This window comes from Pongo abelii, chromosome 16 (genome assembly GCF_028885655.2).
Source record: "Pongo abelii isolate AG06213 chromosome 16, NHGRI_mPonAbe1-v2.0_pri, whole genome shotgun sequence".
Lineage (NCBI taxonomy): Eukaryota > Metazoa > Chordata > Mammalia > Primates > Hominidae > Pongo > Pongo abelii.
This window is the reverse complement of record NC_072001.2, coordinates 71088265-71160353: the sequence shown is the minus strand read 5'-3', so window position 1 is coordinate 71160353 and position 72089 is coordinate 71088265.

Below are 72089 nucleotides of genomic sequence, written 5' to 3'. Positions count from 1 at the left end.
TCTGGGAAGGCCTCAAAGAGCTTTTACTCATGGCAGAAGGCAAAGCAGGAGGAGGCATCTCACATGGCAGAGCAGGAATAAGAGAGAGAGTTGGGGAGGAACGTGGCACACACTTTTAAACAAACAGATCCTGTAAGAACTCACTCACTGTTGGCCGGGCACGGGGGCTCACACGTGTAATCCCAGCACTTTGGGAGGCCGAGGTGGGCGGATCACAAGGTCAGGAGATCGAGACCATCCTGGCTAACATGGTGAAACCCTGTCTCTACTAAAAATACAAAAAAATAAAAAATAATAAAATAAATAAATAAATAAAAATAAAAATACAAAAAATTAGCCGGGCATGGTGGTGGGCGTAGCTACTCAGGAGGCTGAGGCAGGAGAATGGTGTAAACCCGGGAAGCAGAGCTTGCAGTGAGCCGAGATTGCACCACTGCACTCCAGCCTGGGCAACAGAGCAAGACTCCATCTCAAAAAAAACAAAACAAAACAAAAAGAAAAAACAACAACAGAAACCTCACTCACTGCCATGAGGAGAGCACCAAATAGATGGCGCTAAACCATTCCTGGGAAATCCACCCCCATTATCTGATCACTTCCCACCAAGCCCCACCTCCAACACTGGGGATTAGAATTTAGCATGAAATTTAGAGGGGACACATATCCAAACTATATCAGGGCCTGACCATTTTAACCTGATCTGGAACAACTCTGCCAGGCACTACTTCCTACAGAGTTCCCCACCTCGTTGGCAGGCTTTATCAAGCCTGGATTGCAATTTTACTTCTTCCTTTGTTCATCCTCCTTTCTCTCCTTCCTTTCATGGCTGTTGATCCCTAATAAACTCTTTCTCATGGTCTGCTTCCAGAGAGGCCAAGCTTAGGAAATTGAACATACCCTTCTGCCCACCTAGATTTCCCATCTCCTACCATCTCTTTCTGCCCCAATCCATCCCACTCTTCAGACACCACCTCTTCTGAGAAGCCTTTCCTAGTTGCCGAATTCAGATGTGTTCTATCCATCTGGTAAAGACAGTATGCCTCTTGTATTGAATTCGCCTCATTCTCCCTAATATCGTAGCTGTTTGTGAGCCTCGCCATCTCCCACCCATATGCTCTTGGAGTACTAAGCCTATTTTTGTGTTTTTTTTTTTTTTTTTTTCCTCCAATGCTCTGCTCAATCCTTAGTGAATGATTGATAATATTCTCAAATCCTTGGGAGAATCAGACAGTATTCTCCTAGTGAATACAAACCACTAAAGCTCTTAAAAATGTGTTTTTCCCTTTGGTACTGATCAGTTTCATTAAAAATTTGTTTTTCTTGAAGAAGACAGGATAAAAAACAAATTTTAAATTACCAAATGTTTGCAAAATTGTTTAATCCTTGCCACTAGACTATAAGCTCCTTGACAACAGTGAATATATCTTATCAATGTATTTACATCCCTCTCAAGCATGATCATGATTGCGGGATAGGGGCTAAACCCGCCAGGTCTGCAGGCCACTATGCCTGGGGTCACATCTTGATTCCATCACTGCTACCTGCCCAACCTTGAGCAAGTCAATTCACTCATTTGCCTTTCAGTTTTTCACTTGTAAAATGAGAATAAATGCTGGGCGTGGTGGCTCATGCCTGTAATCCTAGCCATTTTGGAAAGCTGAGGTGAGAGCATTGCTTGAGGCCAGGAGTTTGAGACCAGCTTGGTCAATATAGCGAGACCTTGCCTCTACCAAAAAATTTTAAAAATTAGCCGGGCATACTGGTGCATGCCTGTAGCTCTAGCTACTCAAATGGCTGGGACAGGAGGATTGCTTGGGCCCTGGAGTTCAAGGCTGTAGCGAGCTATGATTACACCACTGCATTCCAGCCTTGGTTGACAGAGCAAGACTATGTCTCTTAAAAAAAAAAAAAAAAAGTGGAAATAATATCTGCCTCATGTGGTTTTTGAGGGCTTAAATGAGATAACTCATATAAAGTACAGTGTCTTGGTAAGGTAAATATTTGATTAAAATTAACTAATTTTATCTATTATTAAAGGGTGTTCTATGATGTTTATGAAATGACAAGAAAATACAAAGAAAGGAGGAGGAAGAAAATAAATTTGGAAAAAATATTTTTAGTTATTTACTGGAGGTAGAGCCCAGGAGTCAAAGGCTGAAGTACCAAGCAATGTGAATTTCATAACTGCTTCATGTTACTTACAAATGAGCCATAACTGAGGTATTAATGGAAAGCAAACTCAATATGGCGCTCAATAAATGGAACTCTTCCAGAGAACAAAATGGGAAAGGAGATAAAGGAAATAGATCTGTCTTAGACTAGGGCAACTGTTCTGAAAATTTTGGTCTCAGGATACTTTTAAACTCTTAAAATTTATTGAGGATCCTAGAAACTTTGTTTATGTGGGCTACATCTGTCAATATTTACAGTATCAGAAATTAAAACAGAACATTATTTATTCTTCTAAAAAACAACAAACTCATTACATGTTAACATAAAAAACATATTTTATGGAAAATAACTATATTTTCCACAAAAAAAATAGTGAGAAAAGTGGCATTGTTTTAGATTTTTGCAAATATCTTCAATGTCTGGCTAACAGAAAATAGCTGAATTCTATCTGCTTCTGCATTCAGTCTGTTGCAATATATTGTTTTGGTTGAGGTACATGAAGACAATCCAGCCTCACACAGATCTGTAGAGGGACAAGGAGGAGTATTTTAACAGCTTTTTCAAATAATTGTGGATATTCCTCTTTGATATCACACTAAAACTCATTAAGTGATACTTTCTTAAAGGTTAGTTGCAATGTGGAAATCACAGCATAATTTTACTGTATATGTGTAATTCCTAAACAATGTATTCTTTCTTTTTTGCTTACTTTTGAATTTTAAAAAATAGTATTATACTGTATATATATTCTTCTGCAACTTGCTTTCTGTGCTCAACATTATGAGGGTCATCCATTTTAATGACTGTAACTCAAGGTTTCTTAACCTGGATGATATGACATTTTGGGCTGGATAATTGTTTGTTATGAGGGGCTGTGCCGTGCATTGTAGGATGTTTAACAGCATCCCTGGCCTTTACCCATTAGGTGCTAGTAACATCCCTCCAGTTGTAACAACTGAAAATGTCTCCAGACACTGCCAAATGTCCCCTGGGTGGAGGATAAAATCACCCCTGTTTGAGAACCACTGCTATAACTGGAATCCATTTATCTTCACAGCTGTTAAGCATTCCGTTCTATGACTATACTCCATTTATTCATCCTGCTTCCTATTGTTGGGCATTCGGATTGTTTTTACATTTTGGCTATTACAAATCATGCTGCCATAATTAGTTTTGAGCATGAGTTTCTCTAGACTGGAATATATATCCAGGGGTAACATTTCAGAGTCATTTCGTATGAGATGGTCAGCTTTATATGATGATATTATTTAGTTCTTTAAAACAGATCCCTATTAGATATCATGAGCTCTCAATGCCTTCAATCATTTACATTTGCCTAAGTTCCCTCATCTCTCTTGTGCTCCAGAAGCCATGGCAGGGAGCAGAAGGATCCAGTGGACAAGAAGGACAGAGAAAAGGATGGGCCTGAGGAATGGCCCCAGGAAGGAAACGGAGGAAGTCTGGATTGTTTAGCTGCACCAGGGTCATCCAGGACCTGACTGCATCCTGACTTTTGGGCCCCATCCATGCTGCACCTTGCGCTCCACATACTCCAGATTATTCCTCGTGTCTCTGCTGGGGCTGTCCCCATGCCTTGCATATCCTTTCCTGCCTCCTCCGCCTATCAAAAACTTCCTGATTTTTAAGGCCCAGCTCACACGCTGCCTCCTCCCAGATCCTTGAGCCCCACAGGCTTTGGTTGGTCATTGTCTGCCAGTCATTGTCTCCCTTGCTTCTAGAATCTTCTTGAGAGCAGGAGCCAGAGGAAAAATCATCCTATCATTCACCAGAAAATTCACACAATCCATAGTCATGTCCCCAAATCCACAGTCATGTCCCCAGTTTGTACATGGAGCAGTACAGAGGAACATACGACGCATTCCATCCTGCCCTCGCAGGCTTATGGTATAGAGGACAAACCCAGGCCCTCAGAGTACAGGGATCCTGACTCCAGCACTTAGCAGCTGATACATTTAACCACTTGATCCTACTTTCTCATTTACAAAAAAAAAAAAAAAAAAAAAAAAAAAAATCTTAATACCTACCTCATAAAGTTGATGGGAGGATTAAATGAGCTCACGTCAGAGCCTGACACATAGTAGGCTCTCAACACATGTTCTTTCTCTTTCCCACTTGTAGCCAATGCAGTGACTTGCACATCAAGGTGCTCAATAATATTTGTTAAATGAACTAAGCCTTTACTCTTCTGGTGGGTCCTATCAGGGCTGCCCTAGCTCATCATTCTTGGCTTGGTTCTTTTTCTTAAGCATTGAACTTTGGCTAAATCTGAACTAATGATGTCCTTTTACCACAGCTGATCTCCCTGTGGGAAGCCACAAGCGCTCTGGAGAGTGCTTGACCCATCCAAAGAAAGTAGCTTCTGGTCAGCTCCACCCAAGCGTCAAAAGCCAGAATCTTCTGATTTTCAAGAGAATCCCCAAATTGGGGTTTTAATGAATAGCTTTTGATATTTAAATGCTTGCAACAGATTTCTTTCTTTTCTTTTCTTTTTTTTTTTTTTTTTTTTTTGAGATGGAGTCTCAGTCAGTCACCCAGGCTGGAGTGCAGTGGCGAGATCTTGGCTCACTGCAACCTCCACCTCCCAGATTCAAGCGACTCTTCTGCCTCAGCCTCCCGAGTAGCTGGGATTACAGGCGTGCACCACCATGCCTGGCTAATTTTTGTGTTTTTAGTAGAGATGAGGTTTCACCACATTAATCAGGCTGGTCTCTAACTCCTGACTTTAAGTTATCCCCCCAGCTCAGCGTCCCAAAGTGCTGGTATTACAGGCATGAGCCACTGTGCCCAGCAGATTAATTTTTTTTTTTTAACATCATATAGGACTAATTGGAAGTGTCTAACTCTGGCTTTGGCCAGTGGGCAGCCAGTTTGCAGCCTTCACTTAAAGCCAGCCACCATGGGCCCATTTTCATGTGGCCATGGAGGTAATCGCCCTTAGCCTTAAGAAGAAGGCTTTCACACAGGGCTTCTAGGAACCCTCTCCACTGAGGTTTCCCCAGGCTAAAGGCTAAGGGAAGGGGAAGAAAGCCAATACTTATAGATACACCCCACAGAATACACCCACTATCTCCCTTGATTCCTACAGCAGCCCTGTGAATTAGGTGTTATCATCACCCCATTTGACAGAGGAGGAGACAGAAGTGCAGAGATATTAGATCATTTGCCAAAATTCCACTTTGCTGCTAAGTTATAGCACTGGGATTTGAGCCCAGGACTGCCTGACGAGTCTATAAATTCTGACTAGACTATAAATTAATAAAGAAAAGGGAGAAATGGTACCTTATTCTCTGTATCCTTCCAAACACAGGACTGGGCGTGCACATAGTTAGTGCTCAGTAGGCACTGTTGATTGAAGTTCAATTGATTGACTGAGTAAAGACATGCTTATGGTCATATCTTCTCAACACTTAAACAAGAATTCGAAATTTGGCTTGTCTGTCTATACCAGATAGACAAACTCCCCCACCAAATAAGAAAAAAAAATCCACACCCATATAAATAAATTGAATTGTCGGAATTGAGTCATTGTTGTGGCATCAAACAGATGTAGAGCAAATATTTAAAAGAATAGAGTTGTGTGGGCTGGGCACAGTGGCCCATGCTTGTAATCCCAACACTTTGGGAGGCCGAGGAGGGAGGAGTTCAAGAACAGCCTGGACAACATAGTGAGACCACACCTCCATTAAAAACTTGAAAATTTTAGGCTAGGCAGAGTGGCTCATGCCTATAATCCCAGCACTTTGGCAGGCTGAGGTGGGAGGATCGCTTGAGCCCAGTTCAAGGCCAGCATGGGCACCCTAAGGAGACCTCTTATCTTGGAAAAACAAACAGAAAGAAAATAAAAGAATAGAATTGCGATTTCCTACCAGCTTTCTATAATCTGTTCCTATTTTCCCAACTCCTCATTCCTCCAAAAGAACATTTTTCACAGTTAAAAAAAAATCTCCAATTATTCTTTCATGAGCACGTCCTGAGTGGGATTCCATAGCTTATAAACTTTCAGTTAGTGTGAGTGGCTGATGATGATGACAATGATGCCTCAACTATGCACAGTGATTAATATCTCAATGTCAGTATTTCACAATATGGAGCTCAAGTTACAGTCTTAATCCAGGGGAAAAACATGAGAGGTATTTTTAGTGAAAATCCTTGTTGCAAGACTCCCCACCTATAGAAACATACAGAATAGCTGCAGGGGAGTAGATCATCATTTTCCTAAAATTTTGGCAAGAAACTGTGAGGAGTCCTGATAAGGCTGGCAACACGGAAGAATATTTTTTCCTCTTGGTGGCACCCAGCCAGCTCCTGGCAGCCCTGTGCCAGCTTCCCAGAGCTGCAAATGGCTTGGAGCAATTTTATCTTGACTTTATTATCCTAACTCACAACCTATAGAAGCAATAAAAGAGAAAACACGACAGATGAAATGTGAAGCAGTAGCAATGGGCCACGACCAATTTAAGATGAAGTTCAAAATGCACAACCGAGCTACAGACTTAGTCCAAATTTGAACTTAGTAGGTACTAAGGTAGATAAGCCCCCCAAAAGGTAGTGGTGTTAGAAAAATACAAGGAAAAGAACTAAAATATTCCTTGGACTCCACGTGGGGCCAGAGAGGCAGAGATTCTTTTTCCTCCCTCTTGGGAGACTTGAAATGGAAGTCATGGATGATAAAAATGATTTTCTACGAAATTCATAGGGCTATAATATCATCTGTAGCATTACAAGTGATTGTAATGCTACAGACACTGATCATAATTGATTCATGCATTAATTTATGAAATATGTTTTGACACCCACTCTGCCCTTAAATAGCTCACAGTCCAGGGAGGGGCTTAGTCATGAAAACAAATAGTTAGAAGACAAAATGATAAGTTAGGTCAGGCATGATGGCTCATGCCTATAATCCCAGCCCTTTGGGAGGCCAAGGCAAGAGGATCACTTGAGCCCAGGAGTTCAAGACCAGCCTGGGCAACATAGTGAGACCTTGCCTCTACAAAAAATAAAAATACATTAGCCAAGTATGGTGGCACACACCTGTGGTCCCAGCTACTGGGAAGGCTAAGGCAGAAGGATTACTGAAGTCCAGAAAATCAAACCTACAGTGATCTGTGATCATGCTACTTTACCCCAGCATGGGCAACGCAGCGAGACCCTGTCTCAAAAAACAAACAAGCAAAACCCAAAATAAGTTACACAACAAAAAGATGGGATGCAGAGAGGAAAGAGTCTGACTTGTCCCTTGAGCATAGCAAGCTGGGTGAAAACCTGAGATTCTGGGGCTGAGGCAGGGAATTCCTCTCATAGAGAGTTGGGCCACTAGAACCAGAAGTTTGAACCATGTCCAGGATCCATGCAGAAAATTAAAGTCAAAGGCAGAAGGAAAGTCCTAGGGCAGGAGGACAAGACAAATGGTGCAGAGGCAGCTTGCATTGCTGGAGCACAGAGCTCCAAATCCTGGAAACAAGGAGACTAGACTGATCACAAAAAGGTAGAGTCAGCATCAATTGCCTGAGTAATTCCCTCAGTCTCAGCAGCCTTGTCACTTCTTTGGGCCCCACCTCTTGATCAAGCAACCAATGGGTTAAGATGGCCCAGCAGAGGTCCCAGGACCACACTTCATGCCAGGCCTGCTTCTGTGTGGATTGCTTCTATATGCTGGTCAGGGGAGTGATGTGAGGGTAGATCAGCTAGATTGGAGGGCTAAGGATGCAATGAAGGCAGAGCCTTGTTCTTGCTCTTGGGGGGAAAGGGGGGATGTTTTCTCAGAGACACTGACAAACAGGCAGGTGCTCATCTGGTAGAAATAGGAAGTGAGGGAGTGGCATGTAAACGCAGGAAGCATGTGACAGGCTGGGCAATGGGCTGGAGGGGTCATGGCTACCCATGAGCATCAGCCAGTGGTGTTGAGCTATTTGGGGGAGCCTTGGGTACGGCCTTGGTTACAGGTATAGGACTTTATCCTATAGACAAAGAGAAGGAAGATGTTCTCTTCAATCAGGAAGTGGTTCTGGGCCGGGCACAGTGGCTCACGCCTGCAATCCCAGCACTTTGGGAGGCCGAGGTGGGCGGATCATGAGGTCAAGAGATCGAGACCATCCTGGCCAACACGGTGAAACCCTGTCTCTACTAAAAATACAAAAATTAGCTGGGTGTGGTGGCATGTGCCTGTAATCCCAGCTACTCAGGAGGCTTTGGCAGGAGAATTGCTTGAACCTGGGAGGCAGAGGTTGCAGCGAGCTGAGATTGTGCCACTGCCCTCTAGCCTGGCGACAGAGCAAGACTTTGTCTCAAAAAAAAATAAAATAAAATAAAAAAGAAAGAAAGAAAGAAGTGGTTCTGAATCCTCCAGGTGCCCAGGAGCTCTCATTGCCTTGCTAGGTAGGCCTGAACGCTGCTGGTCACCATGCTCTTCTCTGTGTCCCAGAGAACAAGCCACCAGGAGATGGAAGGGAGTTGTTTGCTGCCATTTCACTGCCTCTGCACCGAGTAGGGATGCAGGTAGATCCAGCTACAGGGCAGCTTTGAGAGAGTGCCCAGAGGGCTACAGACATCAGCAGCACCCCATGACCACACCAAAGGGGCCTCAGGAGGGAAAGCAGTTCCACTGTCCCTAATCCTAGGATACAGCCATTTCTCTAGGCTTTGACCTGTGACCTCCCAGACTCCCAAGAGGCCCACAGTCTGTACTGATCAAGAGGTAGTTTTCACATTTGTCCTTTGTGGCAAATAATACAACCTCATATTAAAAGAAAGCTAGCTTACTAGGGATACAGCTCATTTGTCCCTGGTCTGGCCCTTGGGGAAATAGCTTGATTGTATCCAAAGCATAAGCGTCATCTAAAAATCCAACAGACTTTCTTTCCTTCCCATCAATATATAAATTCACCTGAAACACTGCTTTAGAATGGTCAAAGCTTCAGGGCTTCCAGAGGACTACTCCACCCAGCCTCAAGACAGCCCTGTGAGGGGGGAAAAATGAGGCACAGCGAGGCCAAGGCCCACTGCTCATGAAGCTGAGCTTCAAACCCAGACTTGCCAGACACCCAGTCCACGCATTTCCCACAGGCCCGCAGGATTGCTCCTCCTAAGCGGGCAGAGAAGCAAAGGCTGCTCTTTCCAAGGCTCTGTGGGTCCAGCAGAACATTTGCTTGTCAGGTCAGGTGAGTTTATTCATCTTATAATTTAAACCAGACTGGGCCTTAAAGACAACACCTCATGAGCTTGAAAAGTGTGTGGGGAGGGGGGGTTCATAAAAATATTTTGCATTAATAGGGGTCTCTGTTTTCCCAAGCATTTCACAGTTCCCACTGAACTGGGTCTTCCAGCCCTCCTGTGAGAGAGTCAGAGCATTTCTTACCTCCAGCTCCTTCTGAGGATTAGGGCAGAGGGCAGCCAGCCTGCTTCACCTGAGCTGGCCCAAACCTAAGCTGCTTCCCCTTAAGGGCTTCCAGTCCCTCAGTGTGCATTACCAGCAAGAAGGTTTGAATGGCAGGGTCTCTTCAACACCACATGCTCCCCCTGACGGCTTGCGAGGACCACCTGAGTCCTCACTCCTGATCCTGTTGAGAGCAAGTGCCTTTTCTCACAGGAGGGAGAGGCCAGTCTCCTCCTCTGCCCGACCTCTTTATCTCCACAGCAATGTCATATAAGGTGAAACTAGGAGGATAAGATATCTAGAGGAATCTCTGTGTAGTAGTGGGAAACATTTTAAGCTTGCATGCTATATATTTTTTCATAGTTTGACGGAGCACATCAGTAAGTTAAACCCTCCCCAGGGCTGCCATGTTGCACAACTCAGTCCTACCTGGGACACTACCAGTCTCTAATCCTGTGCCCCAGCCTCAGGCTTCTCTGAGAAGGCTTCCTCCTTTGTGCTTCTGCCTTACAGATCTGACTTGCACATCTTTTTACTCTGGCTTGCAAATCTTCTCCCACTTTTCAGGAAATCTCACCTTCAAAGTCTAGGGCTTGATCTTACCCCAAAGCATCTCCTTCTCCTCAATACCATTCTTTAAGTCTGAGTTATTTAGTCTGGGATGATATATCCAGTGTCAGCAGGACTGATTACAGTCAGTAGAGGCACACTGTTCCATAAAACAGTTAGAACTACCATTCGGAGGATCAGGTATGCTTCTTTATTTTTCTGATTAACCAGTGCATAACTTTTATTTTATTTTACTTTGAGATGGAGTCTTGCTCTGTCACCCAGGCTGAAGTACAGTGGCACGATCTCAGCTCACTACAAGCTCCGCCTCCAGAGTTCAAGTGATTCTCCTGCCTCAGTCTCCCAAGTAGCTGGGATTACAAGTGTGTGCCACCACACCTGGCTAATTTTTGTATTTTTAGTAGAGACAGGGTTTCATCATGTTGGCCAGGCTAGTCTTGAACTCCTGACCTCAAGTGATCTGCTTGCCTTGGCCTCCCAAAGTGCTGGGATTACAGGTGTGAGCCACCATGCCCGGCCACCAGTGCGTGACTTTTATTAGGTTGGTGCAAAAGTAATTTCAGTTTTTGCCATTAAGTAATGGATAAATTAGATAGATTGGATACACACATATCTCTAATGTTTTCAGTCTAAAGTCCTAAAGCCAAACAAAGCCTGCAAACATCTTCTATTTGGCCAGTATTATGTTTTTTTTGTTTTTGTTTTGTTTTTTTGAGACTGAGTCTTGCTCTGTGGTCCAGGCTGGAGTGCAGTGGTGTGATCTCGGCTCACTGCAAGCTCCACCTCCTGGGTTCATGCCATTCTCCTGCCTCAGCCTCCCGAGTAGCTGGGACTACAGGTGCCCGCCACCACGCCCAGCTAATTTTTTTGTATTTTTAGTAGAGACAGGGTTTCACAGTGTTAGCTGGGATGGTCTCGATCTCCTGACCTCATGATCCACCCATCTCGGCCTCCCAAAGTGGTGGGATTACAGGTGTGAGCCACCGCGTCCGGCTGGCCAGTACTATGTTTTTAAAAATACCTGAGAATTGGAAATCCTTTAGGTAGGACAGGCACTCTCAGCCATAGTCCCCACTGCTCCCTGCTGCCCTACACCCAGGCTGATTCACTTATTTATATTATCTGTGTTGCCCTTAGAGGCATCTATGTTTGCAACCACTCTTCCAAATCCACAAAGAAGAAGGAAAACATCTAATTGTCCCCTAGTTTGCAAACACGCTTCTCTCTCAGTGGAGTTGGTATTGCACATTCTGTGCTTGATCCTTTCCTTAAGCCTCCTTCTGCCTTGAAAGCACCACAGTAGGCTTGCTTGGCCGTGCTGGGATTGTAACATTTCATTACTGAGCTGCTTGTTCCTAGAGATTACTCTTCTAATTGTACAAATACATAGTCAAATCTTTGAAGCTGACTCTGGAGTTGGGGGACAAGTAACAAGTACTATATCCTTAACTCCAAGCAGGGTAGGAGGGAAGTTCTGACCTAACCCCAGGACTGACCTTCAGATTACGCTTTCTTGGCCAGGTGTGGTGGCTCACGCTTGTAATCCCAACATTTTAGGAGGCTAAGGCGAGCAGATCACTTGAGGTCAGGAGTTCGAGACCAGCCTGGCCAACATGGTGAAACCCCATCTCTACTAAAAATACAAAAATTAGTCAGGCGTGATGGCATGTGCCTGTAATCCCAGTTACTTCGGAGGCTGAGGCAGGAGAATTGCTTGAACCGGGGCGACAGAGGTTGCACTAAGCCAAGATTGCATCACTGCACTCCAGCCTGGGTGACAGAGCAAGACTTTGTCTCAGAAGAAAAAAAAAGCTTATGATTTCTTTTCAATGTGAGCAAAAGGGGGTTGTCCTGAATCAATTCTCTTGGAGTTGTAAGGGTGAAGGGACAGCCAACAACATCCTTACAGTGGAGGATTCAGGTCAGGTTAAACAGGGGTCCCAACTTTTGCAATGTGAGCCACTCTCCACACCAAACACTTCATTTCCACAGCCTGGCAGACATGATCAAGCAGTCACAGCAATTTTTCCCACCATCCTGGGCTGCTCTCTCACAGGCGTTCTCAGTCTATCACTCTGGGCAGCCACCACAGCTTGATCAAAGGTGATAGTCATGGTGAAACCTATTTCCTGTTCTTGATGTAATGGGAAGTACACTGGGCAGCTAACAAAATATCTGGATTCTGAGTCCAACCCTGCCTGCCATTGACTCACTGGGCAAGGCTGTTTACATCTTTAGACCTGTTTCTTACATGAGGTAGTTGAGCAGGTAATTAATTGGTTCCAATCTTATGTCAAGGCTGAGTGGCACTGATGATTTGGGTGAGGAGGGCTGAAGGAGTTCAGAAAAGAAAGGATCACTGTGGGTCAGTAGCCCTGGGAGGGTCTCTAAATTAGTAGCATCCACGCCAAAGCTGATGGACATTTTTAGAGGGAGTTTCAAGTACGTGGAATCTGCAAAGGCATGGATGAGAGAATGCACTGAACAGGGAGAGGGCCTATAAATGAGCAATAGTCACTTGAATTCCTATGCTACTAAAATCTTAGATTTCACCACTATACAATTCATGCATGTAACCAAAAACCACTTGTACCCCAAGAGCTATCGAAATAAAACATAAAAAGGAAAAAAACTCCTAGGCTAGACGCATGCATTCTTTCTCTCAATAAACATTTCCTGTATTCTATGTGTTGGGCATTTTGCTAGGTGCCGAGATCCTCCTGTGAATAAGACAGGAGCTACTAGTACTGTAAGCTAGTTTTTTTTTTTTTTTGGTAAATAGAGATGGGATCAGGCTGGTCTCAAACTCCTGGCCTCCCGCCTTGGCCTCCCAAAATGCTGGGATTACAGGCATGAGCCACCATGCCCAGCCCAAGCTAGCTTTTTACCCGCAAGAAACGTAAATATGACTGGAAACAAGTGCCCTGTGGCCCTTCTGGAGGAGTGAAGAGATGCATTTTAACAGTGCAGTAAGTAGAGCCAAGTCATCTAACTTGCCCTCAGCATTTGCAGTGAAGTGATGTACTTCATGTAAAAGGCACTTTGCAGACTGTAAAATCCTCCACAGATGTCTATCAATCTCAGTTGTAACAATAATAACAATAGGTTGAGGTGCTGATGGTGGAATTCCAGGAGAGGGCCCTCAAGTTTGGCAAAAGACATTCAAAGCCCCTGGCAACCAACTCATCAGAGTAAAGCTAGTATTGACCCTTGCTCCCTGACCTATCACCTTCAACATTTTGACCCAGTTTAGGCTTCCCTTTTAAAAGCTCATAGAAATATTTCCTCACTATAATTACAGGCGAGGCTCAGGATCTCTCTGTTGTAAGAAGAGCTGGTAGAAAAGGGACAATTAGGCCAGGCTGCAGGGGCTCATGCTGGTAATCCCAGCATTTTGGGAGGCCAAGGTGGGCAGATCACCAGGTCAGGAGTTTGAGACCAGCTTGGCCAACATGGTGAAACCTCATCTCTACTAAAAATACAAAAATTAGCCAGGCATGGTGGGACACGCCTGTAGTCCCAGGTACTTGGGAGGCTGAGGCAAAAGAATCGCTTGAACCCGGGAGGCAGAGGTTGCAGTAAGCCAAGATCGCGCCACTGCACTCCAGCCTGGGTGACAGAATGAGACCCCTTCTCAAGAAAAAAAAAAAAAAAAAAAAGGAAAGGGACAATTAACCAAGGCACATAATTGAAGGATACGTAAATATATCTGGTGACAGACGAGGCCCCTTCCTATTGGATACTATTCTCAGTATCCAAGGGCAAAGATAGGAATATGCTTCATTTAGACCACATGTTGAGTACTTTATTATTAAAAGCTCTTGTCAAGTGAGGTGCCTGTGAATGTGGGTGGGGACCTCCGGGGCCTCCTGTATGGACTGAGTCAAACCTCCCTTCCCTACCCTGGGGGTGTCCCATGCTGCCAGCAATGGCCCCATGTAAAAAGCCTGCTAATCATGAGATTGGAGCGGACATTTGGAGTAGAGTCAGTGTGACTCCTGTCGCTAGAGCATAACAATGAAGAGTTCAAAAATAGTAGTATCCACTAATGGAAAACTAATAAACATATAACTTCCAGGTAATTACTATCATATAATTAGCTCTCTGCTTTTGTATGCTCCAGTGGAAATGGGGTCAGGGAGACACCATAACACAGCTTAATACTCACCATACCTTCCACAGTGAAATGAAGATTTTTTTTTCCCCAACAAAAATTGAGGGCCAGAAAGCACCAAGACTAGCTGAGCCTAGGCCTAATTTATATTGACTGGTGAGCAAGGTTCTTGGGTTATTTATTTATTTTGAGATGGAGTTTTGCTCTTGTCGCCCAGGCTGGAGTGTAGTGGCGCAATCTCAGCTCACTGCAACCTCTGCCTCCCAGGTTCAAGCGATTCTCCTGCTCAGCCTCCTGAGTAGCTGGGATTACAGGTGCCCGCCACCACGCCTGACTAGTTTTTGTATTTTTAATAGAGACAGGGTTTCACCATGTTGGCCAAGCTGGTCTTGTACTCCTGACCTGAGGTGATCCGCCTGCCTAGGCCTCCCAAAATGCTGGGATTACAGGCGTGAGCCACTGCACCCGGCCTCTTGAGTGATTTAAAATGAGCTCTGCACATGGAGTCTGAAGATCTGATTTTCACTCCATTCGGCTTTGTCTCATCATGTGACTGCACCCTTAGCCTTCAGTGTCCCTCTAATCTGGAAAATGATGGTGTTGGACTAAATCATATATTCTCAGCTCACCCAAGGGGGTGAAATGTGATTCTTGGGGAGGAAGAAAAAATCTTAGATATTACAATAGTTTACAGCCTGCCAAAGTGCAACCATACCAGGCAAAAAAATCTTATTCCTTAGTACTTATTTCTCTAATTGGATTTTCTTGGGTATTAAATGAACAGCATCGATGGTAAGTTCGTGGGAGATACGCAAAATGCATGCAAGATCAGTGCTGCAAAGCTATGGTGAATAGATGGTTGGGATGAGGTGACTTTCTTTTCATTGCTTGCTGCATGAGAAAATTCCATCATGACAGCTGGTTTGTGTGTGCCTATTGGCTGCCATTAGCTGCCTTGTGGGTGTTGCTTATGTTTGATCCTCAGTGCTTTTGTGTGTAACTTAAGCCTTGAGAAATAAATAAAAATAATTTATATTTTACTATTTCATTCTGCTAAGTGAGTCAACCCATCAGTAATTATGTCAACTGCTGAAAATTATTTAAAATTGTCAACATTACAAAGAATATCTAGCTAAGCACACACACACACGAGAGAGAGAGAGAGACAGTCCATAGATAGATATGCAATACAGTTTTAGTATTAAAATGTCATGGGGGTAATTAGGAAAAAAAAGTCTAAAAAGGCTCTTTGGGAAGGTCATAATAGGTTGAGAAACATTACACTAGGTGATTCTGAGTCCTGAGTCCTTCCAGCTGTGAGATTCTGCAGGCCCACAACTAAGGATTGTCCTATAGGTTGGTATCCACCTAGCTCAGCAATGTCACTTATTGTCTTGTGAAGTTGGGAAAGTTCCCTTAATCTTTCACAGCCTTAATTTGCTCATCTGGAAAGGAGGAATGCATATATGCGTGAATAAATACCAGCATCTTCCTTCCAGAGGAAGAGAAGTAGACCAGTTTGACCAGTGTTTAATTTCTCCTGGAAGCAGAGCCTTAGACAAGGATTTGAGCATTTTGGGGGGAGATGATCCCAGGAAGCAGGAGTGAGGGAATGAGGAGAGTGAGGCAGGGAAGGAGGAAAAGCCAGTAAAGGGCGTGATGCTGAGTTGGTTACTGTTGTGGGCAGGTCAGTCCTGCTGGGGAACCTCTGAGGAATCACACAGAATGCATCTCAGAATTGTTCCTTTGAAGGATGGGAGGCTGGAACATTTAAGCATGGATTTTCATCCATCATGGGTTGAGGGTTACCCCTGAGCATGTTGACTCCTCTGCACTTCCTGCTGGCTCTGCACTTAGGCTGAGTTTCTGCAGCTTTGGAGAAAGATTTGAAGCAGAAAAAGGAGATGCCTGAGGTGGGGCACTAATAATATGCATGGAAATATACAACAACATGGCTGCAGCAGTTGCACAGGGCACCCAAGCCTCTGCCACAACAAGAACAGTGTGTGTGTTGAAGAGCAGCCCTGGCCACAGCACCGTCCATACATCCATGCAACATCTATGCATCCACGCCTTCATCTGTGCAGCCATGCAGCCATGTCTCCATCCATGCACTGTATCCATCCATGCATCCGTTCATGCATGCATTCATCCACTCATCATGCTCCTTCCTATTCTAAAAAATGATTTGGGCAGGGGGATAGAGAGGAATGGAATAGCTAGTCTCACAGTCCCCTTACAACCTTGGGTTCTAAACTCTGCTAGGAACAAGCATTGAAGAGGCAGGTAGAGTATGTACTGTGAGCTTCCCACTGCAGCTGGAAAAGTAAAGACGTGTTCTAGTGAGGCTGCCTGGTGAGATTGTGCAGAAAGGCAAAGTCCCTGCTTCAGAATCTGGTACTCCTCATCAGAGCTTCAGACACTGAATTATTGACTCTGCGTGTGACTGGTCCCTGAAGATGAAGCAGAAGGTGACTGAGGAGATGTAAAGCCCTGATTCAGAATGCTCTAGTTCATCAGATACACCAGACGCCAATTTATTAATTTACAATGAGCTATAGCTGTCAAGAGAATCAGAACCCTTTGTGGGCTAATCAGCACAGAGCTTTATGAGACGTCAAATGCAAAACACAAGGCTTCTGGGGACTCTGGAATCAGAGCTGTGGGAGGAAACGAATGGTCTTCATGGCAGATATCACTGAGCTATGACAGTCTAATGCATTCACTCCCCTTTGGGGGCAGGCTTGAAGGGGATTTATAGTGAGCCTACCTTCTGCCCTGGATAGTGTTGGAGACACATGGCCAAATTCTTGCTCTCCGAGCCTTCTCACCCCAGCTGTCCACACTCCGACTGAGAGTTCTTACAACTCCCAGATTGGGTACAATGCAATTAATTTTCAATCAGAGTTCCTTAACTGAAATTATATTCCAGTTCTGCTTCCCAAGAATAACATCCAAAGCACTGTGAGTGGAATCCTGGGTCTGCTCAACCCTTTGGTTACCTGACAAGGGTTGCTTCAGAGTAGCTGATGGCATCCATCATGTGCGGGTTTTTCTAGTTGAGCTCTCAGAACATCCTGGCTGGCCACCCCCTGCTCCCTGGCAACACACACACACACCCTACTCAGATCTATTCTCTGCTCTTCTCTGCCCTGCTCCATGCCACAAGGTCTGACCTCTGTGGATGTACCTCCTGGCCTCCCTTGACAGCTCATTTCTTGTTGGGTATGGCCAGCGGGGACATTAACAGGAGACTGGGGACAGGAAGAGAGTGAGATCAAATCTTTTTCTCCCTCTCCGTCTCCCTGATGTCATGCCTGTCTTTGGCAGTATTTGCCACCCTCCATACCTACAGCTCCTCTTGGGTGGTTCCTTTCTTCCTGGTACAGCTCATACTGGGCTCCAGTAACACTATTTACTCTTCTTGTCCCTTCAGATTTAAGGGTAATAACAGCTTCCCTCCCCCCATCCCTCAGATGCTAGTCTCTGAGTGCCCTAACATCCACTGTTGGTGCCCTATTCTCTGCTCATGTGTCTGTAAGTATCTTTTTCTTTCAAATGTCTTCATTTGATCCATCTAGGGTGCATTCTGCTTCTTGCCATGACCTGACTGCACAGAGGGTATCCTTAATCTCCAAGTCTTTGTAGGCACCCGTAATAGCTCCCCTTATCTTCACAAGAAAGGCTTTATGTTTCTCATGTGACAACATGTGTTGGGGTAAGAACAAAAGCAATTGACATTGACAGCTTTAGAAACCTTGGGTGAGTATAGTATGAAGTGTTTCAAGAAATGTCTCAGCAGGGCAACAGCACATAAAAAAGGAGGCAATTATGACCATCAGTGACCTTCTCAATCACAAACCAGGAAGGGTGAGTCTGTCCTGCCTTTAATCCCATCATATTTTACTTTATGAGAGAATAGAAATATCAGGCTTAGAAATTAAATTGCTTATCAAATTTTAACCTTCAATCATAGACATTAAAATTATTAATTATTAAAATTTAAATCATGCATTAAGGTACTTTACACATTTTAAACAAATTAAATTTTACAAAAAGAACATTGGTTGAAATCAACAGAGGTGAATTTCTCTGGGCTTCCCCTTCCTTTTTTATTTGGCAAACAATTTTTATTGAGGCCCAGGCTGGCCTCAAACTCCTAGGCTCAAGCAGTCCTCCCACCTTGGCCTTCCAAAACGCTGGGATTACAAGGCCTAAGCTACCTCCCCCAGCTAACAATACTTTTAAATATAAAACAACAGTGCATACTGAGAAGTGCTCAAATGATGTTATGATCATGAATACAAGGGAGAGCAAAGAAAGAATGAAATTTGTTTGAGATGTTGAAGAATGAGAAGGCTTTTCCAAGAAGGGCAGTGATGAAGGGCACTCCAGTGATGGGGAATTGTAGGCAAAAAGGATTGTGTGTCTGCAGAATAGCAAGCAGTTGAGTATTTGGACATAGGGGCTTGGAGGGGTGGAGAGGGCATGACAATGGGAGAGGAGGTGCTGCAGAAGCCTTTTGTGGCCTCCTGGCACTGAAGTCCTAAGATGTGGGCCTGCATCCAAGTTTGCCTTTTCCCTATGTGCCCTTGGGCACATCAACCTTTGGAAGCTACCATGTCCTTATCTCTAAAACAGGGACAATAATGCCTATTTCTTACTGCTGTCACTAGGATTGAAAAAGATAATTAATGGAAAAGCACCACGTTAATATCTTGCCATCCCACTTGCTGGCTAGGGGATATTAGGCAAGATGCTAAATCATTCTGAGCCTCAGTTTCTTCATGGGACAATAATGATGATACCTACATAAAATTCTTTTAGCGTTTCATGGCAAGCTTTGCCCCTCAGTATAATTGTAATGCATTCTTCTTTCTGATGAGAAGCATTATGGAAGAAATCGCATTATTCTTTCTCCCTCCCTGACTGCCAGGACTTTCAGAAGCAGGCTTGATGCCCAGTCCCAGAAAGCATGGTGCCTCTTCTGTACGTATGTCTGCAACCTCCTCTTCCTGAACTGCGTTTTTTTGTTGTTGTTTTGTTTTTTGTTTTGTTTTGTTTTGTTTTTGAGATGGAGTCTTGCTTTGTCGCCCAGGCTGGAATTGGAGTGCAGTGGTGCGATCTCGGCTCACTGCAAACTCCGCCTCCCAGGTTCACGCCATTCTCCCACCTCAGCCTCCCAAGTAGCTGGGACCACAGGCACCAGCCACCACGCATGGCTAATTTTGTTTTTGTATTTTTAGTAGAGACGGGGTTTCACCATGTTAGCCAGTAGGGTCTCGATCTCCTGACCTCGTGATCTGCCCACCTCGGCCTCCCAAAGTGCTGGGATTACAGGCATGAGCCACTGTGCCCGGCCGCATTCTCTATTTTATTACTTTTACTTTAAGTTTATCCTTCGTTGCAAAGTTTTGATTCTTGATTCTTTTCTTCAAGCAACCTGCTTCTTTTCCATGCAAATATATAATCTTAGGAGATAGGAGTCCTAATTCTTGCAAAGTGTTCTTGTAAATTAAAGCAGTGTATTAGTCCATTCTTGTGTTGCTATAAAGGGATACCTGAAATTGGGTAATTTATAAAGAAAAGAGGTTTAATTGACTCATGGTTCCACAGGATGTACAGAAAGCATGGCTGGAGAGGCCTCAGGAAACTTACAACGATGAGGGAAGGTGAAGGAGAAGCAGGCACGTCTTACATGGCTGGAGCAGGAGGAAGAAAAAGATGGTAGAGGTGCTACACACTTTTAAACAACCAGATCTTGGCCGGGCATGGTGGCTCATGCCTCTAATGGCAGCACTTTGGGAGACCATGGTGGGTGGATCACTTGAGGCCAGGAGTTCGAGACCAACCTGGCCAACATGGCAAGACCCCTTCTCTTCTGAAAACACAAAAATTAGCTGGGTGTGGTGGCGCACACCTGTAATCCAGCTACTTGGGAGGCTGAGGCATGAGAATCACTTGAACCTGGGAGGTGGATGTTGCAGTGAGCCAAGATCACGCCACTACACTCCAGCCTGGGCGACAGAGTGAGATCCTGTGTCAAATAAACAAACAAACAAACATAAAACCAGATCTTATAACTCACTCACTATCACAAGAACAGCACCAAACGGGAAACCCACCCCCATGATCCAATCACACCTCCTACCAGGCTCCACCTCCAACATTGGGGATTATAATTTGGTGTGAGATTTAGGTGGGGACACAGACTCAAACCATATCAAGCACCTTTATTTAATCAAGCTCTTCTTGCTAGAAATGATTTCCAATCCTCACATTTAGACAGGAGAGAGAGAGAGGGAACTGGGGAAATAAAAATAAAGATAAATACCCATACAGGTATCAAGACTCAAAATTATATTAGTGCAGCATTAAATACCACTTGGGCCTTTTAACTTATTCATTATTTAATTTTTAATCATAAAACTATATGTATATCCTCCTTTAAAAAATTGAATATTGATAAAACTAAAGTTTTTTTGGAGCCCCTAACCTCAGTTTCCTCTCCACCTCCCCAAAGGAGACCATTATTATTAGTTAGGTGTGGAAACTTCTCTGTCCTTTCTTATGCATTTACATTTTTTTCCATAGAAAATGAACTCATCTTTATATTTTGACAGTTAATCTTCTGGGCTGTGCCTGAGGGTTGCCTTTCATTCATGATTACTTTTTAAGACAGGCCACATGTATATAAGTGTATATAAATAAAATAACTTATGAAATCTAAAAGCAGAAAGGTTTCACATGAAATATATCTTTATGGAAGCTCCATAGCCTTCTAGAAAACAGAGAGCACATGTCAGCCCTGGTATCTCCCAGCTACTTTCTCTTTTCTGAATACTGAGCCTTCAGGGGCTGTCAGGGCAGTTGACACACACTCTGTGCTAGAAGGGTGAATGTGTAAGAAGGGAAGGCCCTTGCATTGGAGGTCACCCCCAAGTCCCATTCTACAGATGGGTAGACCAAAGCCTAGAGGGGAGGCAATGAACTTCCAAGGTCACACAGCTCGGTAGAGGCCAAGCTGGGGTAGAAACCCGGCACCTTCCTGATTCCCAGTACTGTGCCCATTCTACACTCACATGCCCAGTTCCTGCTTTCATTTTGGGAACTTGCCCACGGACCAACCTCTGTGCAGTCACCGAGGGGTGCTCATATAACATTTAGTCTCATTTGGTACACACAAGGCACACATTGCAGATGATGTGGAAAAACTGTGAAATTGAAGGACACTGTATAGATGTGTTCATTCTCTCCTTAACAGAAGGTTTACAGTTTGCCTTTTCTATGCCAGGAGCTGAGGTATGTAACATGGGGATACAGAGCTGCATCAGATCAGGTCCTGCCCTCTAGGAGTTTACAACTAATTGAGGACACAAGACAAGTACAGCAACAGCCACAATGCCAAGTTTAAAGTGCCAAGTCCCATTGGAGAGGTGGAGCGTGCAGAAAGAGACAGCATTGCATCTAAGAGTGGGGGATCAGAGAAGGCTTCCTGGAGGAGGTGGCATCTGAGCAGCCCTTGAAGGATGATTAGGTTAGATGAGAGGTGATAAGATAAGGGAATTCCAGGCACAGCAAGGGGCTGAGGAAGAAAAGCAAGGAGGGTTTCAGAGAAAAGGTGGAGCTCAGGTTGGTAGGTAAGGTAAGAATGCTTGTAAAGGTGCTAGAGCCAGGCTTAGCCCCCTTGCATTGCAATCATGAGGCATGTGTCTTCTTGCCTTCACTAGAGTATATGCCCCAGAGGAAAGACAGCTGGCTTTATAGCTGTAAATCTTCTTGATGCCTGGAAACGTCATGTATATATTACATTATCATGGATTATTTATAATTCCATTATAATTATAATATATATTATATGAGAATGTACACATTAGATGTATATCTATGTACAATATATTATATATGCATATAGAATATAAGGGAGAGAGATGGGAGGAAGAAAAGAGGGGAGTAGGTAAACAAGCAGGCGAAGAAATTACCTCCTTCTGTCACCCACTCTTTATCCTTCCCTGGGGATATTGTGTTTTCTCATTCTAGGAGTCTAAATAAATTGTCAATTCAATCTTGTGCTGTAATATGGATATGTCACAAGTGATTTGACTGCATGTTCTAGTATGATAATCACCATGTATTACTTCTTAGAAGTTACAAACAGCTTTGCTGTTCCCACCCCTGAGAGGAATATGTGACTGTCACAAATCCCCTCAGGAACCAGGAGCAGACACTTATAAAATCCACTACTTTAAGAGAAAAAAAATCACCCCCCTAGGGATAAAGGAACTGCCAATTAAAACAACATGAAATATAATTTCCCTTTTCCTCCTCAAATTAGCAAAACTTTTAAATGAAATGAATGAGAATATGCACGAACATGATTGAGTTATTCCAATTCACATTAATCAAGTATGTATTAAGGATTTTTTTTTTTTTTTTTTTTTTTTTTGAGACAAAGTCTCACTCTGTCACCCAGGCTTGAATGCAGTGGTGTGATGACACCTCACTGCAGCCTCAACCTCCTGGGCTCAACCAGCCCTCCTACCTCAGCCTCCTGAGTAGCTGGGACCACAGGCATACACCACCAAACCTGGCTAGTTTTTGTATGTTTTGTGGAGATGAGGTGTCATCATGTTGCCCAGGCCTGTCTCGAATTCCTGGGCTCAAGCAGTCTTCCCTCCTTAGCCTCCCAATGTGTTAGGATTACAGGTGTGAGCCACCACACCTGGCCCAAGAATCTTAAAATGTTCATACCCCTAGACAGTAGTTAACATTTCTATGGATTCATTCAAAGGAAGAAAATCTGAAATGTAGACAAAGTATTAAATATGAGTGTTCATTTCAGGATTACTTGTCATAGAGACAAATGAGAAATAATAGAAATGGCAAAATGAAGGTCATAATTAAGCAATTTATAATGTACCCAGCCAGTGGAGTCTTAGGCAGGCCTTACAATGGATGTTTATGGAAGAGTTTTTAATGGCATAAAAATATGTACGTGTGCGTGTGTGTGTTCTGGTTTATTTATTCCTGAATATTTTAATGTGTTTTTTCTAAAAATAGAGACATTTTAAACCTGAAAATAATCAAAATCAGGAAATTAATGATGATATGACACCATATCACCATTATTTAATCCATAGACATAAACTCATCATTGTCCTAATAATATGCTTTGTAGCAAAAGGAAAAAATTTTTCTTCTAATCCAGGATACAATAGCTGCAGTGAACCACCCCAAAAGGAGGAGCAACACTAAGGTGTCCCATGTCCAGAGGTGATGGAAGAAAGTTGGAACAAAAGATACTCCAGGGAAATTGACAAGGGAATTAACTGGGGACCTGTAGCAGGAGCAGCCAGGCCTATCAACCTTGGATTTCTCCACCTACCCTGCATGTAAGAGTTTAAGGGGCAAGGACTTGGATTAATGAGAAGGGGTCATGTAGTGAGTGGCTGTCAAAATCTGGGAGGAATGAGAAACATCCAAGCCTAAAAGACCAGCTGCTGAGCTTCCCACCTAGCAGCAGGGCCTGCCTATCAACATTGTATAGAGCACAAGCTCAGCAGCTGTTTTGCTCTTCTCTATACACAGGCAGCTCAACCAAAGGCAGCTGTCAGCCTAACAAGACATTGCAACTTCAAAAATGCACACAGTCAAGGATCACCAAATGCACGAGAAGTGCAATACTATAAAAAAGAGATCACAGATCCAACAGACAGACAAATGCACACCTGAAGAAAGAGAGTTAATAGGGAAAACCAGAACTAGACTTAAAAATAAATGTGATTATAAATCCTCAGAGAGATATGAAAGTATTTTATTCATGATACAGGAATAGCTGGTTGTAAACAAGAAACGGAAATTTTGTAATAAAAGATATAATTATTGAAATAAAAAATATATGGGCTAGTAGCAGAATGAACACAGTTAAAGGGTGAATCAGGGAACTGGAAGATGAGGTATGGGACTTCTTTCAGAATGCAACACGAAGTAAGAGAGATGGATTTTAAAAAGAAACAAAAGGTAAAGATATAGGGAATAGATTCAATATTCATCTAATAAGAGTTCTAGAATTACAGGCCAGAGATAACAGGGAGAAAGTATCATTTAAAGAAATAATAACTAGAGATTTTCCAGTATTTTTTAAAAAGTAGGTTCTCAGATTGAAAGGATTCACTAGGTACCAATAAAATAATTTTTTAACCCACATCTGAACTCATCATAGTGAAACTTCACAACATCAAAGATAAAGAAAAAATTCTAAATGCTCAGAGAAAAAAAAATTAGATGTACCCACTAGAAAAGAATGATATCAGACGTTTTTAGCAACATAAATTCAATACCTTCAAAATGCTAAAGTAAGGGATATTTCAGTTTATTATTTTATAGCCAAATTATATTTAAATGTGAGGATGAAATAGAGGTATTTTCAAACATAAAAATGCTCAGAAAATTTACTCACTCCTTCCCTTCCAGATCCCTTTTGGGTTAAGAAAAAAACCCAAGAGGAAACAGTGGCATGCAAAAACCAAAGGTGAATTTCTTTTATTGAGGCAAGGTCGCTCTCTGTTGCCCAGACTAGAGTATAGTGGCACAAACATGGCTCACTGCAACCTTGAACTCCTGGGCTTAAGCAATCCTGGGTGTAGCTGGGAGCTTTTCAAATAGTTGGGACCACAGGTGTGCACCACCGTGCCCAGCTATTTTTTATTTTTTGTTGAGACAGGGTCTCATCATGTTGTCCAGACTGGTCTTGAACTCCCTGACTCAAGCAATCCTCCTGCCTCGGCCTCCCAAAGTGCTGGGATTATAGGCATGAGCCACCACACCCAGCTGTGAATATCTTAAAATGATTGAATAAATCTCATTTTTATCTAAATAACTTCCTGAAAAGTTGTAACAACCTGGAACTAAAATGTGAGGTTAGCATACTGAGTGTGCATAGGAACATTCCACAAAAAGTGGAGGTAATGAAATAAAGCTTCCTGTTAATATTTTTGCCTTGTTTGGGTGATGGTAAAAAATAATTATGGGAGGCCATTGTTTTGAACAAAGCTCCTGCCCTAGGCCTCAACAGACCAGGCTAAAAACCAAAATGGAGTCACCCATGCTGAAGTTCCATCTCACCAAACAGAAAGTAAGTTGTTATCTGACCTTCTGAGAAATCAGGATGAAACCGACCCAATAGTCCCATAGATTTTTTTTGATAAACATAGAAATGGACACTTCTGGTCTTAAAGCTTGAAACTTACATTTGTTTTATCTGAGTTCCTTCCTCAGGAAAGAAACCCCTGGCTTCTCAAGAAGTATCAAATAAATGAAACTCAAGAGATCACAGTATTCAGACAATGAGATGACAGGCCCCTCATTCATCATGATTGTGTCCTTACCCCAAGTTCCTGTTTTCCCACTTGTAGTTACATTTCTTCCCTGTTATATAAACCCCTAATTTTAGTCAATCAGAGAGATGGATTTGAGACTGATCTCCTTTCTCCTCAGCTGAAGCACTCAATTAAATCCTTCTTTCTTGGCAACACTTGTTGCCTCAGTGATTGGTTTTCTGTGCTGTGAGCAGCAGGACCTAGACCAAACTCCTGCTGTTTTGGTAACAAGAGGAGAGAGATAACAGCCAATTCCCCAAATAGGCCAGTTACAATCAGCATGATAATGAAGTTCCCTTCGCTTTAATCCCTACCAAAAAAGTAACCTGATGTTAACCAATCAGTTATCTTTCCATTATTCTTTCTCTCTGTCCCTGCCTTACAAAAAAAGTAACTTTGAAATTACCAGTCCACTTTTCATTCTTTGTTTCTGCTTTCTTCAGCTCTTTTCTGCTTATAAAAACCAACCTCTTCTGCTCAGCTCATGGGAATACTTATTCTATTTTGTGGAATAAAGTGTTGCCTGATTCTAGAAATGCGAATAAAGCCAATTAAGATGTTTAAACTAAATTTGTTGTAATTTTGTCTTTTGACAGTGAAGACATAGATACCAATTAGTTCTTTGAAATATACTTGCATATGTGTATTAAAAATGAATGTTAATAAGCACATGAAAAGAATTCAACATTAGTCATTAGGGAAATGCAAATAAAAACCACAATGAGGCACCTCACTACACCCACCAGGCTTGCTATAATAAAAAAGATAGACAATAAAAAGTATTGGCAAGGATATGGAAAAATTGGAACCCTCATACATTGCTGACGGAATTGTAAAATAGTACAGCCACTTTGGAAAACTATTTGGCGGTTCCTCAAAATGTTAAACATAGAGTTACTATATAATCCAGCAATTCTACTCCTGGTACATACCCAAGAAAAGTGAAAACATATGTTCACACAAAAATCTGTATACAAATGTTCATAGCAGCACTATTCATAATACCTAAAAATTGGAAACAACTAAAATGTCCATCAACTGATAGATGGATATACAAAATGTGGTATACTCATACAATGGAATATTATTCAACAATAAAAAGGAACGAGGTACTGATACATGCTATAACAAGTAAACTCTGGGAATATTATAAGCAAAAGAAGTTAAACACAACAGGCCATATATTGTATGACCCTATTTATTTACTTATTTCAGAGACAGTGTCTCACCATGTTGCTGAGGCTGGAGTGCAGTGGCTATTCACAGGCATGATCATCGCACTCTGCAGCCTGGAAATTCTGGGGCTCCAAGGAGCTGCCTGCCTCAACTGGGACTACCAGTGCACACTACCATGCCCAGCTCTGTATGATTCCATTTATATGAAATGTCCCGAAGGGGAAAATCCATAGAGACAGAAAATACGTTAATGATTGCCAGGTCCTGGAGGGAGGGGAAAATGAGGAGTGACTGCTAATGGCTGCAGGGGTGATGAAAATGTCCTGAAATTAGATAGTGGTAATGGTTGGACAACTCTGTGAACATATGAAAAATGCCCAATATATACTTAATTTTTAAATTTTATTTATCTTTTTGAGACAGGGTTTCACTCTGTTATCCAGGTTGGAGTGCAGCGGCTCAATCGAGGCTCATTGCAACCTCTGCCTTATGGGCTCAAGCAATCCTCCCACCTCAGCCTCCCAAGTAGCTGGGACTACAGGTGCATACCACCACACCCAGCTAATTTTTTTGTATTTTTGGTAGAGACGGGGTTTCTCCATGTTGCTGGGTCTCAAACTCCTGGGCTCAAGTGATCTGCCCATCTCGGCCACTTAAAGTGCTGGGATTACAGGCGTGAGCCATTGTGCCTGGCCATCATTAGATACTTTAAAAGGGTGAATTTTATGGTATGTGAATCGTATCTTAATAAACTTTTTTTTTTTTTTTTTTGAGATGGAGTCTCGCTCGGTCGCCCAAGCTGGAGTGCAGTGGCGCGATCTCAACTCACTGCAACCTCCACCTCGCAGGGTCAAGTGATTCTCCTGCCTCAGCCTCCTGAATAGCTGGGATTACAGGCACGCGCCACCACGCCTGGCTAATTTTTGTATTTTTAGTAGACATGGGGTTTCACCATGTTGGTCAGGCTGGTCTCGAACTCCTAACCTTGTGATCCTCCTGTCTCGGCCTCCCAAAGTGCTGGGATTACAGGTGTGAGCCACTGCACCCAGCCTAACCTATTATTTTTTTAAAGAAAAGAATGTTACAATAGAATATTATTCAGCAAAAAAAAATGAAGAACTGACACATGCTATAACATGAATGAACCTTGAAGACATTATGCTAAGTGAAATAAGCCAGTCACAAAAGGCTAAATATTGTATGATTCCCTCTATATGTGGTAGTCAAATTCATAGAGACAAAAAGTAAAATGGCAGTTGGGAGGGCAGGAGGGGGAGAATGGGGAATTAGCATTCAATGGGTATAGAGTTTCAGCTGGGGAAGATGAAAACTTTCTGGAAATGGATGGTAGTAATGGCTGTGCAACAATGCATATGTATTTAATGCCACTGAACTTTACACTTCAAAATGGTTAAGATCATCAGTCATTGGCACCATCCTGCAATCTAAGGCTCAGGTTAAGTGCTCTTCGAGGACACTGGGCCCCACTGGGCAGGAATCCTGACCTTGCAGGGTCCTAGACAGGCATAGAGGGGAGCCATGTCCAGACACCCCATGCTCCACATTCTGGGGACCCGGGTACATGAAGTACAGGCTGCAGCACCGGTGAGAGCCGGAACTTTCAACCGCCCAGAGAGGCGGTAGCCCAGGCTTATACTGCAGTGCCTGGCTCCTCTTAGCAACTAAGACAGTGCCTTGGCCTGGGGCAGGCAGCACTGGGGATTTGTGACCAGGTGGGCAGTGCAGCTTCTCATTGCTGGGGCTTTACTGGGAGCTTGGGAGGGTGAGGCTACCCAGCAGCCATAATGGTGCAATGAATGTCCTGGCTGATGCTCTCAAGAGCATCAACAATGCTGAGAAGAGGGGTAAATGCCAGGTTCCTATTAGGCCATTCTCCGAAGTCATCATCCAGTTTCTAACTGTGATGATGAAGCATGGCTACATTGGTGATTTGAAACCATTGATGATCACAGAGCTGAGAAAATAGTGAACCTCACAGGCAGGTTAAACAAGTGTGGAGTGATCAGCCCCAGATTTTATGTGTGTCGGTCCGTTTCACATTGCTATAAAGAAATACTTGAGGCTGGGTAATATATAAAGAATCCAAAGTCATCATCCAGTTTCTAACTGTGATGATGAAGCATGGCTACATTGATTTGAAACCATTGATGATCACAGAGCTGAGAAAATAGTGAACCTCACAGGCAGGTTAAACAAGTGTGGAGTGATCAGCCCTAGATTTGATGTGTGTTGGTCCGTTTCACATTGCTATAAAGAAATACTTGAGGCTGGGTAATATATAAAGAAAAGAGATTTATTTTGGCTCACAGTTCTGCAAGCTGTACAAGAAGCATAGCACCGGCATCTGCTTCTGGTGAAGGCCTCAGGAACTTTCCACTCATGGCACAAGGTGAAGTGGGAGTAGGCACATCACATGGCAAAAATGGAAGTAAGGGATGGAGGGAGGGGGCCACACTCCTTTAAACAACCCGATCTCGATGAACTCTCAGAGCCAGAACTCACTCCTCATGGCAAGGAGGGGCACCAAGCCATTATTAAGTCATCTGCCCCCATGACTCAAACACCCCCCACTGGGCCCCACCTTCAACATTGGGGATCACATTTCAACATGAGATTTGGAGGGGGACACACATCCAAACCATATCAATGTCCAACTCGAAGATCTAGAAAAACGGCAGAATAACCTGCTTTCATCCCACCAGTTTCAATTCATTGTACTAACAACCTCAGCTGGCATCATGGACCATAAAAAAAAGCAAGACAAGAACACGTATGAGGGAAAATCCTGGGATTCTTTTTCTAGGGGTGTAATACATACCTACAAATAAAATGTCTCAGTGGACCCTGGTGCTTCCAAAACATGAATAAATAAAATGGTTGAAACCTGGCAAATATCAGCAAAAATAATTTTCATACTGATAAAAGGAATACTTTTCCAAAAAATTATAACACGAGTTTACATATCTAACAACATAGCTTTGAAATATACAGCAAGAGTTTATGGATTACTAAGTAATTTATAATTTGTATACATCTGGAATCATATAGCTGTGTGTGTCTGTGTGTGTGTGTGTGTGTCTGTGTGTGTTTTTTTTTTTTTTTTTTTTTTGAGATGGAGTCTCACTCTGTCACCCAGGCTGGAGTAAAGTGGTGCATTCTCGGCTCACTGCAACCTCCGCCTCCCAGGTTCAAGCGATTATCCTGCCTCAGCCTCCTGAGTAGCTGGGATTACAGGCATGCACCACCATGCCCAAATAATTTTTGTATTTTTAGTAGAGATGGGGTTTCACCATGTTGGCCAGGCTGGTCTTGAACTCCTGACCTGAGATGATCCACCCACCTCGGCCTCCCAAAGTGCTGGGATTACAAGTGTGAGCCACCGTGCCCGGCCTTTTTTTTTTTTTTTTTTTAGACAGACTCTTGCTGTGTCACCCAGGCTGGAGTACAGTGGCATGATCATAGCTCACTATAACCTTGAACTCCTGGGCTCAATGTGTCCTCCTGCCTTAGCCTCCCAAGTAGATGGGACTACAAGCACAGACTACTGCACCTGGCTAATTTTTTTAGTTTTTGTAAAGATGGGGTCTCACTTTATTACTCAGTCTGGTCTCAAACTCCTGGGTTCAAGTGATCCTCTCATCTCTGCCTCCTAAAATGCTGAGATTACAGGCATGAGCCACTGTGCCCAGCCTAGACCTATATTTATATTGAGAGACTCACACACATTCATCAGACACTGACAAATCAAGAAGCCAAAAAAGTATAAAAGTATAGAGTATCTGAAGAGCAAAACAGTATTAAGTCACACTAGCAACTGTAGCAAATAAACTCTTAACTAAGAGTAGCTGAACACTTAGACAATCAAGGTTAATTTCTTTTTCACTTAAAGTTCAATGTTTGGTTGTGGGGCACAGAGGAAGGGTCTCTGCCAGGAATTCAAGCTGATAGAAACTCTGCCACCTTCAACATGTAGTTGCCAAGGTCACTGTGTGTGTCGAGATCTTGGCATTCATAGTGACAGACAGAAAGGAGAATCACACATGAGCTGGGCCTGGAAGTGGCACACATAATTTCTGCTCATGCTCCATTGGCCAAAACTCAGTACAAGACCACATCTAATTGCAAAAAGTCCAGGAAATGTAGCCTAGTTGTGTGCCCAGGAGGAAGGGGAACAAGTTTGTTTATCAATTAGCTAGTCTTTAACACAGCAATGAACAGACGATCTGTGAATGTAATGGATATATGTAGAACTTTGAATAGAAAATGTACATTCTTCACAAATACAAATGGAACATTTATAAAAATTGCCTAAGTATTGACTAAGTATTTAACTGCATAGTAAGTTCCAAAAAAAATTTTTAAGTGATAAAGCTGGGCACAGTCCCAGCTACTTAGGAGGAGGAGGTGGGATGATTGCTTGAGCCCAGGAGTTTGAGTCCAGCCTGAGCAACATAGCAAGACCCCAACTCAAAAAATAAGTAAGTAAAGTGAAATAATATAAAACATTTAATGATAAAATTTTATGTCATCAACAACAACAGGAAGATGGCTAGAAACTTGTATACACCAAGAAGTTTTAAAACACAGGTCTAAATAATTAATGGGTTGACAGAAAACTACAATAAAATTAGAATTAACTGAAGTACTACTTTAAGATGACATTAAAGTAGTCTTCAGGGAAATATATAAACTTACTTGCACTTATTATAAAGCAAGAAAGACTAATGATGAATTAACTTAGCTTTTGCATTGGTTCCCTAGGGCTGCCATAACAAATTACCACACACTGTGTGGCTTAACACAGTAGACATTTATTTTCTAATAGTTTTGGAGGCTAGAACTGAAATCAAAGTGTTGGTGACACCATGTTCTCACTGAAGGAGGCGGCTTCCTAACCTCTTACTGTCTTCTGATGATTGCCAGCAATCCTTGGCTTATAGACACATCACTCTAATCTCTGCTTCAGTCATCACATGGCATTCTCCCTGCGTGTCTGTCTCAGGGTCCAAATTTCTCTTTTCTTATAAGAACACCAGTCATATTGGATTTAGGGCCCACCTTAATCCAGTATGTTGTGTTTGGCCATTGAGGTACTGGAGTTTTCTGTTACAGCTCTGAGCCTACTATCAAGGTACATCATTAGATGTATTCTCATTAATGTCAAGAGCAAGATTAGAATACCCACTATTCCCTTTCTTCATCATACCCAACTTCATGCAATAAGATTACCTCCAAAATAGAGATATAAATATTAGAAGGGAAGAAGACAAAGCAAAGCATTAATTATATAAAGATGAGATTTTGTTGCCTTATCTAGAAGACCTAAAAGAACCAATGAACAAACTGTTAGAATTACTAGTACCAATGTACCAAAATTAATTGCCTTTCTACACACAAGTATAAGCTAAAAGAAAATGTAATTGGAAAAAAAACAATAGTAACAAAGACTATAAAGTCTTTAGGAAAAATTTTAGTAAAAGATAAGATCTTTATGAAGGTGATTTTAAACTTGACTAAAACACATTTTAAAAGACCCAATAAATCAACATGTCAAATTCTTGGATAGAAAAATGCTATATTCTAGATACATTTCTCAAAATCTAGGTAGGAATTTGATGCAATAACAATCAAATTACTCAAAAGACTTTTCACAGATCTTCATAAATGAATTCATATGGAAGAATAAATGTACAGGAAGAACCAAGGCAATGAAACAGAAAAAGTGGGTAACTTGCCCATCAGCTGTTAAGATACATTATAAATCAATAGTCAAAACAGTGTAGTATTTGCATAAAAATAGAAAAGGAGATAAATGGATAAATGGAAAAGAGCAAAGGGTCAGGAAATAGATCTGTGTTTATAAGGGGATTTGGTATACGATAGAGTTGGTATTCAAAATCAGTGGAAAAAAGACTATTCAATAATTGGTATTAAAGCAATTAACGACCCATATGCAAAGCAACAAAATTAGATTCCTATCACATACATACACCAAAATAAATCCAGATGGAGTCAATGTTTTAATGTTTAAAAAAAAGATAAGTAAATAGCTACTTAAAATTATTAGTGAAAAACATAGATCAAATCTTTTTGAACAAAAACCAAAAATCTATAAAGGAAAATACATAAATTTTGCCATATTAAGTATTTAAAATTCTGCATTTCAAAAGACATTGCAAACAAGATTAAAAAATAATCAGCAGACTGAGGAAAATGTTTGTCATAGATACAGAAAAAAAGATAGTGGCCTAAATATATAAAGCAACTCTATAAACTAATTTTTTAAATAGCCAGTAAACAATATGCTTAATCATACTAATAATCAGGAAAAATCATACAAAAATAAATTATTTTCACTCGGTAGATTCTAAAAAATGTAAGTTTTTTTTTAAAAAGTGAAGTTTTATAATCAAGCAAAGCAGCATTATAAGCTAACAAGGATGCTCATTATATGCAGTAGCTTTAGAGGGCAATTTGGCAGTGTGGATTAAAAGTAAATAAATGCATATTCAGCAATGCTACTTCCGTGCATGTACCACCAGAGAAACATTAGCCCCTGTGCAGAGGAACATGCAAAGGTTATTCATTGTAGAATTTATCACAGTAGCAAAAAATTGGAACCAACGTATATGCTCATCAAGAACAAAATGGGTAGATACAAAGTGGCTTATATATAAGATCGAATAATATAGGTGTCAAATGAGCAAAAAAGAAAAAAGCAAATTGCAGAGAAAACATTATACCATTGTGTAAAACACATATACGATATTATATATACATTTATTATTACACTGTACATTTCTCGTGGGTCTACACAAATGAAATGGGTATAAATAAATGAAAAGTGAGTGTAAATAAGTGGGAAAAAAATTAAATGGTCTGGAAAATTAATACATCAAAGAATCCAGGGCTGTGGGTGGTGATCAGACAGATCTTTAGCTTTAATATTCTAAGTTAAATATTAATTAAATGAAATTATTAAAAATTACAACATAATTAAAAATACAATTTATGCTGTACAAGAAAAAAATTATAGAAAAAAGACTGAAAGGAAATGTGCAACAATGTATAACAATGGTTGCCTCTGGGTGATGTGTTTATGGGTGATTTTCCTTTCTGCTTTTTTTTCCTTTCATTTTCTGTACTTTACACATTTTCTGAAATGGCCATGTGTTGCTTTATAATTAGCCATGAAAAATGAAAAAGAAAAACAAAGAGCGTTTAAAAAACCCACTGTCAAATTCAGTCTTTAAAGAGCAGTGTGCTCACTTCCCTTCCCCCAAAGAGGCCCTGACATTTAGAAACAATATAAAACACTCTGAAGCACCATTTAATCCTATTACTCTTCTGGACCTCTTACAAACCTGGGGATGATCCCTTTGACTCTTTAAAATAAATCTCCCAAGGTCACGGGGTTCGTCAGTAACAGAGGGGGATGAAACTCCCAGGCCAGTGCTCCTCCCCTGCACCATCTGGCACCTCAGAATTTCAGCAAAGATTTATTGCTTGAGCTAGCCAAAAAGCCAAATGCTCAAATTCATCTTCTTTCTAAGAGAATATTACTCCACTTAGGACCACTCTACTAACTTGCCACTGCCTCCTTTCTGGGCCTCAGTTTCCTCGTCTGTAAAATAAGGGGATTGTGTTGTCTCAGCAGGTCTGGAAATTCCAGGTGCCTAAAACATCCTGTGTGCCTGTTCTCTTCCCAGCTACTTCAAAGGATCCGCTTCTTCATGCCTGCTCTGTGGTGATCACTGGGAGACCGTTTCCAATCCTGGTTCTGCAGCGAATTTATGTCCTGGGTGTCCCTGGGCAATGCAGTGCCTGTCTGGGGACCTCAGTTTTCCCATCTCTACAAGGAGGGTTTGGGCCCAGACCAGAGTTTTTCCACAATCTGGGAAGGTGAAGTAGGGTAACTTAGCTCCCTATAGGTCTGTTTTGCAAACTGAGGTTCTTGGTAAGGTTTTCTTTGAAATGAGAATCTTTAGCTACAAACCTGCTTGAAAACCACTGGGCAAGGAGACTTCGCAAGCTCTTTTCCAGGACTGACACTGTTTCTCCATGAGCAGCAGAACACTAGGTACCAGGGTAAAATAATGACGATGACTCCCTTGGCTTGGGGCTTCCGTCCTACTCCCTCTTGGGGGCTGAGCTGTTCGGTATTAAGATCTGAAATGCTCGGATCAGCTCAGCCCCCACTTCTCCCTCCGGCTCCCCGTCACCTAGGCAACCGGGCGGGGCCTGGGCTCGCGGTTCCTCCCTCCCCTTTCTCCCCACTCCAACGCCAGGCTGCATTCCCACCCTCTGCCTCCGCCTCTGCCCACAGCTTCTCTGCGTCTGGAGTCGCGAGTTCCACCAGTCGGGCTGCGTTTTGTGAACATGGAAACCAGATTTCAAGCGGGGGGGCCCCAATGCCCGAAAATGATCCTAGTTTGCATGCTAGATTTGCCTGGCTTCTTGGCGGACGTGTTGCAGCCAAAGGGTCTGACCTTGCCAGGGCAACGCATGCAGAGCTTTTGAGGCCTGAGACGGGCTTGTTGGTGCTCAGGGGGCCAGGAACAGGCAGGTTGCTCTAATACCAGAGCGTCCTAGAATGCCTGGGCAAACAGCCGTGAGAGGGGGACAGCGGGTCGTCCGAGGTGGGGGCTGGAAGCACGCATCTGAGTGGTTCTCTGCTCCACGTGGGGAGTCAGGAGCAAAGGGCCCTGGGGTATAATTTCCCACGGAGTTATCTCTGTGACCCTTTGGCCAGGGCTGGGGGCCAGGGTCCGCGTGGGAGTCCACGCTGGGCTCATGATAATGGGCATATGGGGGCAAATGAATAGGAAGAGATCAGAGATTTCGAAGGGATGGACAGGGGCTTTGTAGAGGCAACTGGCTGAAATTTGTACCTGCAAATTACACTGAAAAATTGGGGTTCAATTTAAAGAGTGAGTTGGAGCTCTGAAGGGAAAAAGTGCTAAGCCTGTCCCAAGCTCAACCATAAAAGGCAGCAGGACCCTGGGCAAGTCTTAGCCACTTAGTTTCTTTAACAATTAAATGGCAGGGAGACGGTATATGGACTAGGGCAAACGTCAAATATTAACAGCAATTAGAACTAATAGAAGGATTCAGCAAAGTTGCAGAGTGCAAGATCAACACACAAAAATCAGCTGCATTTCTGTACATGTAAGGCAATGAACAATCCAAAAAAGAAAATTAAGAAAACAATTTCGTGTATAATATCACCAAAAAAAAATTTTTTTTAAAGATGTATACTGGAACTTTCTGCTTAATTTTTCTGTAAACCTAAAACTGCCCTCCGAAAATAAGGTCTATTACTTTGTGGGGGGGTGGAAAATAGAATATGCCAGGCACCTTGGCACATGCTTGTAATCCCAGCACTTTGGGAGGCCAAGGCAGGCGGATGGCTTGAACCCAGGAATTTGAGACCCACCTGGCCAACATGGTGAAACTCTGTCTCTACAAAAAAATACAAAAATTAGCCAGGCATGCTGGGGCATGCCAGTGGTCCCAGCTACTCGGGAGGCTGAGGTAGGAGGGTCCCCTGAACCTGGGAGGTGGAGGTTGCAGTGATCCCAGATGGTGCCACTCTAGCCTGGGTGACAGAATGAGACCCTGTCTCAAGCAAACGAGACCCTGTCTCAAAAAAAACTTTAAACAATTTTAAAAAATAGAATACTTAACAATATATTTAACCAAGAAGATGTGAGACTAATACAATGAAAACATTGTTAAAATAAAGAAGATCTAAATAAATGGAAAAACATCCTGAGCTTGTGGATTTGAAGACTTAATATTAAAGTGGCAATACTACACAAAGCAATCTACAGATTCAATGCAATCTCTATCAAAATCCCAAAGGCCTTTTTGCAGAAATAGACAACATGATCCTAAAATTCATATGGAATTATAAGGGACCACGAATAGCCAAAACAATCATGAAAAAGAACTAAGTTGGAGGACTTAGTCTTCCTGATTTCAAAACTTTGTACAAAGCTACGGTAATCATCATGTACATGTACTGGCATAAGGACAGACATACAGATAAATGAGATAGAATTAAGAGTCTAGAAATAAATTCATACATCCATGGTCAACTGATTTTCAAAGGCTACTATGACCACTCAAAGGGAAAGAAGAGCCTCTTCAACAAATTATGATGGGAAAACTGGAGATCTACATGCAAAAGAATGAAGTTGGAACCCTACATTGCACCATATACAAAAACTAATGCAAAATGGACAAAAGACCTAAATGTAAGAGCTAAAACCATAAAACTCTTACATGAACATATAAAGGTAAATGTCTATGACCTCAGATTTGGCATTGGTTTAAGAAATGACACAAAAAACACAAGCAACAAAAGAAAAAATTAGAGGCTGGGCATGGTGGCTCACGTCTGTAATCCCAGCACTTTGGGAGGCTGAGGTGGGCGGATCACTTGAGGTCAGCAGTTCAAGACCAGCCTGGCCAACATGGTGAAACCTTGTCTCTACTAACAGTACAAAAATTAGCTGGGGGTGGTGGCATGTGCCTGTAGACACAGCTACTCGGGAGACTGAGGTGGGAAAATCACTTGAACCCAGAAGGCAGAGGTTGCAGTGAGCCAGAGTTGCGCCATTGCACTCCAGCCTGGGCAACAGAGCAAGACTCTGTCTCACAAAAAAAGAAAAGGAAAAAAAAAGAAAAAATTAGATAAATTGGATTTCATTAAAATCAAAAACATCAAAAGATGCTTTTAAGAGAGTGAAATGACAACGCACAGAATGGAAGATAATATTTGCAAATCATATATCTGATAAGGACTTGTAGTATCCAGAATATATGAAAAGCTCCTACAATTCAACAACAAAAAGACAACCAATTTTTAAATGGGCAATGGACTTGAATAGACGTTTCTCTAAAGAAGTTATACAATGGCCAAGAAGCACATAAAAGATGCTTAGTATCATTGTCATTAGGGAAATTCAAATAAAAAAACACAATAAGACACTATTTTTGCACTCACTAGAATGGTTATAATCTTTTTTATAAAGGAAAATAAGTGTTGTTGAGGATGTGGAGCAGTTAGAACCCTCATATGTTGCTGGTGGAAATGTAAAATGGTGAATCCACTGTAGAAAGAAATTTGGCACTTCTTCAATAACTTAAACAAGAATTGCCCTGTGATCCAGCCGTTCCTCTCCTGAGTATATAACTGAAAGAATTAGCCACACCCTGTGGCTCACGCCTATAATCCCAGCACTTTGGGAAGCTGAGGAGGGCAGATCGCTTGAGCCCAGGAGTACAAGACCAGCCTGGGTAATATGGTGAAACCCCTTTCTGCAAAAAATACAAAAATAAGCCAGGCATAGTGGTTTATGCCTGTAGTCCCAGCTACTCGGGAGGCTGAGGCAGGAGAATTACTGGAGCCTAGGAGGCTGAGGTTGCAGTGAGCCAAGATCGTGCCATTGTACTCCAGCCTGGGTGATGGATTGAGAGACCCTGTCTCAATAAAAAATAAATAAATAGAAATAATATAACTGAAAGAATTGAAACAGGTGCTCAAGCAAAAATGCATCCACAAATGCTCATAGCAAGCAGCATTATTCACAACAGCCAAAAGGTGGAAACAATTCAATCGTCCATCAGCTGATAAACAGATAAACAAATGTGTACTCAAACAATGGAATATTATTCAGCCATAACAAAGAATGAAGTACAGATACATGCCACAACATTGAAAACATTATTCTAAGTGAGGCTGGGTGTGGTGGTGTGCACCTGTAATCCCAGCTACTAGGGAAGCTGAGGCACGAGCTTTGCTTGAACTGGGGAGGTGGAGGTTGTGGTGAGCCAAGATCATGCCACTATACTGCAGCCTCCTGGGTAACAGAGTGAGACTCTGTCTCAAAAAAAAAAAAAAAGAAAAAGAAAACAAAAACAAAAAAAGAAAACATTATACTAAGTGAAAGAACAAGTCATAAAAGGCCGCATTTTATATGATTCTGTTTATGTGAAATGTCCAGAAGAGGCAATTTTACAGACACAGAAAGTAAATTAGTGGCTTCCAGGAACTGAGGAGAAAAGGTAATGGGGAATCACTGCCTAGTGGGTATGGGATTTCCTGTAGGGGAGATGAAAATGTGGTGAATATTGTACAATACTGTGAATGCACTGTCATTCATGGTAAATTTTACATTATATGTATTTTACCACTCTAAAAAACGTTTAATCAATTATTTCCCAAAAGACTGCTAATTCCTTAAAATTTTCTCTCACCTCCCCCAAAATAAATAAACTTGTTAAGACTATTTTGTTCAAGTATAAGCTTATGCAGAAACTCTGTCTCTGAAACAGATAAAAGTGGAAGTCTTGGAGTAGAGAGATCCCTGTGTCCCTTTTACCCTGTATGAAAGTCCCTAAGTAGTTGGAAGTTTCTGGAGTGTCTTCCAGCCCTGACCTTCTGGGTTCGAGGGCTTAGTAAGTGGGTGTTGAACGAATGCTCTGCTGGACTGATCTAATGAAATGATCACCTGGATTGGTGACCACACTGGAGCTCCAGCTCTGGTCCAAGTCCTCTGTGGAATTCTGGCCACAGCTTGCTGAGCTCAGCACTGGACGTTATCCTTGGAAAAGATGGCAAAGTGAGCCAGTCGTGGAAGGTCCAAGAAGGTCTGCTGTAGTGGGGAGGTACATGTGATGCAGAAGAGCTGCGGGCTCTGGAGCCAGTCTGCCTGGCTTTGATACCTGGATCCATACTTAATAACTATTTTCTGGATGTTAAATTCTCGAACTATCCATACATCAGGGATTAATAATACTACATATGGCATGGTGGTATTGTGAGGATTAAATATGTTAATTTGTGTAAAGTGCTTAGAACAATGATTGGCACATAGAAAGCTCTCAGTAGCTAATCTTGGCTGTGCAGGGTGGCTCAAGCCCGTAATCCCAGGCTTGGGAGGCTGAGGTGGGTGAATCGCTTGAGCCTGGGAGTTCTAGACCAGCCTGGGCAAATGATGAGACCCCCGTCTCTACAAAAATTACAAAAATTATTCAGGTGTGTTGGTGCATGCCTGCAGTCCTACCTATTCGGGAAGCTGAAATGGGAGGATTGCTTCAGTCCAGAGGTTGAGGCTGCAGTTAAGCTGTGATTGTGCCACTGTACTCCAGCCTGGGTGACAGAACCAGACTTTGTCTCAAAAAAATAAAAAGAAAGAAAAGAGAGAGAGAGAAAGAGAGGGAAAGAGAGGGAAGGAAGAGGAGAGGAGAGGAGGGGAGAGGAGGGGAGAGGAGGGGAGAGGAGGGGAGAGGAGGGGAGAGGAGGGGAGAGGAGGGGAGAGGAGGGGAGAGGAGGGGAGAGGAGGGGAGAGGAGGGGAGAGGAGAGGAGAGGAGAGGAGAGAAGAGAAGAGAAGAGAAGAGAGAAGAGAAGAGAAAGAAAATAAATCATATTTTTATTCTAAAACTACAGTGGCCCCATTCATCACATGAGTCGATACACTCAACTCCCTGGTGACGGAGTATCTCTCACCAATGAGGGTCAATGGATGACCTTGGACCACGACTTGCCCGTCAACCTGGTTTCTCCTGTGTGGTACACATGGCTGTGGCTAATGAAGGAATATTCTCAAAATTTCTGCATAATTCAGAGATTAGGCTTGAATGTGTATTTCAATCTGCTTGTCTTAACCCATAGGTATTGAAATTAACTGAATGAATTGCAAATTGTTACTTTTGTTTGGTTCGTTTTGTTTGTTTGTTTGAGACAAAGTCTCACTCTGTTGCCCAGGCTGGAGTGCACTGATGTGATCAGGGCTCACTAAAACCTTGACCTCCTGGGCTCAAGCAATCCTTCCACCTCAGCTTCTTGAGTAGCTGGGAGCTGGGACTACAGGCACACACCACCACACCTGGCTAATTTTTGTATTTTTTTTTGTAGAGACAGGATTTCATCATGTTGCCCAGGCTGATCTTGAACTCCCGGGCTCAAGTGATCCACCTACCTCAGCCTCCCAAAGTGCTGGGATTGCAGGCGTGAGCCACCTCGCCCAGCCTACAAACATTTTTTTTTAATGAAAACTTAAAGAATAGAATGGAAAATAATCAGATAATTGGGCTAAATATTAAGTAAGTACTGTTTGTTGAAACTTCTGTGTCAGTTTGTATGTGTGGGCATGCACACCTATGAACTGGGTTATGATATAACATGTATTTCTTACTAAGGGTTGCAGTTAAAAAAAAACAAAACAAAACTGAAGGCCATGATCTGGTAACAGCCAGGGATTTTCCAAAGGCCACCTGAGCTGAGCTGAGGCGTGCCGACTGCTCTAGGAAAGCAGTCCTGATTTGGTAGGCGGGACTGAATGATCTCGAGCAATTTGCCTATCCCCTAACAAAGTTGGGACAGTGGCCTGCACTGGGGACTGGAATCAGGGAGGAGGGAAGATTCTCCAACCGAAAGATAAGGGTATTTGATTGGTGGGACAGGCGACCTGATACTTGAATCAAGTCATGAGAGCTTGGCAGACTTCACTAAACACACACACACACACCCACACCTACACGGATCCTTTAAGCACAAGCCAAGGGCCTATCTCAGACATTTAGCTGTCCCTTGATCCTTTCATTGTATTTTGTCTTTTCTGGTCTATTCTATTCCCCAGGATTATTTGGGGGCTCCAGAAACTCCACTCTTTTTAAACAAATGACTCATGCAGATTCATTTCAGAACCACAAGTTTTCTGGCTGCCCTGACCCCTCCCTTCTCACCTGCTCTCCTGGGTCCCAGCTCTTGCTGGCAGCTTTAGCCCTGTGCAGACTCAACCCCTTTCTCCCATCCCCCAGCATGGAAGACAGAGATCCCCTATACACAAAGTTAGAAGAGGAGGTTTGGACTCTCCCAACATTTGGAGTAATTGCCACAGCCCTGGGCAAAGGCTGCTGGCTTTGTGGAAGGTGTCTCTGGGGACTTCACAGCTGGAGATTTGTCCTGTGAAAGAGGCAGAAAAGGAGTTGGAAGTGTTGCCGAGAATGAGGGCAGCTGACATACCTGGGCTACCATTCAGTTTTGTTTACCCAGGATTAAGTGGGGGAAGGTAAATTTGCCTTCTAGTGCTTGGGACTTCAAACCCCTACTCTCATTCAATACTCATTTGCATTCCTTGTCTAGAGTACAGCAAGCCTACAAAGCCAGGACATCAAAAGCCAAAAGAAGGGGGACTTGACCACAGCTGGGGAAGGATATATTGAGACCCAGTTTTTAAGGACTATTCATGTGCTTTAAAGAGAGTTCCTCAGATGGCAGACTTTCAATCCAGTCCTTATAGCACCCTGGGTGTTACATTATTGCCAACATCTTTGCTTCAAATTGCCTATTAGCCGTGACCACAGCCAGAGTCTGTGCACAAGTAGCTTCAGCTCTTTAAGTTTCATATTCTTCACCTGCAAAATGGTTCTAATAATAATATGTATTGCATAGGGAGTGATGAAGATAAAATTAGCTTGTGGAATCACTCTAGTACAGTGCCTAAAGCAAAATAGGCATATAACAGATTGATCAGTTATCACAAATGTCCTTACAATTATATCATATTTTATCATTGAGATATTTTAGAAAGTTAGTGAAAAACACATAAAGCAAAGCCTCCCGTAACTCAACTGTGCTTGAAAGAAAGAACTATACAAAGTCTCACAAGACCCCACTTTCCACTTCTCAGATTAAACTGCTGTTAACAATTTGCTCTGTATTTATCCCTGCATACCTACCCATAAATCACTATTTCTTCATGCTTTAAAAAAAGTGTAGAAATTGAATCATGCTGTTTATCCAATTTTTCAATGGGCTTTTTACACTTACTATATGATGAACATCTTTGTAGGTTAGTATCTACAGAGCCACCTCATTCTTTTTATCTACTGCCTAGGTTAACCATGCACCATGCATGGTTTATTTAAACATTCCCTTATTGACATTTCAGTTTTCCATTTTTGCTATTATATCCCAGAGCTACAATGAAAATCTCATCCATATATCTTTATGCATGTGCATGAGTTTTTCTGTACGCCAGATTTCTAGAAGTAGATCTGCTGGATCACTGAGTATGGCACATGGTAATGTTAATTGACATGGCCAAACTCTATTCCAAAAAGTTGTGTGATGTACCCTCCACTAACTGTATCGATGCAGCCATTTCCTTACTTTTATCTATCATTTTAGTTTTATCCAATCTGACAGACAAAAACCTGATTGTTTTATGTCATACGTCTTTGACTAAAGTAATGCTAAGCATCATTTTGTGTCTTCTGGAGGTATGCATTTTCTCCTCTGTGAATTGTCTATTCAAACCTCAAACCATTTTTCTATTGGACCTTTCATATTTCCTTTTTAAACTTTAGAGCACTCTTTGTATAGGAAGGACGTTTACCTTTTATCTGTTACATGTGTTGCTAATATTTTTGTCCACTCTGTCATTTGCCTTCTGACTTTGTTTATGGTATCTTTTTCCACTTATAGTTTTAAGATATTTTATGTAGTCAGATGTGTTCATTTTTCCTTTATGACTTCTAGATTTCTCCTCCGCTTGTTTAGAAAGCCTTTGTTTTCTGACTTTCTTGAGCCCACTGCTACAATCTCCATCCACTCCCCCATGACAGCTGGCAATGAATGTCCTCACTGAGCCTGGCTCTGTCTCTCAGGCCAGCACCTTGGGTTCTTTATCTATCAACACAGTGTAATAATGTTTGGTGCTGGGAAGTATTACATTGTGTCAGAAGAACACAGAGAATGGAAAGAGTAAAGGAGGGAAGACAGTCTGAGAAGTCAGTGGAAGAAGTGGATGGGGGTGTGTGTACCTGAAGAGTTGAGAAAGTAAAGAAGAGGAAAGAGAGATTCCACGACCTTGACCTGAGCATCTAAAAGCTGTGCTAGCTGATACTCTGAGTAGGATTTTTAAAGCCAGTAGCAACTTGAAAAGAAATTGTTTTTCTTTTTTCTTTTTCCAAACCCATTTCATTCTTTACAAGCATGATACAGTGACTAGTCCTCACACCTGGGAGACAATATAAAAGCCTCCTGCCAGACCCAAAATAAAAGGAAAAGAAACCGGCCAGGCATGGTGGCTCACGACTGTAATCCCAGCAGTTTGGGAGCCTGAGGCGGGTAGATTACAAGGTCAGGAGTTAGAGACCAGCCTGACCAACATGGTGAAAACTCATCTCTACTAAAAGTACAAAAGTTAGCTGAGTGTGGTGGCACGTGCCTGTAACCCCAGCTACTCCGGAGGCTGAGGCAGGAGAATCGCTTGAACCCGGGAGGCGGAGGTTGCAGCGAGGTGAGATCACACCACTGCACTCCAGCCTGGGTGACAGAGTGAGACTCCATCTCAAAAAAAAAAAAAAAAAAAAAAAGGGAAGGAAGCTGGAGAATAGGACCTCAGCTCAAAAGCATGTTTCCTCTTGAGTGCATTTTAATATCTATACCAAGTTCCATATATCAAATGCTTAAATTTTTAAAAAGTGTTCTAGAAAATAAGGATACTCTGGTTAGAGTAAGTGAAAGTTCTTTACCTCTCTACAGTTTGCCTCTTAAACAAATAAACCAAAACAGCCCACAGAGCCACGTGCAAGGGAGCAACTAGGCAGCACCAACTTTCCTTCTAACAGTCATGGAACTCAGCAGGACATGTTTAGGAGTCATTTGGAATTACTGTAGCTCCATGCTGGGAGCATTGCCCAGTGGCCCCTGACTCTGAAGTTCCACCATCAGGCAACAAAGCCACTCTGCCTCCACGGCTACTCCTCCTACAGCCTTGCTCTACCTAAGGGCTTGCTTGCTGCCTTATCTCTGCATGGGTTAGCCTCAGCCTCCTCAGCATGGGATGCCCTCTTGAGACTCACATTCAAACTCTCCAAAAGAGAGGATTTGATTGGTTCCATTGGTTTCTGATGTTCTTTGGAGACTGACTCCTTGGCTGTCAAGTCTATAGCCAACTGTTGTTGGGGTTGCTATCCACCTCTGCTCCATGGTGGCAGGGTCAAATGATCGGCTTTCCTCAAAAGGAGCTCCACATGGGCAGGTGCTCCAAGAGTAAAATAATCTGTTTCCCAGTACTGACTTGTTCCAGCTGCATACACTACTACAAGATTTGACATCTGTCTTCCCAGTTTATAGATTAGAAGCAATTAACAATAAAGAGGGGAAATGGAAAATAAGAAAGCATTTACAGTCATTAACCAAACATTACTAAGGAACCAACATTTATTAATCACTTTCTAAGCATTAAGATCTGGCTGCTAAAAGCATAGCATGAGGAAACAGGCCAACAATTATAATATACAAAATTATAATTGAGATATAAGAACTGAAGAGGCTAGCAATTGGGGCCATTTAACGTCAGGGCAAGTTTTGCATCCTTTCATAAGCCCGATCTGCTCCCATTTGAAAGCACCAAATAAAAGCTAAGATTCAAAATAAATCTGAGCCATGAAAATATTAAGCCTGGTTCTAAAGACTCCACTCAGTGGATAAGAACAACTTAGGTTTTTTATTACTGCTCTGTCATCACCCCCTCAACAAAAATCATCTACAGGCCAATTTGTGTGATCTCTGTGCAGACATCAGGCTTTTAATGCTTTTTCATAGTCTATCCCAGACACTCTTGGGACTCTTGGGTTTAGGCACAGGCTCTTGTCATAAATTTCAACCCTACATGTCAGAACAAAGGTTCATGTTCCACACCCATTATCTTCACTAATAACTACAGCTGCTGCTGCTGCTATTAAAATTAGCACATACTGGGTGTCAACAATGTCCTGGGCACTTTACATAGATGAACCCTCTCAATATAGTATTATGCCCACTTCGAAGATGAGAAACTCAGGCAGGTGCCTGGGAAGGTGTGTTGGCCCCATGGGGTGGGACAGATGTCAATGCTTGGAGAAGTTAGCCAGGCTGGGAATCCAAGCTACACTTCCTCATTCCAGCAGGATGAGGAGCAGCCTAAGTGGATGGCTCTTCCTCAGGCTTTCTCCTTTTTGGTCTTCTTAAATATCTATAAAGCTTTTGTTGCTGTTGTTGAAGTTCTAGGGAAAGCATGAAAGAGAAGCAGCAACACCCTGTGGGCAGGAGGCAGTAGCACTCAGGGTGGGAAGTGTCCTCTCAGGAAACACTGTCAAGGCTGGCCAACCGCCCTCTCCCACTGTGTCTTCCTGCTCTCTTTTCGAGATGGAGTCTTGCTCTTGTCTCCCAGGCTGGAGTGCAATGGCGAGATCTTGGCTCACTGCAACCTCCACCTCCCAGGTTCAAGTGATTCTCCTGCCTCAGCCTCCCAAGTAGCTGGGATTACAGGCATGCACCATCACACGCCCAGCAAATTTTGTGTTTTTAGTAGAGATGGGGTTTCACCATGTTGGCCAGGCTGGTCTCAAATTCCTGATCTCAAGTGGTCCACAAACCTCAGCCTCCCAAAGTGCTGGGGTTACAGGTGTGAGCCATGGCGCCTGGCTCTCCCTGCTGTCTTACTCCAGCTAGACTCCATCCACAGATGACTTTGGAGGTCCTGGGTTTTGCTTGGACATTCTGGGTTTTACTCTCAGGAGGGAAACAAGGTTCCTTTCATATCTGTGATATGTACATTTGCCAGATAATTCAAGTTGGGATATTCTAAACAACCATTTCTTTAGATTTTTTTAAGTTCAATCTTGTATCTATTTGGATTCTCAGAAATCTTTCTGGTTATATCATGTTTGTTTCTTTTTTTAAAAAATCCAGGATCATTATTAAAAGCAATCAAAACTATCCATTCTCATTCAGGATCCCTGCAGGGGATCTATACAATTTGAGGTAAGTTTAATACAGGGACTATTTACAAAGGTGTGCAGACAGAGCTTAGGGAACCCACCAAAGGACACTGACACACCCTGGGGCTAGCAACAGAGGGGAGCAGTTATCATTGAGAGGCCTGGAGGGGAGAGGGGAGACAGTAGTTACCAGTACCAAGACAGGGTGGCCTTAGGTAGAGGAATGAAGATAAAGCATGGTGACTTGGAAAGGAAGAAACCAAGGAAATACATCCCTTTCCTCTGGCCCTCCTCCTATCTCCTGCCAGTATTTCTCATTTGCCAAACTCTACCAGAAGCCTGAGAACCACAGAGGCCACTGACATAGTCCATGGAAGTCAGCCCGTCCCGGGGCACGGAGTAGGGTGAGAAAAGACTGGAAATGGACATGGATATGGAGGGGCAAATGGAAGGTACCAGGCTTCCATTATTAATGAGCATCGACAACAATATTAATCATTTCCATTTGAGTCCCTGCTTTGTGCCCTTCATACCAATCTTGCATTTTACAGATAAGAAAATGATGGTTCACAGGTTAGTGTTCTCAAGTGTCCCTGTAGATTAGAAGTCAAGATAACCCTCTAAGGGAGAAATTAATAAGAATCAAAACAAAAACGGATGATCTCAGCCATCTAGATATATCAGCTATCTGTTGCTGCTAATGAATTTTCCCCAAATTTAGCAGCATAAAAGAATAAACACTTAGTATTTCACACAGTCTCTATGGGTCAGGAACAGCTTTGCTGGGTGGTTCTAACTCGGTCTCCCATGAGATTTTCAAGAAGTTGACCAGGGCTGCAATCATCCGAATGCTGGATGAGGCCTGGAGAATCCACTTCCTAGGTGGCTCATGCACCTGGCACCATGACTTGAATATCTGTCTTTAAATTTAACTAACATTGTCATAGTATTAAGAGGTGGAACATTAAGAGGTTATTAGGTCGTAATGGCTCTGCCTTCAGAGGTGGGATTAATACTGTTACAAAAGGATGAGTTCATCCCCCCTTTTTCTCTCTCTTTGCTTTGCTGCCATGTGATGACACAGCAAGAAGGCCCTTGCCATATGCCGGTGTCTTAATCTTGGACTTCCTAGTGTGTAGAACTGTGAAGAAATAAATTTCTGCTCTTTATAAGTTACCCGGTCTCAGGTATTCTGTTAGAGCAGCACAAAATGCATGAAGACACTCGCCCTGCAAGTTAGTGCTGGGTTTTAGCAGGAAACCTCAGTTCCCACCACGTGGACCTCTCCACAGGACTAGTTGAGTGTCTTCATGAAATGGCAGTTGGCCTACCCTGAATGAATGATTCAAGAGAGCCAGACAGGGAGGAAGCCACATTCCCTTTTAAGACCTAGTCACAGAAGCTGCACGCACTGTTACTTCTGCTACATGCTATTCATTACAAGTACGTCACAAAGTCCGGTCCACCCTCAACAGGAAGGGAATTAAGTTCCATCTTTTTTTCTTTTTAAGAGACAAGGTCTCACTCTGTGGCCCAGGCTGGAGTGCAGTGGCGTGATCATAGCTTACTGCAGACTTGAACTCCTGGACTCAAGTGATCCTCCTGCCTCAGTCTCCTGAGTAGTTAGGACTACAGGTGCATGCCACCATGCTCAGCTAATTTCATCACTTGAAGAGCAGAGTAGTAAAGAATTTTTAGGCATATTTTAAAACCACCATATGTCACAACAGCAACATTGAAGACATTGTGGTTATATAACTGAAGAATCTGGGGAGGACTTGAAACTGCACTGAAACATGACCATCACCAAACAAGGTGAAACCTCCCGAGCACACTGTATACTGCCTGAAGAAAGAGCTGGCAGAAGAGGAATAGTTTCCCAGGCATCTGTGCAAAGATGGCCCAGGGGAAAATGCTGTACAGGAAATGGTGAACCTAGTGAACACAAGCTTTCCGATAAAAGGAGAGGCATACTTGGTTTAGGAACAGGAACCTGTCATGTCTGGATGAAATATATGTCAGAATTATCCATTTCCCCTGGGCACGGCTTACCTTCTGTGAAGGCAATGTCTTAGGCAGCAGACACAAGGATTTCACTAAATCTAAAGAACTACCTCCCTTTAATATCAAGTAATTGCTCATTTTTGATGCCCACGAGTGTCTTATGAGTGTGGCTAATGTGACATCAGCCTGAACATTTCCAGATTTGCATAGCTAAGGACTGAGTAGATCCACGAAAGTAGAAATCCCACCCTGGTATGGCCTGCCTGCAGAGCAATCACTGCCTCGGGTCACAGCCTTATCTCACCATGCCTTTTGTTAGTGCAGAACCTATTCCACAAAAATTCATGTGATGATAGGGCACTGCTTATGACAGCAAAATAGTGCAAACAACTCAAATGTCTCCAGGAAGGGACTGGTAGAATAAACTGTTACACAGTGGAGTATTATATGGCTGTAAAAAAGGAGGAGGAAGATGTTTATAACCAGTGCTTTCTGAAAGAAATTTCTGTGATAACGGACATAGTCTATTCTTGGACAAATGGTAGCCACCAGCCACATGTGGCTATTGACTACTTGAAATGTGAATAGTTCAGCTAAGGAACTAGTCTTTTTTTTTAGACAGAGTCTCACTCTGTCACCCAGGCTGAAGTGCAGTGGTGCTATCTTGGCTCACTGCAACCCCTGAATCCTGAGTTCAAGCCATTCTTGCGCCTCAGCCTCCCCAGTCGCTGGGATTATAGGTACGTGCCACCATACTTGGCTAATTTTTGTATTTTTAGTAGAGACGGGGTTTTGCCATGTTGGCCAGGCTGGTCTCCAACTCCTGGCCTCAAGCAATCCACCAGCCTCAGCCCCCCAAGGTGCTGGGATTACAGGTGTGAGCCACCACACCCAGCTAAATTTTAATTGTATTTAATTTTTGCTTAATAGCCATATATGGGTAGTGACTATTTTATTGGACAGCACTGCTTAATATAGATCTCCAGGATAGATTGTTAAGTGAAAACACAATATACAGGAAGTGTAGACCAGTGTATATAGGATGTTACTTTCTGTGAATGAAAGGAAGAGAAAAACATATGTATTACTTATGTTTGTGGAAGTTGCATAAAAACACTAAAGGATAAATTTAAATGGTTGCCTCTTGGACAAGAACAGGATGGAATGAAAGTGAGACTTTGCAGTGTGTGCGTGGTTTTTTAAATTTTAATTTCCCTTTTCATTTTTTTTTTTCTTTTTGAGACAGGGTCTTGCTTAGTCACTCAGGCTGGAGTGCAGTGGTGCAATCACAGCTCACTGCAGCCTCAACCTCCCAGGCTCCTCTGGCCTCAGCTCCTGAGCAGCTGGTGACATATGCACCACCATGCCCGGCTAATTTTTGTATTTTTTTTTGTAGAGGTGGAGTTTTCACCATGTTGCCCAGGGTGGTCTTGAACTCCTGGGCTCAAGTGATTCTCCCGCCTTGGCCTCCCAAAGTGCTGGGATTACAGTAGGTGTGAGCCACCATGCCCAGTTCTAGATTCTTTAAATTGTGGTAAAAATAAATAAATAAATAAATAATAAATAAAATTTACCATCTTAACCATTTTATAAAATTAATAAACTTTACTTTTTAGGACAGTTTTGGGTTCACAGCAAAATTGAGAGGAAAGTACAGAGAGTTCCCATCCGCACTCCCTGTCCCCACATACGCACAGCCTCCCACTATCAACATCCCATACCACAATGGTACCTTTGTTACAAGCAGTGAACCTACATGGATACAGCATTATTACCCAAAGTTCATAGTTTCCATTAGGATTCACTCTTGGTGGTATACATTCTATGGATTTTGACATACATATAATGACATGTATCTACCATTGTATACATGTATAATGACGTATGTATCATGACATGCACCACACAGAATAGTTTCACTGACCTAAAAATCCTCCGTGCTCTGCCTATTCATACCTCTCTCCCTCCTGACCCCTGGCAGCCACTAATCATTTTACTGTCTCCATAGTTTTGGCTTTTCCAGAATGCTCTATAGTTGGTATTATACAGTCTGCAACATTTTCAGATTGGAAAATGCATTAGTAATATGCATTTAAGGTTCCTCTATGTCTTTTCATGGCATTATAGCTTGTTTCTTTTTAGTGTTGAATCACGTGACATTGTCTGCGTATACCAAAGATTATTTATCCATTTGCCTATGAAAGGACATCTTGATTGCTTTCAAGTTTTAGCAATTATTAATAAAGCTGCCCACTACTATAAACATCTGTGTGCAGGTTTTTGTGTGGATGTAATTTTACCCAAATTTCAAATAATTTGGGTAAATAACAAGGAGTGTAATTGATTGATTATATGGTAAGAGTATATATAGTTTCGTGAGAAACTGTCAAAAGGTCTTCCAAACTGGCTGTACCATTTTGTATTCCCACAAGCAATGAATGAGAGTTCCTGCTGTTCCAGACCCTCATCAGCTTTTGGTATTGTCAGTATTTTGGATTTTGGACATTCTAATAGGTATGTAATGGTATCTCATTGTTATTTTAATTTGTAATTTCCTAATGATGTATGATGTTTAATATATTTTCATGTGCTTACTTGCCATCTGTAGATCTTCTTTGGTGAGATGTCTTTCAGGTCTTTGTCTATTTTTTAATCAAGTTGTTGTTTCCTTGTTGAGTTCTAAGAGTTCTTTGTATATTTTGGGTAACAGTCCTTTATCAGTTATATATTTTGCATATATTTTCCCCCAATCTATGGCTTGTATTCTCATTTTTTTGACATTGTCTTTTGCTGAGCAGTTCTAAATTTTAATGAAATCCAGCAAATCAATTATTTCATGGACTGCACCTTTGGTGTTGTATCTAAAAAGTCATGACCATAGCCCAGACCACCTAGGTTTTCTCCTACGTTATCTTCTAGGAGTCGTGTAGTTTTACATTTTACATTTTACATTTCAGTCTATGATCTATTTTGAATTAATTTTGGGGAGGAGTGTAAAGTCTGTTTCCAGATTCATTTTCTGCATGTGGATGTCCAGTAGTTCCAGTACCATTTTTTGAAAAATATTAGCCATTTTTAGGTGTCTAGTTCAGTAATGTTAAGTATATTCACATTATTGTGAAACAGATCTTCTGAACTTTTTCATCTTGCAAATCTGAAATTCTATACCCATTTCTATTAGTCCATTTTCACACTATTGATAAAGACATACCTGAGACTGGGTAATTTATAAAGAAAAAGAGGTTTAATGGACTCACAGATCCACGTGGCTGGGGAAGCCTCACAATCATGGCAGAAAGTGAAAGGCATGTCTTACATGACTGCAGACAAGAGAGAATTTGTGCAGGGAAACTCCCCTTTATAAAACCATCAGATCTCGTTAGACTTATTCACTATCACAAGAACAGCATGGGAAACACCCACGCTCCTCATGATTCAATTACCTCCCACAGGGTCCCTCCCATGAGACATGGGAATTGTGGGAGCTACAATCCAAGATGAGATTTGGGTAGGGACACAGCCAAACCATATCACCATTAAACAACCCCTCCTCTTTTCCCCCCTCCCCTAAGTCCTTGGTAACCACCATTCTACTTGTTGCTTCTATAAATTTGACCAAGTATCTCATATAGGCCAGGCATGGTGGCTCATGCCTGTAATCCCAGCACTTTGGGAGGCCGAGGTGGGAGGAATCACTTGAGGCCAGGAGTTTGAGACAAGACTGAGCGACCTAGCAAGATCCCATCTCTACAAAAATTATAAAAATTAGCTGGAAGTGGTGGTGCACACCTGCAATCTCTGCACTTTGGGAGGCCAAGATGAGAGGATTGCTTGAATCCAGGAGTTTGACACTAGCCTGGGCAAGATGGTGAGATCCCATCTCTTAAAAAAAAAAAAAGAGGGGATAGATCACAGATATTGCTCTCTTTTTGGGTACTCATTGACTTCCTGCTAGTAGATTGTCATAGATATGTAAATCACTGTTTTTCTTTTTCGCCTCAGTTGCCTGAAAGCACAGAGTTAAATGTAGTGCTTAGCTACATGTCTTCCATTTGTCTAGATTTTTAGTATAACCCTCCTTACCTGCTTTTGTTAATTTATCCATGTTCCTGAATTTCATTTTAAGCTCACTCTAATGTTTTTTGAGGCAAAAGAGTCAAAAAAAAAAGAGAAAAATAATCATAAAATACTTAATTTAAGAAGACAGGAGAAAAAGATGATGAGAAAATGGACACTTACATTTTCTTTTTTAAGAGATAGGGTCTCACTCTGTTGCCCAGGCTTGAGTGAGGTGGTGAAATCATGGATCACTGCAGGCTCAATCTCCTGGGATAAGGAGATCCTCTCTCCTCAGCCTCTTGAATAGCTAGGACTGCAGGCATGCACCACCATGCCCAGCTAATTTTTTAAACTTTTTTTTGTAGAGACAGGGTCTTGCTCTGTTGCCCAGGCTGGTCTCAAACTCCTGGCCTCAAGGGATCCTCCTGCCTCGACTTCCCAAGGCATTGGGATTACAGGCACAAGCCACCAAGCCCAACCTCTTAAACATTTTTGGTAGAAAAATGATATAATCTTTTTAGGATGTAATTTGAAAGTATTAAGTTTTTAAATATGAATAGTCTTTAATAGTTCTTCTAGTCATTTGTCTGACAGAAACACTTGCAAAATTGTGTAAGTACAACAAAAGATATTTGTTATGCATTATAAACAGTAATGAAAAATTATAGCTAATCTAAATATCCATCAATAGGGGAGAGGTTAAGTTTTCAAAAAAGCATGCAGAGGACCTGGGGCCTACATGTAAGAGTGATCAAGTATAGAATAATCTGTAGAGCTGTAATAATGATTAAGTATGGAACAATACGAAGAGCTGCTGTTCTCAAGCTTTTTGGTCTCAGTACCCTTTTAATACTCTTAAAAATTATTGAGGATCCCAAGGAACTTTTTTTTTTTTTTTTTGAGACGGAGTCTCACTCTGTCACCAGGGTGGAGTGCAGTGGCACAATCTCAGTTCACTGCAACCTCTGCCTCCCAGATTCAAGTGATTCCCCTGCCTCAGCCTCCTGAGTAGCTGGGACTACAGGCATGTGCCACCACACCCAGCTAATTTTTGTATTTTTAGTAGAGACGGGGTTTCACCATGTTGGCCAGGATGGTCTCGATCTCTTGACCTTGTGATCTGCCTGTTTTGGCCTCCCAAAGTGCTGGGATTACAGGAGTGAGCCACCGCTCCTGGCTGGAGCTTTTCTTATATAGGCTATGTCTATCAATAGTTATTGTATTAAACATTAAGACTAAGATAATTTCAAAAAATGAGTTTAATTTTAAATAATGATAATAAACTCATTGCATGTTACTATAAATCATATCCTTTTTATGAAAGTTAACAATATCAAAACATCATTTAGTGAGAAGACTGGCACTGTCTCATTTTTGCAAATGTGTTTTAATAGCTGGCTTAATATAAGACAGCTGCATTCTCATATCTGCTTTGGCATTAAATCTGTTGTGATATGTTGTTTTGGTTGAAGTACATGAAGAAAATCTGGTTTCACAAAGATACGTAGTTGAAAAAGGAGGATTATTTTAATAGTCTTTCCAGATTATTATGGCTATTGTTCTTTGATTGTTTACCAAAATTTGACAAGTGGTAGTTTCTGAAAGGTTAGTGGCAACATGGATTCTAAATCGTATCAATGAGGCTGGGTGCAGTGGCTCACGCCTGTAATCCCAGCACTTTGGGAAGCCAAGGTGGGCAGATCACTTGAGGTCAGGAGTTCGAGACCAGCCCAGCCAACATGGTGAAACCCCATATCTGCTAAAAATACAAAAATTAGCCAGGTGTGGTGGCAGGTGCCTGTAATCCCAGCTACTCAGGAGGCTGAGGCAGGAGAATTGCCTGAACCCAGGAGGCAGGGGTTGCAGCGGGCCAAGATCATACCACTGTACCCCAGCCTGGGCAGCAGAGTGAGATTCCATCTCAAAAATAAATAAATAAAAATAAAAAAATAAATCATATCAATGAACAATCTATACTTTTACATTAAAATCCATTGGTTTATCTTCCACAAATGATTTTATAACATTATATATGAGTCTTTGAAAAATATTGGTTCACTAAGTTATGTAGCTCTAATATTAACACATTTTATTAACAGTATCAAAAATCACATTTAATATGACCACCCATCTCATCACTAAAGTCTTTAAGTGTTGGGAAGCTGTCCAGCTCACGGTGGCAAATATAAGTCCTTGAAAATTCTAATGTTTGCTTGAAAGCTTCAACTTGCCCATAAGTGATAGTCTGGATAAAGAAAACATGTTACATATACAACACCATGGAGTACTATGCAGCCATAAAAAAGCACAGGATTATGTCCTTTGCAGGGACATGGATGGAGCTGGAGGTCATTATCCTTAGAAAACTAACACAGGAACAGAAAACCAAATACTGCATGTTCTCGCTTGTAAGTGGGAGCTAAATGATGAGAACACATGGACACATAGAGGGGAACACCACACACTGGGGCCTGCAGGAGGATGGAGGGTGGCAGGAGGGAGAGGATCAGGAAAAATAACTAGTAGGTCCTTTGCTTAATATCTGGGTGACAAAATAATCTGTACAACAAACCCCTATGATACAAGTTTACCTATGTAACAAACCTACACAGGTACCCCGAACTTAAAATTTAAAAAGAAAAGAAAGCTAAAACTTCATCATTAGTAACAAATACTGTCAGTTTCCTTGAAATGACAGGTTCATTTCATTCATTTTTTGAGAAAATGTCTGAAAATTCCCAAATCTGAACAACCATAGTTTGTCAGTCATTATTTCGAGTAAAAATGATGTTCCCTGGTGGGGGACGGGGGACAGTGAATTCAGTTTGCAACTCAAACAGCTGCACGAGTGTCTTCTCGGATGGTCAGTGGACTTTGGAATGCAGCAGGGCTTAAGCATACTTCTCATCTCTTCATGCAGAATCTTAAAAAGGCAGGTACGCCAGGGTTGAAATTTAATACAATTTATCATCTTTACTACTTCATTAAGGACATTCTGCAAGAAACTGGCATTTCGGCTCCTCTGAGAGTGTAGTAGTGAAGGACACAATATCCACCAGGACAATTTGGTGCCACTTCCTTGATCTAAGACACTAGCAGCTTTTACCCACTTTTACTTTTTGCAACATCAGTACAAATGTCAACACTGTGGGAAAAAAAGCAAATTTTGTCTTAGTGTTATTATAAAAATAGCTTTGGCCTTGTGGACCCCTGAAATGGTCTCAGGGATCTTCATGAATTCACAGACCTGCTGATGTAGCATATAATACCTTTTTTGCTGAAAAAAAAAAAAAAAGAAAAAAGAAAAGAAAGAAAGAAAACCAAAACATTAAGTGTCTACCTTTAGCAGTCGAAAGTGATAAAGTGATGCTTTTTATTTCATGTACTTTTCTATTTTTTGAATCCTTTGCAATGAGTATGTATTTCTTAAGTAATTAAAAACACTAAAGAAAAAGATTAAATTTAAATTGTAAACAAGAATTACAGCATACTTTGAGAATGTAAAATGCCCCTTAGTAGTACTCTCATATTGAAAATATGAAGAGATTAGAAACATAAAAACAGGAAGCTTAAATTATTAAAGAACAAGACAAAACAAAAACCTCACCCGAAGAAATACCTGATTTCCCACAGGACTGGAGGAAGGAAGTGTCCCTGTGCGTAAGCAGAGGCAGCCACCAGATTCAGGTGGCTGAAATTAACGACCTTGTTGATACCTTTAGATGCAGTTCAGACATAAATCTAAAACACACTCTCTCTAAACAGCAACAGGATTAGACATGAAGAGTGACTTGACACTTCAGAAATCTCACAGCTTCTTTCTCAGAGGGAAGAGAAAATCAGGCATAGGACCTGGGGCCTACAAAGCAGGTATTAAGTTTCTCTTTGGTGCCTGAAGCTCTCAGTTCCATGCCCTCTTCCCTCTAGGCTTAGCCCCAGTCACCTCTTGCCCTTGCAGTCTCCAGTGCCCTTCTGATCTCCTCTCCTCTGCCTCCGGCTAAGCCTCTTGGTGTTAAAGACCCTGATATCAGTCATCTACGCCCTAGCATAAATGAGCCCCCATTACCAGGCTTCCTCCCTGGTGCATTTGCTTGTTAGGCTGATCTCTGATGATGCAGTACAAGGCTGGGTCCACAGGCAAGGCAGTTTAGGTGTTACTGAGCAACTGGTGGGGAAGGATTTCCCCCAGGCTTCTCGAGTCATTCTCTGTGAGTAGCTACCCCTCTTTGCTGTGACATCACACTGCAACGCTGCCCCTCTTTGCTGTGTGACATCAAAGAAGTTATGGTCCCTTCCTGGGCTCTGTAAACCAAGTGGGTCAGACTAGTGGCCTCCAAGGTGGACCCTGCTCCAGGATTCTGAGACTGAACTCCTTTAATGCAGAGCAGCGATATCTCAGGCCTTGGGAAATGGCATCTTTGTTTTCAGTTTCTGAATTAAAAGACAATTCAAAGGAAGCTCCCCACACACTCTCCCTGCAGTTTGCCCCCCTTCCCCTTCTCTTCCTCTTGACCTGTGTCTCCAGGGGGAAGATCAAACAAAGAGGTTGCAGAGGGTGGTGGAATGCTGTGTTTGGTTATAGTCCCAGGCTGGATGTGATTACAAAGTTCCTGTGCCTGGGGCAACGCACAGGGGAATGTGGTGGGAGGGACACTGAGCTCTAAGAACACGTGCTCCTCCTCATGCCCCACCCACATATGCATGCAGGCCCCACCACAAGACTGTGAGGTGCTGAAGTTTGTCCCCAAACTCCCACCCCTACCCCGTGTGTGCCCCCAGTCGCCTTAAGAGATCTTTTTATGGGTATTTGCTTTTTCCATAAGGACTATTGGAAGATGGAAAAGGATTCACAAATGACAGGAATAAATAAATGACTTTCTGCTGTGCTTGTGTCTCGATGTCCATCTTCCTACCTACTGTGACTTCCTCAAGGGCAGGAGTCATGGCTGGTTCCATTTTGTCCCCACTCCTTGCATCATGCCTGGCACACATTTAGAGCCTCGCAAAACTTTGATGAACAGATGAATGAAGAAATGAATGAATGAAGAAACACTCTTTTCCACCAAGGTTCAAAAAAATATTTTAAAGGTATTGGATGATTCCCCATCATACGTGACCATGTCACTCAGCAAGTCGCCTGGTCTGCATTTTCTTCACTGTAATTCACAAAAGCCCGGGCCTGGAGGAGAGCTGGTGGTGGCTCAAGAACATCAGGATAAAGATCCCGTGCTGGTGCTTCTAGGTCACTTGTGATCTTGACAAAGTCACTAGTCCTCTCTAGAGCTCAGTTTCAACTCAAAAATAGGGCTAAAAATATCTGCTTTGAGTAGTCTGTAGGGAAGCTCTAAGACTTCAGGTATGCAACATGATTTATAAACTACAAAGTGTATTGCAGCCACAAGGACTTAACACTACTGTATTATTAGTAGTATTATAACATTATTGTTATTATTTTAGAAGCAGGGACGCACTCTGTCACCCAGGCCACAATGTAGTAGTGGTACAATCACGACTCACTGTAGCCTCGACCTCCTGGGCTTAATCCATCCTCCCACCTCAGCCTCCTGAGTACCTGGGACTACAGGCGTACGCCACCACTTCTGGCTAATTTTTTTAAAAAGTTTTGTAGAAATGGGGTCTCCCTATGTTGCCCAGGCTGGTCTTGAACTGCTGGCTTCAAGCAATCCTTCTGCCTCAGCCTCCCAAAGTGCTGGGATTACAGGTGTGAGCCACCGCGCCTGGCTTATTATATTATTAACACTAGATGAGCCATCAAAGGCCCAGAGAGGCTAAGCAATTTGTTAAGCGTCACCCAGGAGACACATGACAGACTTTGACACGCAGCCCAGTGGACACCGCGCCTCCAGGTGTACTTCCCACTCAGTGCTTGACTTCCTCACCCCCTTAAAGACTCACAGCACGTAAGAGGAAGGAGCTTTATTTTGATCATCCAGCAGTGCCTTGGAGCAGGGGGGACCATGAACTCAACAAGGCATCATGGTGCTGTTTGTAGGGAGATGGTTGTCTGTCTGGGATGAGGCCAGGCTGACACTGACTCAGACTGAACTAGACCATCCCTAAGTACCTTTCCAGGCCTGAGCAAGAGAATCTAAGACAGGGCCCCTGTCCTCCAGCAACAGAAAGTCTAGTGGTTTCTCCAAGGCCTGAATATTCCCCGTGAGACTCTCTGGTGTAAAAGTCCTCAGTGTTACAGTGCACAATGGAATTTCTTCCCTTAAAGAGTCATAGAATGGAAAAAGTTTTTTTAAAAAAGAAAACTTGGCAATAAAGTAGCCTACTTGGCACCTCTATGTAGAGAGTAACAGGATCCCTGGCTGTGTGCCCCGATGGTCCCCTCCCTGCCCCATTAAGGCCAGGAGCCCAGGCTGGGGTTCAGAGCATCCAGGGCCTGGCAACAAGAGCGTGTCTACCCCCATCAGCCTGTACACAGCATTATCAACTCCTGCTGCACAGGACGTCCCGGGAAGGCTGGGGGTGGAGATGCTTTTACCACCAAAGGGACCTCACGTGGATCAGTCACCACTGTGGGCTCCTACCCAGGAGTTAAGGAAGGGCGTCCTGCGGTCCTTACCGGGCCAGGGAGAGGCAGGAGCACCTGTAGGCAGACACTTCGGGTCAGGATGAGGTCACAGGAGCAAGTGGCTGGGCAGCAGATTTGGCCAGGTCCAGACGGTCAGGCCCATCCATAGCCCCTTTGCCATTGCTTCTCTGTGATTTGCCACCATCTGCAGGACGCTTGATTGGATGTTGTGGGAGGTGGAGCAGCTGCCATTCCTCTTTGTAAAGACATTAGGAACATGGTTCGGGAACCAATGGTGGCCTCCTGGAGTCTGTGGCTTGTTGGGGTTAGTGGTTTCCCTCTCACTCTACCCCCTCCTTCCCTCTTATCTATACCATGAGTAGGAGGAGAGTGGGCTTCAAATCCAGCTCTGTTGACCCTCAGAGCCCACAATCTTAACCCCCACAGTACAGAGTTGTTGGGGAAATCATCTTCATGCCCTTCCTCCCCTCTGTGCTCCTCTCCAGCACCCCTAGCCCCAGGTGGTCAGGACACTCTTGATGAGCAGAGGCCTCCCCATTACGACAACGGATGCAGACAATAAACCCATTTGGACTAGAGTCTTGTGGATCTGATTTATTCTGTATTCAGGTCAAGAGAGCAATCTCAAAAGGGCACCTGGAACAAGAATGATGTCTACAATAAATGGCCTAAATACCTGTGTGACTTTGGGTGAGTTATTCAACCTCACTGGGCCCTGGGATCGTTGTGTTAGTCAATTCAGGCTGCTGTCGCAAAGCACAATAAGCTGCATGGCTTATCAACAACAGGGATTTATTTCTCACAGTTCTGGAGACCAGAAGTCTGAAATCAGGGTACCAGCCTGGTTGAGTTCTGGTGAGGGCTCTCTTCGGGATTGCAGACTGCCAACCTCTTATATCCATACGTGGCAGAAAGAGATACAGAGAGCTCTTTGGGGATCCCTTTTATAAGGGAACTAATCCCATTCATGAGGGCTTTACCCTCATGACCTAATCATCTCCCAAAGGCCCCACTTCCTAATATCATCACATTGGGGGTTAAGATTTCTACACATAAAATTTGGGGAGATGCGAGTGTTCAGCTCATAACAATCATCATCCATACCGTGATGTTATAATACCATCTTTGGCTTGGGGTTATAATGATGAAACATTACAAATACCTAGCACATAATAGAAATCCATATATTTGGAATCTCACACATGCCAAAAGAGAGATCAGGTTTTCTTTTTTCTTTTCTTTTTTTTTTTTTTTTTTTTTTTTTTTTTTTTTGAGACGGAGTCTCGCTCTGTCGCCCAGGCTGGAGTGCAGTGGCGCAATCTCAGCTCACTGCAAGCTCCGCCTCCTAGGTTCACACCATTTTCCTGCCTCAGCCTCCCAAGTAACTGGGACTACAAGGCACCCGCCACCACATCCAGCTAATTTTTTGTATTTTTAGTAGAGATGGGTTTTCACCGTGTTAGCCAGGATGGTCTCGATCTCCTGACCTCGTGATCCACCTGCCTCGGCCTCCCAAAGTGCTGGGATTACAGGTGTGAGCCACCGTGCCCGGCGAGATTGGATTTTCTTTACTGACTTCCTTCTCCTCCATCATGAGAACCACTTCCCTGATTTTAAGCTTCTTGCATTTACCCACAGAGACAAGGGATGTCTTTCCTTGGTGAATGATTTTTAACAAGGTTGTACATGAGAGTAGCAGTAACTAGGGTCTGTGAAAAGATATCAAAGCTAACAGGACTGAGAGGCGCCACTTCTAGTCCAACCCTAAAAGGAATCTGAGGGCAGACAGAGGAGGGACCTACATTAGAACAGTCTGTGGTTTAATCGAAGCTCTCAATACCATAGGTCTGTGTTTCTCTAAATTTCCACCAAAGAACCCTTTATAGTTGCAGAGCAAATGTGTACTGCCAAGAGGTCTAGATACGTATATGGAATTGACTTTCTGCCAGATGGAAATTTCTTAGAACATGCTTGTGTTCTCATAAAAATCCCCACAGATTCTTGTATTCTATGCCAAAATATATACATATTCAATTTTAAATTTAAAAAAAAAAAAACCCGTGTCTCCCCACCTGCCATAAAACCTTCAAATTGGCACCTTCAGAAAACACAGTGTGTTCAGCCTGTGGCTTCATGCTCTGCCTGTACTCAGCCCTGGACCCCTCCCATGGGTGTGCACCTCCCAGTCTGACAGCATGCCTCGGGAATGTGGGATATGAACCTGGCTGACACTGACATCTCTCTCAGTCCCTGACACCCAACCTTCCCTGCTCATCCCCTGACCACTCCATATCCACAGCATGCATAAAACACCATGAAACATACACAGCATACCTGAAAAGCCTGAGCTTTCTGGGGAGATGATAGGTCTTCAAAGGCCTAGATGCTATGGATGCTGTATTAGTCAGGGGTCTTAGGTAGTAAGCAACAGAAATCGATTCTGGGTAACTTACTCTGAAAGTTCTTTATTGGAAGATGTGAGGCAACAGAAAGCTGAAGGAAAATCTGAAGCCCCGTGCTCCAGAAGGACAGGCAGGAGGGCAGTTTGAGGAATCTGGAAAGCAGCAGCCAGTGGTCTGTTGCCTTGGACTGCCAGAACTAGGATGAATTGGCCCCAAACATTTTCTGTTTTTGTATCAGTCCCTCAAAATTCAACTTCCTAGAAGACAGCATCTGATTGACCTAATTTAGGTCACATGGCCCATTTCCTGGCCCAGGGTAGCAGGGTCCCTTGAATGGCAATCCCACCAAGGCTGTATTAAATGCAAGAGAGGTCAATCACTAAAGCAAAATTGTAGTGCTGTCACCAGAAAAGTGGCCATTGAGTGCTGAGCAAGAGCAGTTCATGCCTATCCACTATGGATCCCATGACTTTTCTCCAAACCCAGCCTTACTCTCCCCAAGGGAATCACGGGTCATCTCTAGGGAGATGTGCCATCACCAGATCACCAGCGTCATCAGCTGCTGCTGCGTGTTCCTTCCTCAGGACAGAGGCCTTTCACCCCAAGCAAGAAGGTCCACTGTGAAGTTCAAAAGCCCAAGGGAAGAAAGCCTACCTGGAGACACCCTTGTCCTCTGTTGACAAAAAGAGTCAAACTCTGTAAAGCATTTTTAGAGATTTATTCTGAGCCAAATATGTGTGACCATGGCCCGTGACACAACCCTCAAGAGGTCCTGAGAACATGTGCCCAAGGTGGTCAGGGTAGAGTTTGGTTTTATATATTTTAGGGAGACATGAAACATCAATCAAATACATTTAAGAAATACATTGGTTTGGTTCAGAAAGGAGGGACAACTAAAGGTGGGGGCTTCCAGGCTATAGGTAAATATAAACATTTTCTGGTTGACAATTGGTTGAGTTTATCTGAAGATCTGGGATCGATAGGAAGGAAATGTTCAGGTTAAAATAAAAGATTGTGGAAACCAAGTTTTATTGTATAGAGGAAGCTCTCAGATAGCAGACTTCAGAGAGAGAAGGTTGTAAAATGTTTCTTATCAGACCTAAAAGGGTGTCTGGTTCTAGCTGATTATCTCCTGGATCTGGAAAGGAAGGAAGGAAAACAAAGGGGAAAAGGGATTCTTTATAGAATGTGGATTTTTCCCACAAGAGACTTTACAGGGCAATTTCAAGAAATGGCGAGGAAACATAGTTTGGGTTTAAGTATTTCGATTTTCTTTCTTGTTATATGAGAGTCAGATTGGAAAGTAAGTCATGATGTACAGGGTTAAATAAAACCCATCTGATAAGAATGTATGGTTTGTAGGGCATCATTCCCCAGACCCCTTAAGAAAGGAATTTGGGCAAGATCAAAAATCAGAGCTCAGTCCTCACCTCTGTGGGATGACCCACAATCAGAATCAGAACCATTCAGGAGAACGGGAGGGGGTATGGCCACAAAAGGTTCCCAAAGGTAGCCTGACCACTTTCACAATTTTGCCAAAAGCAGGTGCTAGGCCTAGAGGTCTTTACTATAGAAAGTCCCGAAAGCCAAAATTGACAAATGGGATCTCATTAAACTAAAGAGCTTCTGCACAGCAAAAGAAACTACCGTCAGAGTGAACAGGCAACCTACAGAACGGGAGAAAATTTTTACAATCTACCCATCTGACAAAGGGCTAATATCCAGAATCTACAAAGAACTTAAACAAATTTCCAAGAAAAAATCAAACAACCCCATCAAAAAGTGGGCAAAGGATATGAACAGATACTTCTCAAAAGAAGACATTTATGCAGTCAACAGACACATGAAAAAATGCTCATCATCACTGGCCATCAGAGAAATGCAAATCAAAACCACAATGAGATACTGTCTCATACCAGTTAGAATGGTGATCATTAAAAAGTCAGGAAACAACAGGTGCTGGAGAGGGTGTGGAGAAATAGGAACACTTTTACACTGTTGGTGGGACTGTAAACTAGTTCAACCATTGTGGAAGTCAGTGTGGCGATTCCTCAAGGATCTAGAACTAGAAATACCATTTGACCCAGCCATCCCATTACTGGGTATATACCCAAAGGATTATAAATCATGCTGCTATAAAGACACATGCACACATATGTTTATTGCGGCACTATTCACAATAGCAAAGACTTGGAACCAACCCAAATGTCCATCAATGATAGACTGGATTAAGAAAAAGTAGCACATATACACCATGGAATACTATGCAGCCATAAAAAAAGGATGAGTTCACGTCCTTTGTAGGGACATGGATGAAGCTGGAAACCATCATTCTGAGCAAACTATCACAAGGACAGAAAACCAAACACTGCATGTTCTCACTCATAGGTGGGAACTGAACAATGAGAACACTTGGATACAGGGTGGGGAACATCACACACCGGGGCCTGCCGTGGGGTGGGGGGCTGGGGGAGGGATAGCATTAGGTGATATACCTAATGTAAATGACGAGTTAATGGGTGCAGCACACCAACATGGCACATGTATACATATGTAACAAACCTGCACGTTGTGCACATGTACCCTAGAACTTAAAGTATAATTAAAGAATACATAAATAAAAAAAGAAAGTCCCAAGCCAGGCCTGGTTTGTCAGCCAGAGTCTTCCATCTGCAATGTCAAAACGCAGAAGCAAACAGACAAAACCTCCACAACTGGCTAGGCATGGTGGCTCACGCCTGTAATCCCAGCACTTTGGGAGGCTGAGGCGGGTGGATCACCTGAGGTCAGGAGTTTGAGACCAGCCTGGCCAACATGGTGAAACCCCTCTACTAAAAATGATTACAGTGTGCACCACCAGGCGTTGTGGTGCACCCTGTAAACCCTCCCAGCTACTCTACAGGCTGAGGCAGGCAAATCGCTTGAACCCGGGGGGCAGTGGTTGCAGTGAGCCGAGATCATGCCACTACACTCCAGCCTGGGTGACAGAGTAAGACTCCGTCTCAAAAAAAAAAAAAACAAAAAACCCAAAAAAACTAAAAACCTCCACAACAGCAACAGCTAAATGTATAATGCCCAAATCACACTTGCTATGAAACATTCAAGTAATGCAGAAATATATAAAGGACTAAAGCCTGCAAAATGACTCTCTTCTATTTTCCCAAATCTCCCAAATGTGTGGCCCATTTTATAGAATCTCCAGGTGCCTGCTTCCCCCTTCTCAGCTGACAGCAAGAGGAGTCTCTAGAGAGGAAGAAAAGAGGATACAGGGCAGGGAAATTCCAGCTGCCCTTTCAGGCCTGAAACTAGAGCTGGGAAGAAAGCAGGGGCCGTCTCTGACACTGCCTTTATACGCAGTAGTTAGACCCTGGGTACACTAGCAAAATGAGGAACTAGCGAAAAGAAAAGAGGGGCAGGAAAGAGAGAGAGAAAAGTCAAGCTCTCCTTTACTCCCCTGTTCCATCCATTTTGCTCCCACCCCAGAGCTAACAACTGTTACCAACCTTTCCCTATCCATTTACTTGTATATGGCAGATAAACAGATGAGAAATTAACTCAGTATCATTCTCCTATAGACAGTTTACGAAAAGATGAGACACAGATTTGGCTCCTCCATCTCTTAAGGAGGCAGGTTGTTCCTGGTCTCCAGGAGGACTGGGCCTTCCCCGACACCTTCTCCATTAGAAAGGGTTCTGCATGAGCAGGAGCTTTGATTACTTTCTCGTTATCTCTCCAACACTGAGAACGGAGCTTGGTATATGGTAATCACTCAATACATATTTTTAAATGAATGAAATCTTTTCCTTCTCCTCAGCTAAGATTCCTATTACCAACACTCTCTCCTTCTAATTTGATCAAGTTTGAGTGGATTACAGTTCTTTTCCAATCAATGATCCCACAGTCTTGGTCGTTCACTCTGAGATAGGGGACCTATTATGGAGCTGGAAAAGCAGGACTATGTTAGTTTTGGAGTCAGAGGACCTACTTTTGTGTTGCCTGCTAGCTGCAGGACCCTAAAGAGGTATAGTGGATGCTGGGGTACATCACCCCAGATCCCCTCTACCAGGCCTGAAGCAGTCATTCCCCCCAGCAGCTGGAAGTATCAAAGGCTGACAGTGGTAGGCAGAGTCTCCCAGGGGAACTGCCCTTGGCTGAAGAGGACCTTCTCTCTCAAGGTGATGCCCTCTTCCTGGGGCAGCCCAAGGACTGCCTCTGTGCAGGAATATCAGGGCTCCGCCCCCTGCTGCCAACAGGGGACACACCTCTGCAGAGCACTCCAGAGGTATAGTGATGGCATCACAGCCCAGCCTCTCCCTCTGCCCAGTCTTGCCTTCTCCACTCCCCCTCAGGGTGTCGATCCTGGGAACACTTCCCAATACACTTCCCGCATGCCAATCTGTCTCAGAATCTACCTCCCAGGAAGTCCAAGATGCAACAAGAGGCCACTTAATCTCTCTGTTCCCAGCCTCCTTATCTATACAACATAGGTATTAAAGAACATGGGCTTTCAAGTCAGGCAGATCTGGATTTTAATCTTAGATCCACCACTTGCCAGCACTGTGTTTTTGGGCAATTTAACCTCTCAGAGACTTAGTTTCTCATCTGTAAAATGGGGTAGAGTAGATACTTCCAGTGCCCTGCATCACATCCCCTCAGCCTCCCTGTGGTATCACCTGCAGCTGTGGAGGAAAGTTTCATGCCATCCTTGTACTGATGTACAAATGTGATGGCTCACCATTTGTTCTTTACATTTTGTTTTTTTTTTTGCAACAGCAAGATTTATTGTGGAGAGTGAGAGAACAAACCTTCCACAGAGTGGAAGGGGACCCGAGGGGGTTGCTCTGTTCTTTACATTCTTTACCTCAGAGCTCCAGCACTCCTTTACCTTTATCCCCAGACCACTAGACCTTTATGCACTTCAGTGATGTGTCTGGGCCCTAAATCTGGGTAGGAGTTATTTCCCACCTTCTGGAGTGAATGTGTCATGCCATGGTCTTTAATATACTTGTCATTTCTTGCTCATTTGGTCTCATTAACATGATGTTATTGATATGCTGGACTAATTAGATATTCCATGGAAAATCCAGATGGGCCAGGTCCTTTTGGACATTATGTTAAAGGCAGTAAAGTTAACATGGCCCCGAGGCAACACATAAATATATCCAATTGTCTGCTCCGTGTGAATGTGAGCTACTTCTGATCCTCCTTTCTGATAGGGATAGAAAAGAAGGCAATAAGGAGATGATTGGTCATGTACCTCATCTGGAGGGTACATTCACCCGCTCCAGGAAGATGCCATATGTAGCACAACAACCACAAGTAGGGATACTACTTGGTTAAGTTTGTGGGAGTGTACTCTCAGTCGCCATGATTATGCAATTTTTGTAGGGACCAGATTGGCGAATTAAATGGGGATACAACAAAAACCACCATCCCTGTATTTCCTTAATCTTTGAAGGTGGAACTAATTCCTGCCATTCCTCCTAGAATAAAAAACAATCTTGTATTTGATTTACTATCATGGCAAAGGAGAAGCGGCACTTTTAGAGACTCAAGGAATCAATGCTAGGGTTCTACCAACTACCATGTATGTCCATTCCAAAGCATTCAGGAATCAGGGATAGGACCACAGTGGGTTGGTGGATGCACCCAACTGGACTCACTGTGAACTGGAGCAGGATCAGGGCTTCGTTGTCACCTGGAACCCATACTCCCTCATTCTGATGGGAGGGAGGGATATAAAAGCACTTTGGGTCACCAGATATCAGTGTCGAGTTAGACCGCATGGCTAATAGTCCTTTAAAGCCCTCAGAATTCCCCCTTTCTCATGGTGATACACAGTAAATGGCCATAGATTCTTTTAGGAAAGGACTGGGGCATTACTACTGAACACATTTGCCATGATGTTACAGATCCTTCCTCACAGAGACCTAACCTCTCCTTTAGTCAATGGCTCAGGTCCAGAAACAGGATAAGAAATCATGATGTATTACTGGGGGTGGCTGCCTTCAGCCCCCTGATCATCCATCCTTGATTTCTTTTGACTGTCTAAATTAAGCAATGCACTGTTGGCCACCCATCTATCTTGCTTCTAGGAACACTGTGTTCTATTAGCCATCTCCATAGTGCTCTGTGGGTCAGGATCCAATTTTGCTGTTCATTGCAATTGCACTCACCTTGGTTTAAAGGTCAAGCACCACCACCTGACCTCTGTTATTTTGGGATTCTATCATACACATGGGCATCAGGGAGCCCAGTTCTGTAATAGCACCTCTTACTGTCAGTGAAGCTGGTGCCACCTCCAGCTCCCACAGACTCATTCCTTATTGCTTCAGTAAATAGAGTGTTCTCCAGGGCCTCCCACAGAACACAGTTGGCTGATGGGTTTTCTGGCTTTATGTACTGCAAACACTCTAGCAGGCCCACTTGTCTGAGACTTTGTTTTTTTTTTTTTTTTTTTTTTTTTTTTTTTTTTTTTGAGATAGAGTCTCACTCTGTTGCCCAGACTAGAGTGCAGTGGCACAATCTGGCCCAGGTTCAAGTGATTCTCGTGCCTCAAACTCCTGAGTAGTTGGGGTTACAGGTACAGGCCACCCCACCTGGCTAATTTTTTTTTGTATTTTTTAGTAGAGACAGGGTTTTGCCATGTTGGCCAGGCTGGTCTCCAACTCCTGTCCTCAAGTGATCCGCCCACCTCAGCCTCCCAAAATGCTGAGATTACAGGCATGAGCCACCATACCTGGACTACTTCTCCGAGACTTGAACTCCTATCTGCCACAGCAGTTCTAATATTTCTACTTCACTTAGTGTGAACCATTGCTTTTCCTAAGCTTCTAAAATCCATCTTTGAAGTGTGTTCACCCACTTATCCTGGGTTCCTTGCTAGAGTGTTAAGTTCTCTATCATGGAGAGTACTCCCATATTAATACCTGCTCTTATCCACCTTTACCTTCCTCCCCTCTTAATCCAGCCTACTCAGGACCCAGTTCTGTGCACAGTGCTTGCTTAAATGTATTAGCCAGACCCTGCAGCTCCTGCAGCGTATAGTGCCTCTCCTCCCTTAGCATGCTCAGCACAGCTGGGATTTGACTTTTGTTTATTAGATCACCAGGAAGGAAGTGAAGTTGGGTTCTGAGGAGGACAAGCATTCTCATGCAGGGCACCTGCCTCACTGGAAACCTTGTATGATCTTTGATATAGTTTGGCTCTGCGTCCCCACCCAAATCTCATGTTGAATTGTAATCCCCAGTGTTAGGGAAGGAGCCTGATGGGAGGTGATTTGATTATGGGGGCGGATTTCCCCTTACTGTTCTCATGATAGTGAGTTCTCATGAGTTCTGGTTGACAGTGTGTAGCACCTCCCTCATTTTTTTCTTCCTCCTGCTCCAGTCATGTAGGACATGCCAGCTTCCCCTTCACCTTCTGCCATGATTGTAAGTTTCCTGAGGCCTCCCAGACCTGTACAGCCTGTGGAACTGTGAGCCAATTAAACCTCTTTTCTTTGTAAATTACCCAGTCTTGGGTAGTTCTTTATAGCAATGTGAGAACAGACTAACGCAATCTTCAAATAAGGGGCACCACTGTTTGCCAACAAGAAGTGTGTCACTTCTGCAAACCCAGTGGGTTCAGAAGGACCTGAGAATTCAAGGTGCTTGACTGCATCTACTCATATATCCCCAACCCAAGTCTCAGGTTCCCAATCCTTACCTATTATGGCTCTGACCCTGGCATTGGAGGCCTGTCAGGGCTGAAAAATCAAACCTTCTCCAAAGCTCTGCTATTTTTACCATTAAATCCTACGCCTGATCCTCCCTTTGCAGGAGGGATTTCCTTAACAGTTGCCCAGGAGGCCATCTGGCTTTCACATTTTACCTTGGTGATTATTCACTCTGAGACCATCATTAAGTCTCTTTAGCAAGTAAATGGACTCAGCAACGGTCATTCATTTCCATAGTCCTTACAGTCACTATGGCCCCCAGTTGCCAGAGATACTACACCAATGAGTGTGACCCCTTGCACCCATATACCATATGTAGGGGAGAAAAGATTTATCTTCCTACTCATTGCTAGGTTCTTGGCTGAGACTCTGTAATAAAAGACAGGTTAACAAGAGGAAAATGTACATATGTATTTAATATTAGTTTTACATGACACAGGAGCCTTCAGAAATGAAGACTCAAAGAAACAGGGAAACCTGTATATCCTTATGCTTGGCTTTGATGAAGAATGAACAGTCCTACAGAAGTCTAATTGGACAAAGGGGAGATGATCTAATAGTGATAAACTGTAGAGGGGGATCCTCACAAGGCCTCTTTGTTTAGATTCTTGTCTGTTCTTGTGTGACATTCCCTCAAGGTATAGGGTAGGACACCTGTCACCTTAGGGTTTTCAAGAGAGAAGGGTGGGAGGTGGTCAGACTGTCACCTTCCTAAGTTTTATCGCCTTGCTTCAGGGAAGAAGGTAGAAGAGAAGGTGAGAGTAGCCTTCCTGTTTCTACTATTTTCTCAATTTCCAAGGTGTTATTTTTTGAAGCAGCATTTTCTGCACCCCATGACGCCCCAGTTCACCAGAAATGCAAGTTTTAGCCATCATGCAGTTACAGCACGGCAGGGACTATCCTTACCACTCCTATACCAGTTCATGGAGAGCTGACTAGCAAGTGATCCCTCTCCAAACTCCCACTTTAGAGTCTGCCACCTTGAACCCCTCTGACACCAACTGTCCTAAGTTTGGGTTCCCTGGAAGCAGACTCTGAGATGGAGGTGGTTTCTGTCTGCAGAAGGTTTCTTAGGCAGTAATTTTGGGAGACACACCTGTAAGTAAGTGAAAGGGCAGGATTGAGAAGAGGGAGAAGATGACCCCCAGTGTGGTTGCAACCAGGAAGAGCCAATCCTACAGGGAGCTCTGAGCCACATGGCCCTTCAGAGGGTCCCAAATTGAGGCAAGGGGCCCAGGTTTTATATCCTCACGTCAGCCAGTCACAGCCTAATGACTACCCTCAGGGTCTGGGCATCACCTTGGTGAAAGCAGTGACTTGTGTCCAAGGGCAATTCCCAGTGAGGGAAGTAGCCAATATTCCCAGCAGCTGGGAATGAGTGTGTAGGCTCTGAAGAGGAACCTGAAAGGAACATTGCTATATCCACTAGAATATGCATCTCATCAAGTTCTCCTGAGAACTGAACGAGATAAAATGTGTGAAGAGAGCTTAGCAATATGCCAGGTATATATTATTATTTTTTTAAGTTCCTACATGATATGGCTTGAATGTGTCCCTCAAAGTTCATGTGTTGAAAACTCAATCCCCAGTGCAGCAGTTTTGAGAGGTTAGACCTTTAAGACGTGATTAGTGGCCAGGCATGATGGCTCATGCCTGTAATTCCAGCACTTTGGGAGGCCAAGGTGGGAGGACTGCTTGAGCCTGGGAGTTCAAGACCAGCCTGGGCAACATATGGAGACCCTGTATCTATAAAAAATAATTTTAAAAAAAGCAGCTGGGTGTGGTGGTGCATGCCTGAAGTCCCAGCTACTAAGGAGGTGGGAGGATCACTTGAGCCTGGGAGGTCAAGGCTGCAGTGAGCTATGATTGTACCACTGCACTTCATTCTGGGCAACACAGTGAGTTGTGTCTCCAGGAAAAAAAAAAAAAAAAGAGGTGATATGTCATGTGGGCTCTGCCCTCATGAATGGATTAATGCCACTATTAAAGGAGTGCGTTCATGATCTCAGGAGTTTGTTTTTTGATAAAAGGAGTGAGTTTGGCCTTCTTCCCCTCTTGCTCTCTCAGGCTCTCTTGCCCTTCCACCTTCTGCCACAGGATGACACAGTATGAAGGCCCTTGCCAGATGCAATCCCCTTGATCTTAGACCTCCCAGCCTCTAGAACTGTAAGAAATAAGTTTCTTTTAAAAATAAATTACCCAGTCTATGGTATTCTGTTATAGCAACACAAAATGGACTAAGACACTATTATTGTTATTTATAATAGTTATGATTTATGTAATGAGGATAAACCATACAAAGTTGTTTACATTTAACAGTGTTTGACTTATTAATATGGCAATTTCATATAGTTTAACCTTGTAATTAAATAAGAACAATTAACAATCTAATGCCTGTTCTACATATAAGATTATTTTGAGGATCAACTAGAAATGGATATATGGGAAACTGTTTTGTAAAGTGAAAAGTTCTATTAAAATGTTGAGGCCAGACATGGTGGCTCACACTTGTAATCACAGCACTTTGGGAGGCAGAGGTAGGAGGATCTCTTGAGCCCAGGAGTTCAAGACTAGTTTAGGCAACATAATGAGATCCCATCTGTACAAAAAACACAAAAATTAGCCGGGCATGATGGGGCACACCTGTAGTCCCAGCTACTCAGGAGGCTGAGGTGAGAGGATTGCTTTAGCCTTGGAGTTCAAGGACTATGTGAGCTGCAATGCGCCATTGCACT